The sequence below is a fragment of the Chanodichthys erythropterus genome, chromosome 8, assembly GCF_024489055.1.
Source record: "Chanodichthys erythropterus isolate Z2021 chromosome 8, ASM2448905v1, whole genome shotgun sequence".
Taxonomy (NCBI): domain Eukaryota; kingdom Metazoa; phylum Chordata; class Actinopteri; order Cypriniformes; family Xenocyprididae; genus Chanodichthys; species Chanodichthys erythropterus.
Window position 1 is genome coordinate 23,630,978 of NC_090228.1, and position 72,089 is coordinate 23,703,066.

Sequence of the window (72,089 nt, forward strand, 5' to 3'; positions counted from 1 at the left end):
CAAACTTCATAAAATTGTATCAAATACCAATACAACAATGATTCTACCAATGGCTAAATGGGAAAATGACTTGGCTTTCTACCCCAACACCAACTTCTGGAAGGATATCTGTAGTAATATATTTTCTATGACTAGCAAGACAAATCTACAACTTATACAGTACAAGATAATTCACAGAACACACATCACTCAAAAGAAAAAGTTTAAAATGGGTCTAAGCGACAGACACAGACGATTTGTTCACAATGCACATTGGTTAGAACTGATGACTGTTTGCATGCCACATAAGTCTGCCAACCTGTTTATTCATTTTGGATATCAGTGAACGTTAAGCTTTCCATCATTTTGGGCTGTATTCCTCCATCTCCATCACTTTGTTTATTGGGTAATACCACAGAATCTTAATCTTCTGATTAAATTCAAAAATCCACTTTTCATCTCTCTAAGAAAATAAGAAGAAAATAATTCTTCTAAAATGGAAATAAATAAAATATATACATATTAATCACTGGACTAACCTTCTTATAGAATATATCACATTAGAAAAAATAACATACATAAACAAGAAAAATATATTTATATTTACTGACATTTTGAGATATACTGCTCTGGAAAAAATTAAGAGACCACTCCAAGTTCAGAAATCAATGTTAAGTGGTCTCTTAATTTTTTCCAGAGCTGTATGTATATCTCAATATACATCAGAAAACTGGCTCCGGACCCACGCACTCTCCAAATTCTCCTAAAAGCAACTTTGCAAATTTATAGAGAAAGAAAGGGAATAAGGGTAATATATTTAGATATATAAATACTTGAATGTATGTGTATGGTTATGTATAGGTGAATGTGTACACATGTACTGATCTACATTATTGACATAATGTATAGTTTTATTATTATATGTTCTGTTTCTACTATTATAATAGCACTATTGAATGTATATATGCAATCTATACATTTTCTTTCTACCCCTCCCTTTCATTTAGTTATTTATTTATATTTATTTATTTTTTTCTCCTTTATCCATTTTCTCTATTTATTTATGCATTTAATTATTTATAGTTTTTTTCTCTTTACTGTTTTTTTTTTGATGGGGGGGAAGCATTTTTTATTTCTCATGATTGTGTGAGTTTCGCACAACAACAAAACAAACAAACAAAAACAAAAAAAAACATAAAAAACCAACCAAACAAAAACAAACAAACAAACAAAAAACAAGAAGAATATATAAATTAATAGCAGGGCTTCCGTATTATTTTCTACTGGATATTTAAAAAAACGCCTATCCCGGTGTGAAAACGTCCAATTGTATTTTTCTACAACGTAAATACGCCAAACTTTCTTGCTTAGAATTTTTTTAAATAAACATAACAGCTTCAAAAATTGTGTTTTCCATATGGGTGTTTGTAATTTACGTTGTAGAACAATACGTCCGAGTATCGTCAACTTATGTTTACCACAAACCTTACTCATAATAAATTGAAAAATCCATTTTCTCTATGGCTCTCATAGGGCTCTGGATTCAACGTACCGGTTCAATCACAGCAAACTTTCGAGCCGCTAAGCCCCGCCTATTTCATAACTTGTTTTGCTGTCGAATTTCTATTCTACCCACTCATTTCTGTAGCTCAGACGTTTGCGCACGCGCTTGAGGACGCGTATGACGCGCTATGATGGCGCGGAAGGAAGCTGTAAATGAGCATCGTCTCCTAATTTTTATGATCGGTGTTGTATTTCTACATTTGTTTATCTGTCCCTACACTAAAGTTGAAGAAAGTTTTAATTTACAAGCAATTCACGATGTTCTGTATCACGGATTTGAATTTGAAAAGGTAAGATCATATCTCGAAAGCAACGCTTTTTTAGGGTTAGGGCTGTGTTCTGTTTAACAAGTTGTGTTTTAGTTCGTGAAATTCAAGAGTCTTGTGATCATTGATTACATGTGATTAGATGGATTTTCAACAGTTAAGTGAAAGCGTTCCGTAAAAGTATGGAGTACTACTGTAGTACTATCAAAATTGTAAAACCATGCTCCATTGATTAATTAATATTCATATACCATGATATGTGTACGTTATTTGAAAATAAGTAATGTTAAAAGAACATCATGGTATTCCAGAGACATGTTAGTACTATAAACATGTAGAAAGAACAAATGCACTTTGGCACTTTTTTGTTTTGCATTAGACTATCTAGACCCACATGAGGACTAAAGTTGTGTCCAAAATAACATACTGTACACTATGAACTAACTGTGTCCTCTAGCGTATGAAGTTTAAAAGGTTATTTTGTTATCTAACATCAGAGACTTATTGCTCCCACCCTCCCTTAACCCTGCAACTTATTGCTCCCACCCTCCCTTTCCCCTGCAACTTACTGCTCCCACCCTCCCTTTCCCCTGCAACTTACTGCTCCCACCCTCCCTTTCCCCTGCAACTTACATACTACAAAATGGCATGTACGCAAATTGGGATGCATATTAAGTCTCTCTTAATTCCTAATTGCTTATTATGGTTTCTCCAGTATGATCATCATGAGTTTCCTGGTGTGGTTCCACGGACGTTTCTTGGACCGCTGTTCATATCAGCACTCAGTGCACCAATGACGTGTGTGCTTGCTCTCCTTCAAGCTCCAAAGTTTTACACTCAAATCCTAGGTATATCCTGGAGATGACAGTTTGTAGCTTAACATTATTCTCATTTTTCCCCCTTCAGTTTCATCACCTTTATGTTCTTCTCTGTTCCGCAGTGAGAGGAGTTCTTGGAATATGTGTGATTTTGTCACTGTGGCAGATGCAGAGAGAGGTCCGGAGGCAGTTTGGGTCAATGGTGGCCAGTCTGTTCTGCTTCATCTGCACTACACAGTTCCATCTGATGTTTTACAGTACCAGAACCCTCCCAAATGTGATTGCTTTTCCTTTAGGTACAGGCTATAAAGTACAAAGTCCACATATAACACAGCCAGTAATCATGGTTCTTAGGTGATCATGGAGCAATATTTAGAGTTGTCATTGTACTTTCTTAGGCTTTGAGTGGTTGTGAGAACAATATTTATATTATGCGAGGGAGTTAAAGGGTTAGTTCACCCAAAAATGAAAGTAATGTCATTTATTACTTACCCTCGTGTCGTTCTACACCCGTAAGATCTTCGTTCATCTTCCGAACACAAATTAAGATATTGTTGATGAAATCCGATGGCTCAGTGAGGCTCCTATTGAGAGCAAAGCCATTCAAACTCTCAAGGTCCATAAAGCTACTAAAAAAATATTCACAGTTCAGTGGTTCTATCTTAATATTATAACAAAATAAAGACTTTTCAACAATATAATGATGGGGCGATTTCAAAACACTGCTTCAGAGCTTTACGAATCGAATCAGTGAATCGGAGCGTGATTAGAAATTCAGTGAATCAAAAGTCACTTGATTTCAGCAGTTTAGCCATTTGATAGGAGATTCAAATCACTTACTTGAAACAAATGATTCATAAAGGTCAAAAGCTTCATGAAGCAGTGTTTTGAAATCAGCCCATATAGATATTGTTGAAAAGTCATTATTTTGTTTTTTTTTTGGCGCACAAAAAGTATTCTTGTCGTTTATATTATTAAGATAGAACTACTGAACTCACATGAACTGTTTCAAAAATGTTTTTAGTACCTTTATGGACCTTGAGAGTTTCAATGGCTTTGCTCTCAATAGAGGCCTCACTGAGCCATTGGATTTCATCAACAAATATCCTCATTTATGTTGAAGAAGATGAACGAAGGTCTTACAGGCGTAGAACGACATGAGGGTGAGTAATAAATTACATTATTCTCAATTTTGGGTGAACCCTTTAAAGGTGCCCTAGAACTTTTTTTTAAAAGATGTAATATAAGTCTAAGGTGTCCCCTGAATGTGTCTGTGAAGTTTCAGCTCAAAATACCCCATAGATTTTTTTTAATTCATGGCCCTTTAAATCTCGTGCTCCACGCCCCAAGAGCTCGCGCTTGCCTTAAACAACATAAAAAAAAGTTCAAACAGCTAATATAACCCTCAAAATGGATCTTTACAAAGTGTTCGTCATGCAGCATGTCTAATCACGTAACTACAGTGTTTATTTTGATGTTTACATTGATTCTGAATGAGTTTGAGGCTATGCTCCGTGGCTAACGGCTAATACTACACTGTTGGAGAGATTTATAAAGAATGAAGTTGTGTTTATGCATTATACAGACTGCAAGTGTTTAAAAAAAAATGAAAATGGCGACGGCTCTCGTCTCCGTGAATACATTAAGAAACGATGGTAACTTTAACCACATTTAACAGTACATTAGCAACATGCTAACGAAACATTTAGAAAGACAATTTACAAATTAGCACTAAAAATATTATGTTATCATACCATCTGCATGGGCTGGCATATGCAAATATTGGGGGCGTACACCCCGACTGTTACATAATAGTCGGTGTTATGTTGAGATTCGCCTGTTCTTCGGAGGTCTTTTAAACAAATGAGATTTATATAATGTTATATAAGCTAGATGCTGCTAAAATTTACAGATTGCACCTTTAATTGTTGTTAAAGGGATAGTTCACCCAAAAATGATGAACTAGTTTCAGACGAACACAATAGATATATTAAAGGGTTAGTTCACCCAAAAATGAAAATTCTGTCGTTTATTACATGAAGTAGTAGTAGTCATCTGGTTTATTAGAAGCAGAGACCGTTTTTTGTTAGAAGTAAGAAGAAAACTCATTGCTTTACACAGGCTACTCTCTGCTATCTCAGACGACGACATCTTTGTCTTGTGACGGCCAGACGGCCACAGTATCTTCTCTGAAAGGGAGGGGTGTGAGGGGGAGGTGCCGTTAGTTGCAGTTTGCAAACCTCACCGCTAGATGCTGCTAAAATTTACAGATTGCACCTTTAATTGTTGTTAAAGGGATAGTTCACCCAAAAATGATGAACTAGTTTCAGACGAACACAATAGATATATTAAAGGGTTAGTTCACCCAAAAATGAAAATTCTGTCGTTTATTACTTAACCTCATGCCGTTCCACACCCGTAAAACCTTCATTCACCTTCGGAACATAAATTAAGATATTTTTGTTGAAATCTGATGGCTCAGTGAGGCCTCCATAGACAGCAATGATATTTCCTCATTCAAGATCCATTAATGTACTAAAAACATATTTAAATCAGTTCATGTGAGTACTGTGGTTCAATATTAATATTATAAAGCGACAAGAATATTTTTGGTGCGCCAAAAAAAATGGAGAATTATGAATTCAGATCGCGTGTCAAACTGCCAACGGCTGAAATCACGTGACTTTGGCGATCCGAACAGAAGATTCGATACACTGATTCATTTATGCTCCGAAGCTTACTGAAGCAGTGTTTTGAAATCGGCCATCACTAAATAAGTTGTTTTTTTGTTTTTTTTGGCACTCCAAAAATATTCTCGTCGCTTTATAATATTAATATTAAACCACTGTACTCACATGAACTGATTTAAATATGTTTTTAGTACATTAATGGATCTTGAAAGAGGAAATATCATTGCTGGCTATGGAGGCCTCACTGAGCCATCGGATTTCAACAAAAATATCTTAATTTATGTTCCGAAGGTGAACGAAGGTCTTACGGGTGTGGAACGGCATGAGGGTGAGTAATAAATGAAATTATTTTCATTTTTGGGTGAACTAATCCTTTAATAATTATCCTTAGTCCTCCAAGGTTCTGAAGCGAAGCGATGCGTTTTTTTTAAAGAAAAATATATCCATATTTAAAACGTAATAATTCAAATAACTAGCTTCTGGCAGACGACCGCACGCAGAAGCTAGTTATTTCAATTTATAAAGTTTTAAATATGGATATTTTTGCTTCAGAAGGCCTTTAATTAACCCACTGGAGTTGTATGGATTAGTTTATTTTTTATGGATGGATGGATTATTTTTGACTTCAAAACACAGCCCCCCATTCACAACCATTATAAACCTTGATATTGTGATAAATATAATGATATTTTCATATATATGTCTGATTGTGTTTGTCTGAAAGATGATAGTCATATACACCTTGGATGGCTTGAGGGTGAGTAAATCATGGGATAATTTTAATTTTTAGGTGAACTATCCCTTTAAGGTAATCGACTGAGCTTATCGATTAATTTCAGTTAGGATCGTAAGCACATGGCAAAATCACTGCTTTTACAGTCATGTAAACGGAACATTTATTTACTCTAATAAATGTGGTTGTTACTTCCAAACCTTTGCAGTACATGGCTAAAACAACACAATAAGAATCATATATTCTTATAATATATAATAATATAATAAATAATAAAAATAATAAAAATTGCATTGTAACAGCATGCCTTTCTGTTAATGTTTGCATTATTCTGCACTTTTACCATACAAACTTCTCTCCAAATTGTGTTTTATTGAATAGTTCTGCTGGCGTTCACATCTTGGCTGGCCCAGAGACACGGTGCCTTCATTTGGCTCTCTGCTTTGGCCATTATTGTGTTCCGCTCTGAATTGTGTCTCTTCTTTGGCCTGATGATGTTGATGTCACTCCTGAGCAGGAAACTCCATTTTCTGCAACTGCTTTACCATGCCATACCTGCTGGTGTTTTATCTTTGGGTCAGTTAAATGCTTTTCAGTCAATATTTTTCTGTCTACATTTTTTTTTTTTTTTTTTTTTTTAGCTTTTTTATACACTAAATTTAGACATTTGATGTTTTATTTCTCAGCAAAGCATGGACACAGCCCTTTACAGTCTGAAGTGTGTTTGCTTTCTCTTGTAGGTCTCACTGTCATGGTTGACACATTTTTCTGGAATAAGCTGCTCTGGCCTGAGGGTCAGGTATTGTGGTACAACACAGTCTTGAATAAAAGTTCAAACTGGGGAATATCCTTTTGCAAACTGCAACATGGAGATGTCAACATTTACTCAGAATTTTCTTTTTTGGGCCAACTAATCCTTCACAAAAAAAAAAAAAAAAATTCTGCTTGATTCTGTCTCCTGTCAAAATTTTGTATGTTTCCTTGACTCCTGTGCCTCAAACTCTCCCTTTTCTTTGGTACTTCTACTCTGCTCTTCCTCGAGCACTTGGCAGCACAATACTTTTTATTCCACTTGGCCTATTGGACAGACGAACAAGAATACCACTCAGCGTAACTGTAGGCTTCATTCTGCTGTACTCCCTTCTGCCCCACAAGGAGCTCCGTTTTATCATCTACACCTTCCCTGTGTTCAACATGATTGCTGCCTGCGGTTGTTCCTTCATGTAAGTTGAACATATTTTGGTAGTAGTTGTTAAAGAGTCATGAAATGGAGAATCAAAATGTTTTTGATATTTGCGCATAAAAGGTTACTCTACAATAAAAACATACTGCAAGTTTCAGAACTGAAAACTAACACTCCAATTTAAAATATTATTTTTTTTTTTTTTTTTACCCTTCAGAAATCGAAGATGTAAACATTTAGTAATTAAGATTTTTAAATAGTTTTCAAATACATGTACATATTTATGTACTTAATACCATGAAAATGTACTTTTGGTTTACTGAATTTAAAGTCTGCTAAATTGGAACAACTAATGTTGTACTTAATGCACTTTAGTTATCCGGAAGTAGTGCTGAGGTCGAACTAAAGATATACTTAAGTATATTTGATTGTGCTAAAATGGTCAAATTCTTGCATCATTATATTCTACAGGGAACCTAAAAAGCTCAGATACATGTGACTTGAATGATGCAGAACATTTTTCAAGTTTTTCTGCTCCTTCGCTAGCCATGATGACTGTTGTCAACTGCTTAACATGCCTTATTCACATGATCAGACTGCTTTGTATCTTTTCACTGCAACTTATTACTTTAAAAAGTAACATTGGCAGGAAAACTCTTTCACTCTATGATAGTTAAATATTTCAATTAATCAATAGATCACATGCATCCCGACCTTTGGGGTTGTGCCCGTACAGAATCAGTTTATGGGTCAATTTAACTATGATCCGTTACACCCCTATTTAAAAGTAGTAGTGAGGTTTCTTGCATGAAATCAACTTAAAGGATTAGTTCACTTTCAAAGGAAAATTAGCCCAAGCTTTACTCACCCTCAAGTCATCCTAGGTGTATATGACTTTCTTCTTTCCGATAAACACTCTTGGAGATATTTTAATAAATATGCTGACACATCCAAGCTTTATAATAGCGGTGAACGGGACCCACGAGTATGAGCTGAAGAAAGTGCTTCCATCCAATTCCATCATAAACGTTTTTTAACTTTCTACGTATGTTGAATAGATAAATATGGTTACCACCATAATCAAACAGAACCTGTTACATAAATGCATTACTGCTAATTAAACTAAATACTAATTAGAAAATAAAATCAGTTAAAACATCCCCTAGTAATAATATGTTGCCTAACTTTTACTTTATATTCTTTTTAGATTAGGCTATTCCATTATTGGTCCTGCACTGCTTATTCAGCTTCTTTTCAATACATATGCTTATATTGGCAAATGTTGATATAGTGACATTTCATGCATTTCGAACATGTGACTAAGACTAAATCTAGAGATATTTAAACATGCCAATCAGCAGATTACAGCTGATCTGCTGTACTAAATGTGTTTTTAGCAGACCCTCTTCTTTTAGTATGAAAGAGCATTGTCTTTAATATTCAATTCTGTGGTATTTAATTTTAACAAATGTTTTTACTTTCTCTTGTTAGTTTTAAGAACTACCACAAGTCATGGATGTATAAAATTGGCTCCATAGTTGTGGTAGGACATCTGATGTTAAATGGAGTATACACAAGTATTTCTCTGTATGTTTCCCATCACAACTACCCAGGAGGGAAAGCAATGTATGAGCTACATAGGTTAATTCCAACAACAGCAGGTAAGTTGATTTTGATTGCTCATTTAGTATTGAATTATTGCAATACAAGCAATCTGATTGTTTCATATTTGCTGCACAGATGTGTCATTACACATTGATGCACTAGCTGCACAAACAGGAGTCTCACGTTTTCTGGAGCTAAATAGTTACTGGAGGTGCGTGACCATCAAAGATAATTTGATAATTATGTGCAATAAATTATTTGTCTGAATGTATTTCCCTTTCATTTCCTAGATATGACAAGAAAGAGGATTTGACCCTTGAAGATCCAGTTATGAAGACATATTCACACCTGTTAATGGAAGCGAATACAACCAAGATATTGCTGCTCAAAGACTCTCACAAACCTCTTGTCTTCATCCCAGGATACCAAAGCCTTGCATTTGAGGTGTCCCACTTTCCACCTCTCAAAATCAAGCTAAACAACAAACTTGTGCTTCTAGAAAGACATTTAAATAATGAATCTAGATAATAAACACTGAATGAAATATTTCATTAGCTAAGACCAATAAATGTTTACAGAAGTGGTTATCTAAATTTTGTTTCTTTACTATGCCTACCAGTGGTTTGTCAACCGCCTCTTTTGAATGAATGTAACTCTGGATTCATAAAGATGCTTAAAGGGATAGTTCATTCAAAAATGAAAATTCTGTAATTTACTTGCCCTCATGTCATTCATAACCTGCATGACCACCTTCTGCTGAAAACATAAATAAAAATATATATAATGTTAGTAACAAAACCATTTTGGAGACCGATTACTTAAATTCAATAGACCAAAAAATATTTTCTTTAATGTTTCACAGAAAAATGAAAGTCATACAGATTTGCCACTCAGACTGTCCTCTTCAACAAAGGCCAAAAAATTACATTCCCACATTTTTTTTCAGTTTGAATTTGAATAGATCATCCAGATTTGGGAAAAAAATATGCATCTGGTGACAATTACAAGGGGAGAAAAAAAAAAACAACCTGAAACAAATTTAAAAGCAACATGGTTTCAAATGTAAAGTTTTATTTACAAATTACCACAAAAAAAAAATTCCAGTTTGAATTTTTCCTCTATCAAATTATATTTGGGAAGTTATTCATAAAATGTACAGTACATTTCCTTGATGTCCCATAATTTAACCCTTTAGATTTATATAAAAAAGATTTGTGCTTGAGACAAATTTTCAAATAGATTTCAACCTGAAAGTACAGCATTATGTACATTTTTTTTAAACAAATACAAACAAAACAATCAGCAAAAAATATATATTAAAAAAAATTCTAACAGTACCATGAGCCACAAAAAAATAAAAAAAAAATAAAATAAATCACAATAAAAGAATTAAATAAAATACATTTAAAACATCTCTCAGTCACAGCATTTATTTTGGGCCATGTATTTATATAAAAACAGTATTCAGCATGTAGTTTCAATTTTATAAAATCATTAAAATCAGAAGACTACGACTTGCTTTGCACATCAATTAATATTTACAGCATGTTGACCTGAAGTAGTTTGTATAAGGCACAAGGAGAGAGAAGACAAAAGATAAATTTTATAAAATAAAAAGAATCAAAGTACAGCAACAAACAATAACTACCCCTATAACTAGATAACCCTCCCTCCCTGAAAACACTTTTCACCAGGAATAAGACTCCAGTTATCAAGTGTACTCAACAGTAGTACTCAAAGCAGTCTTTTATTCAGTTAAATATCATTCAGATGCTCTGTGTATTGAATATGAACCACAATAAAATGAATTGTGGTTAATTAGGCCTTCTCAGAAAAGTTACTCGAGTGGTCCTAGGTTGAGGTTCATCAGAGTCTTAAGAAACAGCCTTGCAAATATAAATACATAATCATCAGTACTGAAAATATATCAAAGGAAGGTTGACCTTTAAAAATAGAAGTCCTTCAAGATTTTCTAGCAATGGTCGGGACTGATTCAGAGCACAGTTGACACTTGATGTGCTAAAAAGTGTGTCTGCTGGTACAATGCTGGGTGGACAACCCACATAGCGTACAGCTACTTTGGCAAGGTCAGGCCACAGTAACTTCTTCAGGTTCCAATAATCCAGAGGATCACAACTCTGGTCAAGAATGTCTTCCTCCAAATACTCAAGCACAGCAAGCTCCAATGATTTTGGTCTATCCTCTTGCTTGATTTTCTGTCTAATGTCATCCATAAGAGCCCAGAGGTTCTCTTTGTTTGAGGCCAAGCTGTTTGATGAAGCTGGCATTTCACTACATCCGTTTGACAGTGGTGGCTTAGTCTCAACAGAGTTAGATGTAGACACCTCAAGTTCTTGTATGAGGTCATGCTTACACTGCTCTGCTTCTTCCTCAGTAAAGAGGGACGTCTTATACCTTGGGTCCAACATGGTTGCCCATATGTACCTGGGGTCATGAAGTGTAGGGGACATTCTAGTCACCATTGCCTCCTTCAAAGACTTGAGCATATTATCAATACCCATTGTCTCATCAAAAAGCATATCTATCTTTCGGTTGAGTATGTGAATGAGTGGAATGACCTGACCTAGAGTTGCAGTGCGATTGCTCATCTCCCTGCAGGCTACCTCAAAAGGCTTAAGAGCATTGCAGACTGACTGCATGACTTCCCACTGGTCACAGCTTATCAGTTCCCTGAAATTACACTCTATTGACATCTCATCAATGGCTTTCTTTTGCTCGACTAATCGCTCAAGCATAAAGTATGATGTTTTCCACTTAGAGGGAACATCCTGAACCAGCTGGTTTTCAGGTAACTGATAAGCTTTTTGCAGCTCTGCCAACTTCTCCTTTGCTTTAGCAGAACGATGCACCCTTTCACAGATTTTTCGAGCAATACTAAGCAAGTTCTGAACCATCCTCTGACTTTTAATGGCTTCGTTAACAATGAGGTCTATGTTATGACCAAAACAATGCATGGTGGTGTGGTCACTGCTCTCTAGTATGCTTCCAATAGTTTGATTATCTGTTACAGTAAATCCAATTTTAAGGCCTGAGGAACCAATCCAGGTGTCCCAAAGATATTCAAGCTGTTTCTGTATGTTCAGCATATTGTAGTCACAGTCAATTGAGGAAACACCAAGGAGGGCCGAGCAGTGGAAATCTTGACCCTGAGGCAGAACTTGAGACTCAAATGTTACCCAGTGGGCTGTAAGAATTAAGTACTCTTGAGTTTGGCTGCTCACCCAAACACTTGTTGTGAAATGGATAATTCCACCTTCAGCCTCTTTTAGGTGGGTCAGAACTACTTCTTTCACGCTTTCATACATTTCTGGGATTGCAGTGCTGGTAAAGTAGGATGAGGAAGGTAGAGAATACTGTGGTTGGAGGTATTCCAGTAACCGGTTCAGGCCAAGATTTTCCACTACAGTTGATGGCTGAAGATCCAGTGCAAGCATTTCTGCAATGAGTTTGGTAATTTTTTTGGCAGCTGGGTGGCATTCACTGAACTTTTCTGCATTCTCCTCATAAGTAGAAATGTCCATGAGCTCCTGCTTAACTTGAATTTCAGCAGATGACACATCACCTGAGATATGACTATTATTTTCAAGCACATGTCCATGAAATCTCTGCATGTGCCTAAATAAGCAACTAGTGCCTAAATTGGTTGTCTTTTTGCCCCTGCTAATTGTGCGGCTACAGTGCAAACAGACCACCTTTGTTGGGTCCGCAGAGGAAATAGAAAAGTGATTCCATAGCTTTGAAGTCTTTTTGCTGAAAACAGGCAGGTTATGGGGTTTGTTCTCAACAGCAGGGCTGTCTGTTGCATTTGTTGTCATGTTGTCATCTGCAGCAGGAGTAGAATGAGGTGACTGAGGTGAGGAAACTTTGTCACTTGTGCTTTTTTGGGTTTTGAGAACATCAGGATGCCGTCGCATCAAATGTCTCATTAAACAGCTTGTGCCAAAGTCGCCTCGTTTACCACGGCTTATGACACAGGGACAATATCGGCACAAAGCTTTGAGTTGGTCAACAGGAGAGACAATGAAATGATGCCATACTTCTGATTTCACCCGTTTCATTATTTTTTTGTTTTGTTGAAAAACTGAACTCTGATCTTGGGATGCACTGTGCCCCTCAGTGTGTTCCTCTGGAGAGGATGACAGAGGTGTATTTTCCCCTTTTAGTCTAAAAGATGCATCAAGTGAGGACTCTTGTCCAGATTGATATGTAGCATCGTTTGCCTCATCTTCAAGAACCATGTGCTCACTGTCATCATTGGGCACTTCATCAGATATGGTATCAGGGCGATGTGAGATACAGAGGAAATCCTTTTTGACCTCTGTGGATTCCTGTGTACGTGACAACAATGTTGGTGGAGTGGTGTAAGGAGGAGGAATGCTTGAGCCCTGCCCATTTTCTTCAATGACTATGTCTCGATGGGCCCGCCACATGTGGCGAATAAGGCAGCTCGTCCCCAAGTCTTTCCCATTTTTGCCACGACTGAACTCATTCATGCAGTGAATACACACTGCTTTTGAGCTGTCAGCAGGTGATAAATAAAAGTGTTTCCACACTGCCGAGCGCCGCCGAGAACTTGAGCTTTTAGGGGCTGATCCAGGGCTATCAGTCAACAAGTCTGTGGCATCATCATTATGGTTGTTAAAGGAATGTGGGGAAGGAACTGCACTGTCACTTTTGACACTCTTTTCTGCTTTTGGTTTGACCTTTTGTAAAGAGTCTTTGGACACTGTATCTGTGGCCTCAGCTAGAAAGGTGGACAGTGGAGTATGGTTATCTGTTGGTTGCTTGATGCTTACAGACAAGTCTCCATTGTTTGGTGATATATTGGGAGGTATTAAAGATGAAGAATTGGACAAATTATTTAATGAATCACCATCTTGCAGAAGTACAGTGGGATGAGCCCTTCGCACATGCCTCATTAAACAACTAGTACTGAGGTCTTTCTCATTTTTACCCCTGCTGAACTCTTTCATACAGTACATACAGATTGCTTTGGTACTATCACGTGGTGATATGAAAAAATGGTTCCAAGCAGGAGATTTTTTTCTAGGGTTAAGAGGACTTCTTATGGATGATAGAAGGCTTTGTGTGACAGCATCCATTGCAACATCATAAAGAGTACTTGAGTACCCACTGAACAAGTTACCATAATCATCGTCGTAACCTCTAGTGGCAAAAGGGCCAAAGGCCCCATCAAATGATAACTTTTCATCATCCTGAGTGATTTCACCCGTTTCATTTGGTTCTGCTTTGATACATACACTTGTTTCAATTTCTGAATTATTTATTTCAATGTTCTGGCTCTTATTTGAAATAGCTGGAGATGTTTGAGACTCATGCTTTTCACAAATTTCTGCTGCTGAATCCTCTGTTGAATGCCCATCGACCTCAGAAGATCCATCTTCCTCTGCGCCCTCAAATGACAAAGACACCAAAGAAGAGTCTTTTGCCAGTGTCTCAGAGGGAGAGGTATGGGGTTCTGCTTCCAATATCTCTTGAGGAGTAATTCTGTATGATTTGAACACATAACCATCTTTCCCTTCGATTTTTAAACAGGTTCCTTTGGCCTCTATTCTCTTGTTATCTTTGGAGCCATTATGCTCGTGGCTTGCATCCTCAGTCTTCTGTGAGAGGCTGTCCTCTCCGTCCATTATTGCAGAAAGAATTTCTGCAGTGAAAGAAAACTTTCTTTATTCAAAGCAGCTTTTTAAGTGTTCAAGTGTCATGGGTGTGGCTCTTTCTTCCATCCAGATGTTTACTTTAACATGTTATATCTGAGCCCAGATGCAACACACATATTGACCTCCATTTAGGATAGTGTAAATCACTTGTGTTCATTTGTAGAATCTGCAAAATTAGATAAGAGATAGAAAAACATTAAGGTAACTAAAAATACAGTTAACATTATAAAGTAACTACATGTGTGATAAAACATGCTACAAAAAAAAAAAAAAAAGTAATAGTTCAAAACATACCAGCATGGCCAGCATTACTATTGGTGCATACATACTTAGGATCAGACAAAAAGATAAAGCATACATGAATGAGCTGTATAGTATTAATTCCTGTGAATATGATAATGATTAGTCAATGTTTTGCAGGTCACTAGTAAGTCTTGTGTCTTTGCAAGTCTCGAGTCAAGTCCTGAGTCAAGACAGGCAAGTCCAAGTCCAGTTGCAAGTCCTCAACTTCAAGCTTTTAAGTCTTAAACAAGTCATTAGTGCTCTTTGTCCAAATTAGTCTCAGTATTAATTACTCAAGTAAATTTATACATTTATTTTCCCCATAATTTCATGTTTCTTTTTACTCAATTAATGATCTGTATTATATATTTTAATATTTAAAGTGCCATAAATGTTTTGGAAATACTGTAAAACTATGACTATTTCCACTGTTTCACTGTAAATGATTCTGTGTTTTTAATGAATCAGTTGTCAACAAATTTGCTAATAACATGTACAGCACACTCATTTATCGTCACCTACTGACAGGTCTACAGAAATAGCTTCGTTGGCATGATTGTTGGGCATTTACAGTATTTGCAAATCATTTTTGGTACTTATACAATACAGAATGTTAAATGGGCAAAGATACATGACATGAAGGGGAAAATAAATAAAAATATAATAATGATAATAATAATAATAATAATGAAAATATAATATATACAAATATTAAATAAAAATAAGAAACCATCAGTGAAAGGATAAAATTGTTTTCTTGTAGGCCTATATTATTTTGTTCAACAGGCATTGCATACATTGATAAATTATAGAATGAAGACATTATACACTGCGTTCCAAATTATTATGCAATTGACATATCAGTAAGATTTCAGTACGATAAACATTCAGATTTTAGTTTTTCTAAGAAAATGTTTGTTTGTTTGTTTATCCATGTCTTTTTAGACAACTGGTATCAATCTCAGACAAAATAATTTGCCAGATCTATGGAAACCCTACTTAGAGGTTGTTCCACATTATTAAGCAAGTTATGGTTCTCATGCAATATGGGGGAGGAAGAAAGATCTTTCTGAAGATGAAAAGCATGAAATGGTGCAATGTTGTGCAAAAGGCATGAAAACAACTAATATTGTGTGAAACAATGGCGATTATCGAATTATCATAAGATTTGTGAGTGATTTAGAGCACAGCAGAACTCGGTCAGATAAAAGCTTATTAATGAAAGTTCCTATCAAAAAAATGTATTGTATTAAAAGGGCAGCTATAAAAAAAGCCAGTGTTGAGCAGCAAACAGGTATTTGAAGCTGCTGGTGTCTCTGGAGTCTTGAGAACCTTACCATGCAGGCTGGCAGTTGTGCGTAAAAATGCATTTTAGACACCACAAACCAAACCTAACAAAGATAAACATTTACAGTGGGTGTAGAAATACAAACAGTTTTATTGCTGTGGTGTTTTTTGCAGCATGGGATCGTGCATAGTGCATTGTACAATAGTGCATTGTACTATGCACTATCCTCCTTTTTATACCATAGCTGAAAATGGACAGTTATGAACTCCACATATCTTGCAAAAGTCATTTTAATACCCTCCATCTCACTTCCCAATATTCCAGCCCAAATCATCACCCGCCAGCTCCTTGTTGACATTGCAGTCTTATTGGAATGTGGTGGCCATTCACCAACCATCCAGGAATCCATCCATTTAGACCATCCAGTAGTAGTACCGCATTATTCAGTGAATAAAACTATTTAAAAATGAGTCTTCATGTATTTCTACACCCACTGTAAATGTTTCTCTTTGTGAGGTTTGGTTTGGAGTTGCTGAAATGCATCTTTACGCACAACTGCCAGCCTGCATGGAGAGCTTCTTGAGACTCCAGAGACACCAGGAGCTTCAAATACCTGTTTGCTGCTCAACACTGGCTTTTTTTATAGCTGCCCTTTTAATACAATACATTTTTTTGACAGAATCTGACCGAGTTCTGCTGTGCTGTAAATCACTCTAAATCTTATGATAATTCGATAATCTCCATTCAGTTTCACACAATATTAGTTGTTTTCATGCCTTTTGCACAACATTGCACCATTTCATGCTTTTCATCTTCAAAAAGATCTTTCTTCCTCCCCATATTGCATGAGAACTGTGACTTGCTTAATAATGTGGAACAACCTCTAAGTAGGGTTTCCATAGATCAGGCAAATTATTTTGTCTGAGGTTGATACCGGTTATCTAAAAAGACATGGATAAATAAAAGAACAAACATTTTCTTAGAAAAACTAAAATCTGAATGTTTATTGTACAGAAATCTTACTGATTTGTCTCTTGCATAATAATTTGGAACGCAGTGTAGAAGAATGTTTTTAATGTGACCAATATTTCAGAAAGTATTACATTCCTATTTCTATGGCGACATATCAAGCGCCACGTGACACTTCGCAGTCATGTCACTGTATGCTATGGCTGTATGACTAACGTCAGTTCTCAAAATAATTATAAACTTGTAAACTAGTTTGTAAAATATCTGATATTCAGATTCTCAAATATATGCAAGTAAATGTATTTTGTGTTTTGAAATAAGTTTATAATGATCATAGTTGATCACTAAGTTTAGGGGTTATACGTGTTACCATGCAGTCCAGAGCCTGACAGATTTACAACACGTAAATTCATACATTTCTCTCAAAAGACATGAAAGTGAAAGAGCAGAACAGGGAGAAGAACAGTGTAAGCTTTAAGCCAAGAATCAATCTTTTTTACACATTTATTTCTGCAAACATAATGTCTGATTGACGTTAATCTTATTACTAGTCTTCTTCACTAGATGTCAGCCTCTTATTTACCTTGCACAATCTTACAGCGGGGAGCCTTGACATTCATTCAGTGCTTATTGCTTAACATGGCGGATACAGGTGCACCTTTCAGCGTGAAAGATGTTCCAGACAGCTAAAGGAACTGTCACTGTCCCAATTAGGCCGGTGTTGCATGGTCACAAAAGTTTATCAATTGGATGCGTTCTTACACCTTGCCAATTTAAGCATTCAAACGCAAGAGGACGTGAAAGAGAACGCCTGCAATGTGTGAGAAAGCTGCGCATGTCAGACAGTGTGCAAATACCGTATTGTGTCGAATATAACCATTTTTTTTCTTAGGAATACATCTGAAAAAAAAAAAAGGGTTTGTATAGACTTTTACGTCAATAATACACCCACAACAATAGATGGTGCCAAATACAGTTGTGCTAAAAATTATTCATACCCTTAGTAAATATGACCAAAGAAGGCTGTGAAAATAAATCTGCATTATTAATAATTTTGATCTTTTATTTTAAAAATCTACAAAAATCCAACCTTTCATTGGAGAATAATAATTTTAAATGGGGGAAAAAAATATCATTATGAAATAAATGTTTTTCTCTAATACACATTGCTCACAATTAATCATACCCTTTTATTCAATACTTTTTGCAACCTCCTTTTCCGAAGATAAGCTCTGAGTCTTCACCTATAATACCTGATGAGTTTGGAGAACACCTGACAAGAGATCAGAGACCATTCCTTCATGCAGAATCTCTCCAGATCCTTTAGATTCCCAGCTCAATGTTGGTGCTTCTTCTCTTCAGTTCACTCCACTCATTTTCTTTAGGATTCAGGTCAGGGGACTGGGACGACCATGGCAGAAGCTTGGTTTTGTGCTCAGTGACCCATTTTTGTGTTGATTTTGATGTTTGTTTTGGATCATTGTCCTGTTGGAAGATCCAACCACAGCCCATTATATGACTTCTAACAGGGACAGTCAGGTTTTAAATTTTTGTTGGTATTTGATAGAATCCATTATTCCACGTATCTGATCAAGATGTCCAGGACCTCCGGCAGAAAAATAGGCTCACAACATTAAAGATACAGCCGTATATTTCACTGTACACATGGGGTACTTTTTACCCCTGTGTGCACCAAACCCATCTTAAGTGTTTGCTGCCAAAAAGCGCTTTTTTTTTTGTTTCATCTGACCATAGAACATTTGAAAAGTAACTGACACTACTGGAACTTCAAACAGGATGGGTTCTATGGTCAGATGAAACAAAATTAGCTTTTTTAGCAGTAAACACTTAAGATGGGTTTGGTGCACACAGGGGTAAAAAGTACCCCATGTGTACAATGAATTGTTTTTGATGTTGTGAGCCTATTTTTCTGCCAGAGGTCCTGGACATCTTGATCAGATAAATGGAATAATGGATTCTATCAAATACTAACAAAAATTAAAACCTGACTGTCCCTGTTAGAAGTCATATATTGGGCTATGGTTGGATCTTCTAACAGGACAATGATCCAAAACAAACATCAAAATCAACACAAAAATGGGTCACAAAACAAAGCTTCTGCCATGGCCGTCCCAGTCCCCTGACCTGAACCCTAAAGAAAATGAGTGGAGTGAACTGAAGAGAAGCAGCACTAACATGGGCTGGGAATCTGAAGGATCTGGAGAGATTCTGCATGAAGGAATGGTCTCTGATCTCTTGTCAGGTGTTCTCCAAACTCACCAGGCATTATAGGTGAAGACTCAGAGCTGTTATCTTGGGAAAAGGAGGTTGCAAAAAGTATTAAATAAAAGGGTATGAATAATTGTGAGCAATGTGTATTAGAGAAAAAAAAAATTCATAATAAGATTTTCCCGCCATTTAAAATTTTTATTCTCCAATGAAAGCTTGGATTTTTGTAGATTTTTAAAATAAAAGATCAAAATTATTAACGATGCAGATTTATTTTCACAGCCTTCTTTGGTCATATTTACTAAGGGTATGAATCATTTTTAGCACAACTGTACATGTAAAACGAGTGTGTAAGGAAATACAGTGTGTCCAAGTGTATATTAGAAAATCACGAGCGCAAAAAGACAGTCTTAAAAATGCTAACAGGCAAAGAAAAGCTAATGTTTGCGTGCCTCGTTGACGGGACTGAACCCTGAACTGTGATTATAAAACTTAAATGGTACCCAGATTTCAAAACTACAGTAAGATTTCACTTCGACTGTTAATTAAATTTGGGTAAGCTACATGGTTTTCACTACGAGATGAATAGCCTAATTGTTATATAATTCAGATGGACTACAGGTTATTCGAATGGTATGCTGAAAAGTATTTTTAAATGTGATTGTTTATTGAAAGGCAAATTCTGAGGCAGAAAAAATGCCTGCATCAGCTCGAAAAAGTGCCATCAAGCTTAGTCAGATTCATGTACATCGTTTTGAGACGCAGTGAGGAATAATTCTGGAAGAATTTACCTCAGAGAAAGAGCACAACTTTCAATTTCATTTCAAGGATCAACTTGATCAAGCTGATGACTGTGAATGATAAGTTTTTTTATTCTTAAGTTCATTATTCTAATCACGATATAGTATCTGAGAATATTAAACCGCAAAAAATACTGTTTAAATATGAATCCTGCAAGTATTGTGTGTCTCTGTGTGAATGAAAAGGGCAGACGCGCATTACGTCTACTACGCATAACTTACATCAGTAAACATGCCATATTGGCTATTCCCATATAAAATGTCATAGAGGTAATATGAATGTTTAGACCAGTGGTTCTCAAATCTCCCCTGGAGGACCTCCAATCCCTGCACATTTATGTCTCCCTATTTCTGACACACCCATTTCAGGTCTTGCTGTCTCCATTAATGAGCACATGAGTTGAATCAGGTGTGATATATGAGGGAGACATAAAAAATGTCCAGGACAAGTTTGGGAACCACTGGTTTAGATGATTTCTTTGGCATGCATTGAACAGATTATGAAGCGTTTACTGTGAAATAGCCTAGTGCCACATCAGTGAAGCTTTTGTTCACAATTAATAATGAAAATTCAGCTTTGAATCACAGAAATACTTTTCATGCCACTGTACTTTAAAATATAATGTATGTGAACCCCTTGCAGAATCTGTGAAAATGAGAATTTTAATAAAATAAGAGGGATAATAAAAAATGGGATAAAGATATTTTACATAAAAGATGTTTGCATTTAGTTCACAAGACAAAACAATAGCTGAATTGATTAAAATAATCCCATTCATAAGTTGGGGTGGGGGGTGAAAACTTTTGAAAAGGATGAAGATGTCAATTTTTCTTATTTTGTTTAAATATCATTGTTTTTCATTTAGTACTGCCCTTTGGAACCAACAGAAGATACTTGCATGTTTCCCGGCAGAAAAATTAAGTACAATATACCTTGATATTTGAATTAAAAATGTTTCACCCCTCAGCTCTTAATGCATTGTGTTTCCTTCTGGAGCATCAGTGAATGTTTGAACCTTTTTTAATAGTTGTGTTTGAGTCCCTCAATTGTCCTCAGTGTGAAAAGATGAATCTCAAAATCATACAGCCACTGCTGGAAAGGGTTCAAATATGCAAAAATGCTTAAACTGATGAATCTGCAGGACCTGGAGGAATTTTCTGAAGAAGAGAGCTCAGTTTAACTGCTTAGGACAAACAAAAAACTCATGAACAACCATCACAAAACATAAAAACAGTTGTGGATCATCAGGTAACCACACACAGTATTGAGAATCAATGGTTCACATACTTATGAATGGGGTTATTTTAATCAATTCAACTATTGTTTTGTCTTGTGAACTAAATGCAAACATCTTTTATGTAAAATATCTTACTCAGGACAGTACTAAACAAAAAATAACATGCATTTTTTTATTATCCCTCTTATTTTATTAAAATAATTCTCATTTTCACAGATTCTGCAAGTGGTTCACATATTTTTTCATGCCACTGTGTATTAAAATAGAAAACCATTACTTAAATTGTAATAATATTTCACAGTGTTGCTGTTTTTTTTCTTTTATCTCACAGATTTGAAAATCATAGTGACCAGATATTGACCCACATTGGACTGCATGCATATGATACTGAGATCACTGGCTGGAAGCAGGAAAGTTTTCCTTCTTTTTTTTCTCTCCAGTGGATAGAAACACCAAACAACTTGGAAATGTCAGGTATGTGATGTTCACATATCTCTGAACAGGATTTATTTTAGGGCTGCACAATTAATTTAATTTCTAATCACGTTTACGGATGCCACGATTTTGTAATCATTCAAAGGCGTGATTACAAGGAAAAATATGGTCGTGATTTTAATGGTAAAAGACTGTAAAAATTCTACAGTGAAAAACTATTAATTGGGTAACAAAGTTTCCATACATACATATATATATATATATATATATATGTATGAGGAATAACTGTAATAGATCTAACCATATTTTTAATGTAATTTTACAGTAAAATACCATAAAGTTTACAGTTTTTTTGGAAGTGAAAAAGAACACGTACTTGTATAATTTACTTGCATGATTTACTTGTTACTTTTCTATTTTGATATTCCCATAATTCCTTGCGTAACACTTCACATTTGATGTATTTTTATTGAAATAACGGTATCTTAGTTTTTTTTAAATATATATATATATATTTTTTTTTTTTTTCAAATCAGCTATGTAAATTAGGGTTTTATGTTACATCCAATTCTGTTAAATTAATGTTTATTGCATTTTTTTTTATTTCATGTGCGTTACCATGATGGTGTTTAGTGTTTGTGTGAATGACACTATGCATATATTAGTATATATTAGTATTGTCCTTCTCAGCTGGTGGAAATGAAATGCTTGTGATGAACTGTGATTCATCATGTGACTCATCACCATTGTGTTTTATGGTTGTCAGAGTATATTATAAAAAGGTACAAAACAGATATTAGTTCTTCAATAGTATGGTAAATTAACATTATCAGTTAATGAAATATAGTATTTTACCGTCAAGTTAAATCCGTAAAACTTATTTTAAACTAAATTTATTGCAACCACAGCTGCCCTTTTAACAGATTTTTTTTACAGTGTTGTTTAATGTGAATGAGTAGGCAGGGTGGTTTTCACATCATTTTGATGTTACATTCAGTAAGTGTTTTGTGGCCTTATTTCAGTGATTTAAATTTTATGTTTTTTCAATAACCACGCATAAACGTTATTCTCTCAAAAATACAAACATGTACATACATGTGTTCACATATTATGGTAGCCTAGTTTGTGCTGAATACTTTTGCCATTAATAGGTTTATAAGCAACTGAAAAAAGCACAAATATCAGGGCATGTCAAAACTTCTCCAGGGCCCAAAAAACTTCAGAGGATTAAAGGGACACAAAAACTGTATGTTTTTGCTCACGCACAAATTGGGGCAAATTTGACAAGTTAATAAATGATCTGTGGGATATTTTGAGCTGAAACTTCACAGACAAATTCTGGGGATACCAGAGACTTATATTACATATTGCAAAAGGGGCATTATAGGTCCCCTTTAAAAGAACTGAACTCAGACACCTTTAAGTGGACCATGAGGTAAACCAAGTGAAAAAAGGACACAGTTCTCTTTATGTTCACACTGTCCCTGAAAAAGGACTCAGATCCTTTTTTGGATCACGTGCCAGGTAACGGCTGTGCAACTCTGTGAAGCAATGTGTGTATAAGATAGTAAACTAATAAAGCCTATATCCAGCCTTAGCTTGGGTTCAACATATTTAGTGTCTTGTGTGTGTGTGTTCAGGAAGTTGCAGTGACGAGAACAGTGACAATTTATGATTGTTTAGACAGGTCAGAATAGAAATTCATAGAAATTTCTGTGCAGTTAGAACAAAATGCACATTTGTGTTTTTGATTGATATTTTGACTCCTAATTTTATACATAAAAAAATTGTCTTTTTTGGGGGGGCTAGTTAAATTCTGCCTGCCCAAAGGAATGTGATGTTTGAAATGTGATGTTTATCTAGGGCTGGGTATCGATTCAGATGTTCCAGATCGATTCAATTTCGATTCACAAGCTCTCAAATCGATTCGATTTCGATTCTCGATTTGATTTTCGATTCTCGATTAAATTTTATGTGAAGGTGGCATCAACGTCGACAAAGCACCTGAAAACGCAAGTTAAGCACTGAACGAATGAATAGCCGCTTTTCCACTGTCGGGCCAGCGCGAGCCAGGGCTTTCAGCGGGCCAGGCTAGGCTAATAGCCCCGGACTTGTAGCACCGAGCCCAAAATCACGCTGCATTTCCACCGTCGGGCCAGAAGCTCCACAGAGCTTCACTAAAACCCGCCCGTAACACGCCTCTCTTGAACAACGTCACACAAACCCGTCATTTCACAAACAAACTGAAGTTTTATCAGAAAAATAATCAAATCAAAAAGAAATTACTGGAAACTAGCGAGATCGTAAAGTGAACATGATAAAAGCAGGCGTTGTTGGCATTTTGTTGTTTACTTAATTTAAAAACCCAAGCATCGATGTTTTACCAAACAAATTAAATCAATGAATTAATTTGTGTCAAGATTAAACATTAGTCACAGAAATAAAGTGGTATTTACTGTTATTTCACAAAAGAAAGAGGACACACACTTATTCAGTCACGTCTGTTACTGTTTATTTGTAGTCATAGGAGGCGTATACATCACATATACAAAGAATAATAATTTCTACAAATTTTCCACCGAAAATACGACCTGAGGAGCTTTAGCTCTCTCTCGAGTGACAGAGAAACAATCCCAAAAACATGGAGTTGCTTCATTTTATAAAATATGCGGAGCTAAATATGGTTATCTGTCCGTTGAGAGACGAGATGTGCTGACAGATAAAATAAATACATGATTGTGATAGCATATTTGTCTGATTTCTTCAAGCCGTCGTATTTACCATATTTACTATGGTAATAGTGCGCATAGCCTTGGTCATCAGAATCCACATCGGATCACAAACAGAAGTTATTTAAAACAATTGCTGCTGCCTGAAAGTGAGTTTTGTGCTAAAAATGATTTGAAAAGTCTTGCCTACATTCAATCATCCATAGCGACGGCGCCTCCGTCTGGTGCACACACAAATGAACTCCGCCTTTGTTCGTAACCACTCCCTCAAGCATGAGCTGGCCCGCTTTGGATCAAGGTATTCGACGGGCAGAAAAACCTGGGCCGTTGGCCCCGACCACATTTTAAAAAACAATTCATCGAAAATCGATTTTTTTTTACCCAGCCCTATGTTTATCATTTTATTTTTTGTTTTGAGGATGTTACCATAGACATTGCTACCTGAACATGCAGTTCTATTATAATATTTCCTGAAATAATTTCAACTGCTTCTATTTTTCTATTCAATTGCCAAATAAAGTTAAAGAAAATAAAAACGAACTAACAATCTAATCTACAAGAAACAGCACAAATAAATACATGAGAGCTAAGATACAAATAAAATAAACAATGCTTTACAGGTTTTTCAGGTATCCAACAGCTTTCAGGTACAGAAATTGAATAAAGTAATCAAATATAAAATAACACTGAGATGGTCTCCGTCCGGTTCGCTTTAAAGTGGTCTGAGATCGTTTGGAGCGTCACATATGGGCCAAAAATCATGCAAACCGCACAGAGACCCCTGAAAAGGACCAAGAGTGAAAACACTCAGAAAGATCGACTGAGCTTGTGTGATTACCTGCATCTGTCCTTCTTCAGATCAAGTCATATTTGTGAAAAAAATATGTTTGCCATGTCTCAAGAGGAAAGCGGTCTTTGTCGTAGTATCTTTTCAACATTTAAGGGTACACATTGCTGGTTGTTTGAGATATTGGGAAATATCAGCACTCTTAGGCCCCGATCAGACAGAACTTGTTTTTTGCAGCGAGAGGCACCTTTTTAAAATTGTTTTCTATTGTCAGTGAGCGTTTTGCGCGCTGTTTATGTGCCCCGTGTGCCTCTCGTTTTAACTGCCTGCTGCACCTCGCGTTTTTGCAGGAGCGCTCTGAGCGCTTAAAGTTGAAAAAAAAAAAAGCAACAGAAAAGAGCCCGACGTCATTCGCGTTTTTTTTCATTGTCCAATCTAATGAATGGAGAGACGGGTCTTCAGTTGTGCTGATGAAAATTTACAGTTTATTGGACACTGCAATGATGGTGGAGAAACTTCTTGTGGCTGTTGCGGGTTACCCGGAGCTCTATGACTGAAAAGTTACTGAAAGTAAATAATATGACAGTTTAACAGCAAACCAAAGAGCGCTCACGCTACACTGACAGGACAGCTGAGTCAGTGGTTGCCTAGCAACATAAAAAAAATGCAGCGCACTGCTCTTTTTTTTTCTAAAATCGACCAAAAAAGGCAGTGCGGTGCGCCTCACGTTTTCAGACCTGAAAAACACTTTCTGTCTGATTGGGGCCTTAGAAAGCCTCTCGTCCAGTCAGATTTGAGGATTGTAACCAACAGTTATACATATAATAATATTAGCCCAACGAGTGTACCATCAGGTTTATGTTATGTTGTGTGGACCCTTATTTTGACATTCTGTTTCCTTTAGTTCTCATTTCCCAACTGGTTTCACTGGTTAATGATTATGTCCAGTGATTCCCACACATTTTTTACCTGACTTTACCGCCCAGGTATATTAACGGATGCACATTTTTGCTTTTATTTTTTTTATCCCCTTATACTTTTTTTTTATCCGCCCGAGATAATGAAACCATCCACATTCAACTTAGAAGCGGTCCACATGTCGCGTCTAAAAACGGCAGCCACGCCACTTTCTCCTCTTTTCAAAAAAGCTCGTTGCTAAGCAATCATGAGCCACGTTCTCCATGAAGACGAAGAAGTTTCAGCAAAAGATAAATGGATTTCCAGACCTTGCATTAGCTCTAATACTAGATTATACTACTACTTATGGAGATGATAAATAAAAAACCCACCCTGTACAGCTATGATAAGCTGTTCGTCCATCTTGGCAGAGCTTTTGATCTCTATTTGAGCGCCTTCGTCCCACGTCAACATTAAAAATAACGAACTTGAGCACACAAAAGACGCAACATGTGAAAGGCCCCTAACTACTGGAAAGTCTCCCTTCGCTCTACGTGTTTCTTACCTGCCCGTTCATTGTATGTGAGAACTGTTTACTCCCACTGACAATTCCACATGCTACAAAGACCATCAGAGATGCGGTGGATATTTCACAAAGACCTGGTGCGTGCGCGCAAGTGTGCATAATCATGTTCGTTTCACATTGCATTTATAAGAATGGATAAAAAGTAGCCTACTTCATATCCCCAAAACACAGTTTAATCTGTATCAAAATGAATTTCAATAAAAAAATTGTGTTTTAGTTTTTAAAGACACATTATTTGTTGTCTGTCACATGTTGTAGATAATTTTTGTGCCATGGGTAATAGGAGGATTTTCCACCCGGTTACCACCGCAAGTACATTTCAAACCCGTGGGAAGCACTGATGTCCTTGTTTGTTTCTATAGTTATTAGTTTCACATAGTTTATTTTCCTTTGTTCTACCCCTGTTTATTTAGCCCTGTGTTTCAGTTGTTCTTGGTCAGTTCTTGTTTATGCATTGTGTGGTTTGCTTTTTTCTCTTGCATGTTCATTAAGAGTGTATGGATTAATAATACTGATTAATTATTCTACATTGTATCATTTATTTATATAGCCAAAAAATATATACTGTGTGTGTGTGTGTGTATATATATATATATATATCTCGTTTTAAAATGTCAATATTAACACATATTGCGATATTGAGCAACTCAAAATCACCGCAAATGAAATTATTTTACCGCAGCAGCCCAAAATGCATCAGTAATGATTTACAGAGGTACGAGAAAGCTATACTGTGATATTCACACGTACCTAATTTCTTGAATTGCAACAGCGTTCATTGATTACAGAGCATGTAATCCTTGTTTTTAAGAGGAACCCAATATGTTTTTCTATATAAACTATTACTATTCGAATTAGTGTCAAGAATCTAATAAATATCGTTTACATTTTCTGTCAGTTGTCACGATATATTAAGGCATAAATAAAACGAATAACCAAAATGTACATTTGGACAACCTACTGTAATAATAATAATGACTGTATATCATTATATGTAAATGTAGTATTTTTTTTTAAACATATAGTTTTCCAGTCGTTTCTACTGAGGAAGTAAAAGTGCTGCTTGAGCTACTACTCATCAGCACACGCTCTCGCGACCTGACGAGATGTATGCGCTAGCTCTAGCAACACATGCTAGCGGCTAGTGCATTAGCTCGCAGACAAAACAACAGGAAAACACTTCTCTCCTGCCATAACGATTTAAGCGACTCGATTTATTTGCTTGTATTTCCTTAACATTTAATTTGTAAAAACGACTGCTTGGGGATTTAAAATACCTTACACTGAATCATTTAAAAAGACGTATAATAATGATATTTGACTTAGTGACAACTCAATGGTGTGGCTACGTTAGGCCACACAGGACATAACCTGATGAGGCAGAACCGGATCCTGGTCGCACAAAACAGAGAAGCTCGTCGAACTACCTGGGTCACTGGATCTAAACCAAAATCATGCATGCGTCTTTCTGAGACAATGCAAAACTCTCGATTAAAGACATAAGTATCGCTTACCTTTGTGTCCTGAGGTTTACTTAAGTGAGTTTCGGCTGTGAAATGGTTAAGTAAAGCGTATGGTTGATCCAGTGTTGTAATTGACTTGGTTGCTTTGTCTCCTGTGCCGTAAACAGTGCGCTGTAGTAGCGCCACACAGCGTCAGACGGAAGAAACAGAGCTCTATGGCGTCATAGAGGCTTTCGATACGGTGGGTGGGGTTAACAAAACAAAACTACAGTTATTCTATCCCATAGCAAACGAAAGGTCATAATCATGTAAATAAAATTACGAAGCACTTGCTTTTGCATTTTACAAACTCATGCAAGACAATCTAACCACTGAACGAAAACTATAAAATGACAAGAGCTTGTTCACTAAAGCAAACATACGGGGTTTCTTGACCCGAGGGTCTCTCTCAGGGGCAGCCAGGCACCAGAAGGGGTGGGGCAAAACACCAGAACCTTTGATATTTAAATATGTTTAAGACGGTGGTAAAAACGTGGTATTTTTCTGTATTTTTGCTAATAGATACTCTATGGTCCTTAACCAGCTTTCTATTCATGTATATTTCTTGTTTGCAATTAAGTGATAAAAATGTATGTATAAATATGTTGGGATTTTTATTGAAACAATTGAAAATGCATAACATTACAAACAATAACCATTGTTATATTATAAATTAAGAAAACAAACAGTGCAAATACAAAACAGTAGTATAAACTCAAATGAATAAAACTAAGTAACATGTTTTATGATCAACCTTGCTCTTTCTTTCTTTGGGAAGTTATAAAGAAAATATTATAGATGACAATTAACTTAAAAAACTGGTTCTGGAAACAGAACCAAATGAAAGTAGAAAGAAGTACATTTATGAAATATAATGTTCATAACAATGAAGTAATGTTGTCTAGCCTGTGCCCTATAGTACGTCATGACGTAGTGTGTTGCGGATGGGACGTCTATTCGTAGTGAACCATCCGCATTGTTGTTGGTTGCAGGCGCAGAGTCGTATCGCCGCTCGTTGCAGGAAAGGAAACGATACTGCCTTTGAATGGCAATTAAACCAGTGATTTTCCTAGTGATTATTAGTCCAGTACTGTAGTCCTGGCGGCCGCTGTGGATAAGGTTTTGCAGCATTCCAGATTTATCCATGCAGAACTAAATCAGTGGCCTTTGGATGAGAACATTGTGTACGGAATTACTGCAGGCCATCTCGCCATCGCTTTAGATAGCTGCTCCTCTCATTATCCAACAGTTCAGAGGTAATATGATCCTTAAATATCGGTCAATGTTTTGCGATTTGCAGTGGTGCACCTGTTTTATAATGCACGGGGTTATAAAGCAATAAGGTTTGAATGTGCATCTTTATGGTGTTTCAAAACATAAGGAAATGCCTACCTAGACAGCATTTTAGGGATCATAGTAGGCGATCCCCAAACGTGGCCCTGATGTTCAAAATGGAAAAAAAAAATGTTAGCAATGCACATATAATGAACAAAATGTTTTGAATCGTACGTTTGTCTCTGATCTTGCCTGTGATGCCCGAAAATGTTTCGATTGGAATTGCCCCTACAATATTAATCAATGTTCTCATATAGTACCATAATAATACCGTGGTAAAACCGCAGTATAATTAGAAATACATTGCACGTCACTGCCATGGGCCATGGTATACATTAAAATTATCATGGTATTGCTATCTGATACTATCATTGTACTATGGTAACAGTAAGTTTGAATAACTTACTCCTTGATGACATTGGATAAGTTTTAGAAGCAGTCAAGTAAATATGCATGGTTTGACTTGAGGCATGCATCTACACCTAATTCAGCTGCACTGTATGAATAACAGTAGTTGTTTTCTGTTTTCAGCTTTGTAAGGATCCCCAATGAAAAGAAAATCTCTGCCTCACAAAGTATCCATCCCCCAGCGGCTGCCTTCTCCAAACCGCGAAACACTGACTTACGCTCAGGCCCAGAGGATGGTGGAACTAGAAGTCAACGGCCGGCTACACCGGATCAGCATCTTTGACAAGCTTGATATCATCACGGATGAGGATCCCATGGCACAGGAAATTATAAAGTGCACCAGCAATAAGGAGAATGCTGAAAAACACCAGCAGGTTTTGGTACGTTCTGCACGCCTCAGAAACAACCAGCAGAAAAAGAACGCTGCTGTCACTGCACAAAAGGCTTTGGTACAAGATTGCACGCTTCCCGAGCCCAAATTCCGCACAGTGGATTACAATCTCCCAGCAATCCCACGCAGACCTTCTACATACTACAAGTATGAGGAGAAAACATTAGAAGAGCTGAATGAGGAAGTGGAGTATGATATGGATGAAGAAGATTATGCCTGGCTTGAGCTAGTCAATGAGAAAAGAAAGTGTGAAGGTCTTAACCAGGTTTCCCCCAATGCCTTCGAATTCCTTCTTGACCGTTTTGAAAAAGAATCATTCTTAGAGAGTCAGGGCCAACAGAACCTCCAGTCCTTAATTGATGAAGATGCTGTTTGCTGCATATGTATGGATGGAGATTGCATGGACAGCAACGCCATTCTTTTCTGTGATATGTGCAACCTAGCCGTTCATCAGGATTGTTATGGTGTTCCGTATATTCCAGAGGGCCAGTGGCTTTGCCGACATTGTCTGCAGTCCCCTACACAACCCGCTAATTGCATCCTCTGTCCTAACAAGGGAGGAGCGGTCAAAAAGACGGAAGATGACCGATGGGGTCATGTGGTTTGTGCTTTATGGGTTCCAGAGGTTGGGTTCTCCAATACGGTCTTCATTGAGCCCATCGATGGTGTTGCAAACATCCCGCCTGCTCGATGGAAGCTAACCTGTTACCTCTGTAAAGAAAAAGGTGTTGGGGCTTGTATCCAGTGCCACAAAGCCAATTGCTACACTGCTTTCCATGTCAGCTGTGCGCAGAAGGCCGGTCTCTTTATGAAAATGGAGCCTATTAAAGAGTTGACTGACTCAGGTGTACCCACCTTCTCAGTAAAAAAGACAGCCTACTGTGGGGCCCACACCCCAAACGGCTCTGTTAAAAGGCCGCTTACAATATATAATGACACTAAAACAAATTACAGTCTTTGTCAGTCGGTGGACAAAAAGAGCAACAGGATAGGATTAAAAAAGCAGAAGAGACTTAAAAACAATGAGGTAGATGTTGTAGCCCCAGTTCCATCTGTGTCTGTACCCAGTGTTTCATCTGAAAGGTATGTTCGATCTGTTGATTTTGCTAAAGTTTATGAGATATCAGACCATTTTACAGGGTTAGTCCACCCAAAAATGAAAATTCTGTCATAATTTTCTCACCCCCACGTCGTTCCAAATCTGTAAGACTTTTGTTTATCTTCGGAACACAAATGAAGATTTTTTTTTCAATAACATTTGAGAACTTTCTGTTCCTCCATAGACAGCTACGCTACTGATATTTGACTCTTCAAAAAGTTCATAAAGAGATGAAAAAAGAGACTAGAAAACTAATCCATACGAATTGAGTGGTTTAGTCCAAATTTTCTGAAGAGACATGATCACTTTATATGATGAACAGATTAAATTTAGGCTTTTATTCACATATAAACATTAATCAACACATAAATCAGTTGTGGTAAACGGAAGCTCAAGCATGTTTGCTTGACGTGTGCTTTGTGAGAACCAATGAGGTTCATTCTTGTGTGTTACACAGCACATTGGTGCTTCCACAAGAGAGGTTTGTTCTTGAACATCCATTAGGTTGAGCTTTTGTTTATATTCGCTGATCAATGTTTATATGTGAATAAAAGCCTACATGATCTGTTCATCATATAAAGTGAGCTTGTCTCTTCAGAAATTTTGAACTAAACCACACAATTCATATGGATTAGTATTATGATCTCTTTATGAACTTTTTGAAGCATCAAAGTGGTAGTTGCATAGCTGTCAATGGAGGGACAGAAATCGCTCAGGTTTCATTAAAAATATCTTCATTTGTGTTCCAAAGATGAACGAAAGTCTTATGGGTTTGGAACAACATGAGGGAGAGTAAATGATGAGTAAATGATTTTCATTTTTGGGTGAACTATCCCTTTAAGCAATTTCAGTGCAAAAAATGTATATGTATATATAGTATATCACCAAAAGGTTACAAAAAAAAGTTTTTTTAGCTATTCCCTAACACCCTATTATTTTACAATGATTGTGCAAAATTAAAACTATACTTTTTTTTTTCTTTTTTTAGCTACAAGATCAGATCGCAAGATTGTTTAAAATATTTAATTTCATCGTACACTGTCATTCTCCTACAGGTTAAACACAATCCTCAATCAAGTTTCTTTACAGAAGAAGGCGGAATTTGGCGAACTTATCTTGAACTATTGGACCCTTAAAAGACAATCAAGAAATGGAGTGCCACTCAACAGACGCCTCCAAACTAGCCTACATTCCCAGAAAAACACACAGCCGGTAAATATCCACTAAGCACTTGAATATGGTGATGCAAATTTTTGAATTTTAATAATAGTTTATTTAAAACATTGAACTGACAGAAACAGTCAGAGGAGGAGACTCGCGCATTGAAGGAGCAACTGAAGGAGTGGCAACGGTTGAGACATGACCTTGAGCGAGCGCGACTCCTGCTGGAGCTGATTAGGAAGAGAGAGAAACTCAAGAGAGAGGAGGTATGAGAACAGTATGCTTTAGGCAAGCATTTGTATTTCTAATGTTTACTGTTTGCATGTACATGTTCTTTGATGATGACTCTTGCATTTCTGTTGCAGATAATGCTTCAGCAGACTTTAATGGAGATCCAACTCACTCCTTTCACAGTCCTTTTGAGAGCTGTGCTTGATCAGTTACAGGAGAAAGACCAGGCACGCATTTTTGCAGAGCCTGTCAGCATTAAAGAGGTTGGTCTGTAGTCTCCTTAACTTTAAAAGAAGTCAGAAGGCATTTCACCATGTATACAGTGTCTACATGCAAAAAGTATTTGATACATTGATTTTAATGTGACTTCAGTGTCCCAAAAAGAATGTCAAAGCAAATGCAAATTTTAAAGAAATGTATTTGAAAGAAACGGCACAGGCACGCTTTTCAAGCAAAACATTTGCTTGGAGAATATATATCAGTTAAAAGGGGAGAAATGTAATTGTGACTTAATAACAGCTCCTATATTAATAGCTTTAAATAATGAATAGTTGCCTATTTACCAACATATCAAAATTATAAAAATAATAGCAAACACGTGAACAACATGAATAATTTTGCGAGCTCAGAGACACAGCATAAAAATCAGTGGGTCATGATCCGGTTACACAACAAATGTTTAATATGTAAATTAATAATACAGTGAACCATAGACACTCTGAAGGTATCAGTCTAGCCGCAATTAAGACCATTATAGGAATGATCAAACATTTGAAACGGATGAATCGTATCCAACATTAAAGTATTAAGTATTTGTTTAATGGCATATTTTTAATGGCACATAGTACTGTGAATGAAGGCCAGACACCGATGCTGATACTGATGCCTCCATTTTATCTTATTTTTTTGATTTCTGGAGAAAATGAGTAACTATAGCTTTCAGCAATAAATTGTTTTTATTTATAATTTATTATCAAATATAGAACATAAAAAGCAACTTAAGTGAACATAAAACAATATTCACATAAATACATAAACTGTCACATTTAGTTTTTTATACATTGTGTTTGGTAATGTTTCTATCTCCTTTTTAAACTTTGTGTCAGCTCTCTCTGTTTCAATGAGAGCTGCAAGTTCATTTTTTTCACTTCCCAAAGCTAATAAATAATTTCTTCTCCAAGCTGATAAATAATAGAAGTACTAAAATTACTGTTAAAACATTTATCAGTGTTTTGAGGATCAATTCTCACCATACAACAACAGTATCTCAAGTATTAATATTTCCACACTTACACTTAATCATTGTCACCCGACTCGGCTTGCCATGTTTGGTCATCCTGCATATGGGTATCACATGTCACACTGAACTTGAATTTTGTTGGTTCTTTAATATTGCATTAACAGGCCATGAATCCCCTTTATCAGTTTCAATTCATAGTTTTCATATGACACACCCTTTCCTCCATTGCCTGCCAGTCATTTTTACCAGGTGTGTAGTAAGATCTAATGTAGTAAGGCAGTGATATTAAAAGACCAAATTCAATACACCTTATTGATTATGCATACTTTGTACAGGAAAACAAATGAACTCAGAATATTAATGCAACACAAGGTTTCTTGTTAAGCATTTTTTCCATCGAAAACCTTTATAAAGAAAACACGTTGCATTCATATTCTGGGCTCATCTGCTTACCTGTATATAGTATGCATCATCAAAAAGGGTTAAACTGAATTTGATCTTTTAATATCACTGTTTTACATTAAGGCACTTTAAGGGTGGGTTGCACTAAGGATTCTTTAGCCTGGCGTTGGTTCATCCTCCACCTGTGCTGCTTGATCAGCCCTTTAATTCGAACGGTCTTTCTGCTTAGTTAATCTGTGTTTAAAATTAAGTGGTGCAACACAACTCAACTCAACTTAAAATAAAACCCAAATCAACAAATCCTTGATTAGTCTTTACGGTCATGTGACTGAAAACTATGAATAATTCTCAATGCAGTTTTGAAAATTGTTTTTTGAAAAAGTGGGCGTGGTAAGTTGTGAAATGAAGGGGGAAGAAGGGAGACAGACAGCACAACAACAGCTTCTGATCAATTCAGTTTTGTTTTGCACTCTTTAGCTGTTTCCATCCATCCTATTTTGGGATATTGCATACAGAATGCTGGATGGAAATACCAAGATGCACATAAATTATAAAAATATGGATTAAAAAAAAAATGTATGTGCTCAATTAAGGTGAATAAATTTAGAAGAAACATTAACAAAATATATCCCACATTGCACACCAACAAACTGACTTACTTTGTGGATGTGATTGGATAACCGAACTAACCAGAGGACTAATATCATTGTACAGCATCTGTAATGTTCTTTCTTTCATTTGCATTTATTTTTTTGTTTTTAACACTCTGAAACACACTTACATAGTGCATGATGAAATCTATTCACAAGTAGTGGTGTACCACTGCCACTTTCTCCTTTACTGATCTGATTCTGATAACTTAATTCTGCAAATACCTGTTTTTTGAGCACATACAAAATGTATTGATGATTCCTCTATTGATCTATGACTTGAAAATACAGGTAAAAGACAGTGTTTAGGATTATATTATGTGAAGAGACTTGAGAGTCTTTATCACTGATCATTTCATTTTCCATTTCATCCTTATTTTGTTTGTGTTGCTCACAGGTGCCTGACTATATGGACCACATCATACACCCAATGGATTTTTCCACCATGAGCAAGCGCATTGATGCACAAGGCTACAAATATCTGGATGAATTTGAAGCAGACTTCAATCTCATTATTGAAAACTGCATGAAGTACAATGGAAAGGATACATTCTTCTACAGGGCAGCTGTTAGATTGAGAGACCAGGGTGGAGCTGTGCTCAGGAAAACTCGTCGAGATGTTCAGAGAATCGGCTTTGATTTTGAAACTGGCATGCACCTGCTTGAACAACCCAAGATTGAGCCATCTGCACCTTTCTCCTGGGAAGATGGTAAATGCACAAAACTATACTAGTATACTGGTACAAAGTTTTTATGTCCATCAGCCACAGTGACAATTTGTGCTTGTGACAATTCATCTGTAGCCACAATGGTATCTCAATATCAAAATGTGAACCTGCATGTAAAAGGGAATTGCTTGTGAACAAAGCAATCTAAACTCACTGCACCTTATGTGAAGTTTTGAGATAATTTGAGGTGTTTACGTGTAAAACAAAATGTGGATACACACACCCACTGTTTTTCTTTTCTGTTTTTCAAAGTATAGCAAAAGAAGAGTATTTTATTCAAGCTTATGTGTTTGTGTCTAAGCAATGGCATTTCTTGAACAAATGTCACTCTTAGATATACTGACTGTTATTGGTCAATTTAGTGCTTCCTCGAAACTAAGAATCAGAACCATTAAATTCCTTGCAGTTCCCATCCCTACATTTTAACAAATCAATCAGAAAAATAGGCTTTAACAAACAATTTTACTTCCTCTTTCAGTGGACCGTTTATTGGTTCCAGCCAACCGGGAGCACATGTCATTTGAAGAGCAGTTGAGGGAGCTACTAGAAAAATTGGATCTAACTACAGCAATGAAATCTAGCCCGTCACGGAGCAGACGACTGAAGCTTCTCAAGAAAATCATCAGTGACGTGAGGATGGAGCTGAGTTTGAGGAAAGCTCTTCCTGCTGTTGAACTGAAGAATGCTGAGGAACAAGCTGGCCATATCCTTCAAAAAGGTTTGTTTGAAAAATCTTGGTGTAAATGTTTTTTTGCTATTAACCAGTTGAACATTTGTCAAAGCCAGCCTTGTGGGCAACACCATTGTCCCAAGTTCGAGTCCCAGCTTTTCTTATCCCAACCCCCTCTACTCTATATAATTATCCTGTCCAATAAAAGCTAAAAATGCCCCAAAATATACTTAATATAAACAAACAAAGAAACAACTTTTTGTTTGTATCCATATGTGATAGTACTTTTCTAATCAGCCAGACATATAATCTTTCACCTTGAATTTCAATGGTTCCCAACCCTAGTCTTGAAGTTCACACTGGAGAACACTGCATGTTTTGTATGTTTCTTATATCATTCTTATTCAACTCATTAATAGAGACTCCAAGACCCTGAATGAACCATATGTTGGCCCAACAACAGAATCCAACAGCATGATTGAACATATTCTGCTTGCAGGTCTTTTTTTTGCGTTTCTGTAAAGTGCACATCGTTTTTTTAGCGACGTGTTTAATCTTACTCCAGTTTCTAATGATTAAAAAATGCAGACTGAAATTATTATTAGGGGCCAAGCACCGAAGGTGCTTAGGCACCTATTGTTATTGTTGGCGTTCCGTACGCTTATTATTATTCTTCTTCCGTTTCTTCTTCCGCTCTTGAAGTCTATGGCAGCCCATAGAACCGCTTGCGGGAAAGTTGTGAAATTTGGCACACTGTTAGAGGACAGTCTGACCTTTGTCCATAGCAAATTTGGAGTCTCTAACTCAATCCCTCTAGCGCCACCAGCTGTCCAAAGTTGCACTTATGTTTATGTTAATAACTTTTGAACCATAAGGGCTAGAAACAAAATTCCTTTTTCCTCTGATTCCTTAGGTCAAGTCGAATCGATTGCACCCTATGACGTCATTTTCCGTCATGAAAATTTTTCCGCCATTTTGAATTTTCTGAAAAACCTACTTTTTCGAACTCCTCCTAGGCCGTTACTCCGATTTTCAAAAAAATGGAACCAGATCATCTTCAGACCATGCTGACAAAAAGTTATGGAATTCAAGTTGATTCCTCAAACCGCTTTCGAAAAACATGTGAACGAATTGTACGTAGTGCTTGCGAAAATAGACATAAGGCTGTATCTCCGCAACGCTTTATCGTATTCAGACCAAACTTGGTACATGTCATCACAAGCATGACCTGAGGCAACATGCATCGTTTCGGCGCAGTGCCACCTAGTGGTGCGGAGATATGAAAAATGGATATTTTTGCTTATAACTTCTGATGGGTTTGTCAAAAAAACAAAAATTTGGACTCGTTGGATTCGGGGCATCATGCCGAGTCGAATGATATCCAATTTTTCCATATTGGCCGTTTTAGCTGTCGGCCATTTTGAATTTTGTGCTAAAATGCTGTATTTTACAAACGCATTAGCGTATCGTTATGAAACTCGGTATGGGTCATCAGAACAATGCCCTGAAGCAGCCTGAGAAGTTTCGGACCAGCGCCACCTTGTGGTCAAAAGTTATAACAAAATTTACAAAAATGCTAATAACTTTTGTCTATATTAACCAATTGTAATGAAACTGGTCTCAGTAGATTCCTTGGGTCATGCTGAGAACAAAGATATCAAATTTGCCATAGTCAGCTGAAATTCCTGTCCGCCATATTGTTTTACTTTAAAAACCTACTTTTTCGAACTCCTCCTAGACCGTTGCTCCGATTTTCACCAAAATTGAACCGTATCATCTTCAGACCATGCCGACAAAAAGTTATGGATTTCAAGTTGATAAGTCAAACCGTTTTCGTATACCAGAGCAAAACATTTGAGATATGATGCAAAAATGACTCTTGAAGCTGTATCTCTGCAATGTTTTATCATATTCAGACCAAACTTGGTACGTGTCATCACAAGCATGACCTGAGGCATCATACAGTGTTTCGGCGCAGCGCCACCTACTGGAGTGGAGATATGAATAATGGCTATTTTTGCTTATAACTTCTGATGGGTTTGACCAAAATTCATAAATTTGGTATGGTTCATCAGGACAATGCCCTGAAGGAGCCTGAGAAGTTTCGGACCAGCACCACCTTGTGGTCAAAAGTTATAACAAAATTTACAAGGCATGATGCAAAAACGACTCTTGACGCTGTATCTCTTCAGTGCTTTGACATATTGACACCAAACTTTGCAAGTGTTATTGTCACCTCACTCTGACCATACGACAACAATTTGGACACAGCGCCACCTATTGGTCGAAAGTGATGAAACAGTAAATCCTCATTTTTGATCATTTTTCAGCTCTTTTACCTAAAATGATCTTAATAGGTCTTTAATTGCTCACTGCTGCTGTTGGTCTGATGCTCACAGCCATGTTGGCTGGCTTCTTGTGCTGTTTTTGTGCTTGGCCCCGTAATTGCTGCTTGCAGCTATATTTAATTTTAGTTCTGTTTTTAATTTAGATATTTGATTATTCCAATATTCCCATTTCAATTATTTGTTCATTAGGGACCCGATTTCAAACCAGCATACAACATAATATATATTATGTTGTATGCTGGTTTGAAATTGGGTCCCTAATGAACAAATAATTGAAATGGGAAAATTGGAATAATAGTAGTCAGTCGTTGCAGAGTTAGCTCATACCTTTTTAAGTTGAGCACTTTATGCTTGCTCATGCAAAAAGTGTAGTCTTCACTTCACTTCAGTCAGCGATTGACAAAAATCAACAGGTCCCAGATTATAGATATCTTGATTTGCTGTGAAATTGAGACAGTGAACGTTTGGTTCTATGAGTGAACTTTTAATGACCTGAGCCTTGTGGACTAGAGGGAGAGAAAAGCCCAGAATAGATGAGGAGCGATAATTGGGTAAATGGCATTCTGTCCCCTTACTTCGTTGTCTCTAGTCCAGGTCTATAGATTTATTGTTTTAATGCATGGTGTTGCTGTGAAAGTTCTTGAGTCCAGTCTTAATAGGAAATCATCAGGAATTTGCATCAGTTAAAGGGAATAGTTCACCCAAAAATGAAAATTTCTAGGTGATTTACTCACCCCAAGACCTTCCAAGATATATTCTTTCCTCAGATGAAGAGAAAACATTGTGAATGTTGCCCAATGTAGACCATTTATGATGGTCCAAAATCCATTTAGGCACCTTCAGATAGCTCCACATGACTCCAACCGACAAATAAGGGTCTTCTCTAGCGAAACGATCAGAACAAAAATAAAATTTACTACAAATGCTCATCTTGATCCAGCTCTGTGAAGTGTTCATGAGAACATGTGACATATGCATGTTGTGACAAACGTGCTGCATAGCCACTGAGGTTCATTCTCGGGTGTTATGTAGAACATTTGAACTTTCAAAGAGGTTTTTTCTTGTGCATTATTCAGGATCCGTTGAGCTTCTGCTTATGTTCGCTGATCAATATTTACATGTGAGTAAAAGCCTAATCTGTTCATCGTAACAAGTGATCGAGTCTCTTCATAAAATTTGGATTAAACCGCTCTATACATGGATTCGTTTTCCAATCTTTTTATGAACTTTTTGAAGATGTGTTTCGAAAATGAACGATAGTCTTACGGGTTTGGAATGACACAAGGGTGAGAACAGAATTGAACTAACCCTTTTAATTTCTCTTCAGCTGAGGAAGGAAAGTCATTTATATCTTGGATGGCCTTGGGGTGAGTAAATAATCAGGATTTTTTTTTTAAATCAGGAAATTACATTTTTGGGTGAATGTTTACTTTAAAGGGCTAGTTCACACAAAAATGAAAATTCTGTCATTAATTATTCACCCACATGTTGTTCCAAACCTGTAAGTCTCATCAGTTTCGTTCAACTTCGGAATGTAGATCTTTTTGATGAAATCTGACAGCATTCTTTCCCTCTATTTTTGGGTGAACTAAAGGAAGACCATGGTCTATAAGGTGAAAAATAAACACTTTAACGCAGATGCATTCCCCTACAAAATTTCTGAACAGAGCTATTTAAGTCATCTGGTGAAATTTCCTTTTTTTTTTTTTTTTTTTTTTTCATAATGCAATATGTATATCACAGAAAACAAAATGTCAGTTTTTGCCAATATTGTGCAGCCCTACTATGGAACACTCTTTGGAACTTGTATTTAGCATATTTACGCAGCAACCACATAGCAAAACCCTAGGAATAGACAGTACAGGGTTCTTCAGTCATGTTCCTAGTATGCCACTGTCCTGCTTTAACCATAATCAAACAGCTAATCATGGTCTTCAGGATTGCTGGAAAATTACAAGCAGATGATTTTGATCATGGTTGAAACCAATCATGTTTTTTTCTGAGAAAATGTACAAATCTAGTTTTTTACTGAATTTCTTCTGCCATGCATTGGCAGTTTATATGACAATATCTCCTTGTTTCATGGCAGGCGATAAATCTGTCCCACCTAAGCTTGAGCCATCTGTTTCTCTGCTGCCCCTCATTAACACGGGAAGTCACTCTGAGCCACCCACACTGAAACCTATTGAACCCTGTCCCAACAAACGCCAACATCAAAGGGATGGCATTTCCCAACCACTCAATGGACTCTCCCATCTGCAGATAGAGGACAGTGATGTGAGTGTAGTAGCTACATCAACTCTGGCTGAGCCATCAAGCCCAGTAAACCGACGGACTTCTGTGCTTTTCCGCAAATCAAAAAGCACAAGCCCTCATAAGCCCATGAATGATGGTGAAACTCCCAAGGGCAGTTCTCAGCTAGGTACAAAAACATTCCTGTCAGTCGTCATACCACGTCTGGAGACGCTGCTCCACACCAGAAAAAGGCCACGGAGTGCCAGTGGGGACAGTAGCAAGGACGAATCGCCCATCAAACGGCTGGACACAGGTAGAATCTGCAGGAAATGTGTCAAAAAGGGCAAGACCATTGTGATTGATATAAATGCAAGTGAATATTTCTCCCTCTTCTTTGTTGTCTGTCAGGGTTGTCAAACGGTTTTGGCCTGAATCCGGAGAAGGAATTATCTTCTAGCAGGCAGTTGGAGCCTCGTCGTAGGTGCGCATCTGAATCCAGCATGTCTTCCAGCAGCAGGTGGTAAAACTATTTTCAATAACATTGTGCTTAACCTATGTAGTCTCTCAAACTGAACTATAATATACAGTTTCTCTTATACATTCCAAGGAAAAAAATGTCAATGGAAGCTGTTTGACTGGTTTATAAACAAATTGAAATATACAACCTGCAGACTGCCATTTTGGCTCATGGGTGCTTCATTCTGGGAATGTTTGTCATGTGACAATTCACATTCTTTCACATTTTCTTTCAACTTTCTCATTCAATCCATGTTTTGTAAGATCCATCTAAAAACAGCCAACAAATCTGCCTCACTTACAATACACTACAATAATATAAAGAGTTTTTTTTTTTCAGTTTTTATTCAGAATATTCACAAAAATCAAACCTTCATTTGAAGTAAAATTAGACAAATATTAAATGTGGAGTACATTAAATACATTAATATATATATATACACACACAATTTTTTTTTCTTTCTGGAAAACATTAGTGGTTTTTATGTTTGGTTATTTAAAATGCCTTATTTATCCAAATGCCAGGGACACATAAGCCCAGTTTCACAGATTGTTAAAGGGTTAGTTCATTAATTACCTTCATGTTGTTCCAAACCGGTCAGTTCATCTTCGGAACACAAATAAAGATCTTTTTGATGAAATCTGAGAGCTGTTTGTCCCTCCATAGACAGCTACACAGCTACCACTTTGACGCTTCAAAAAGTTCATAAAGAGATCTTAAAACTAATCCATGTGAATTAAGTGGATTAGTCCAAATTTTCTGAAGAGACTCAAATGTGATAAACGGATTTATTTTAGGCTTTTATTCACACATAAACAATGATAAAGCAAACAAACGGAAGCTCAACCGAACCTGCTTTTTGTGCAAGAACAAACCTCTTGCGGAAGCTCAAACGTGCTGCGTAACACGCGAGAATAAACTTCAATGGTTCTCGCATAGCACTCATCAAGCAAACATGCCTGAGCTTCCGTTTACCACAACTGATGTGTGCATTGAACAATGTTTATATGTGAATAAAAGCCTAAATTAAATCTGTTCATCATATAAAGCATTTGTGTCTCTTCCGAAAATTTGGACTAAACCTCTCGATTCACATGAATTAGTTTTACTTTATATTACTTTATAAACTTTTTGAAGCATTTATGTTCCAAAGATGAACGAAAGTCTTACAGGTATGGAACGACATGAGGGTGAGTAATGATGACAGAATTTTCATTTTTGGGTGAACTAACCCTTTAAGCCAGGTTTAGAGTTTAGTTCAAATTATGACATTTAAGTAGCTTTTATAAACATGCCTTAAAAAAAACATTACTGATGTGCAACTTTCAGACAAAACACTAACATATTTTAACATATTTTAAGATGTTTCAGTGCAAGTTGCTTTCAGTTAAAAAAGCTCAAACATGCATTTTAGTCTGGCACTAGCCTTAAGCCTTGTCTGTGAAGCCAGGGAATGGTATCATAATCTCTGGTAGATATCAATACCTGTCGGGAGCATAACTGGGGTGTGGTTGGAACTTCCAGGATAATGGTCCAAAGCACACCACAAAATCAGCAACAACAAAAAGGTTCATTGACCACAAAATGAAGATTTTAGCATGGACATAGCAGTCCCCTGGCCCAAACCCTATAGAAAACTTGTGGGATGAGATGAAGAAGAGACTCCACAAGCATAACCCTCTGAAAGATCCAGACAAAAATCTGTGGAAGAATGGGCTCAAATCTCTTGCCATGTGTTCATCAACTTTATTGAAAAGGTGTTGTCTGACAAAATAAATTGTTTTTTTTTTTTACTTAAGTAAACTGTTTATTTTAACATTTTCATTTTTATATTGAGCAGTGCAATGTGGTCCGATTGGTTAGAGTTGGGACAGCAACTTTATAACATATTGACATTCAGTACAGTTTAGCACCTATGTTCTGTTTGGAACATTTTTATATTTGCTCATTTCATCCAAAGCATTTTTATTAGTTCAAGTGTCCCTTGGGAATCAAACCCATGACCTTGGCATTGTTAGCACCATGCTCAAGTGTATGAGCTACAGGAACACATATTGCACCCAAAAGTACTCGAGTTCTCGGCTGATTTATCTGTCAATTGCTTAAGTAGTCAAAATGCACATCCCTGTAACCCTGCACTATTCTTATTTTCATGTGGAGTCTTTTTCTCAATTTTTGATCTCATTTCCTACCCCGCACCATCATGTTTTCTCATCTGTCTTTAGCAGTATCGCACTTAATCTTCCCAAGTGTGGGAAGGGAAAACCAGCCCTCATCCGGAGGAACACAGTGGAGGACAAGAGTGAGATTATTGCTTGCATCGAGAGTAGAAACTTCGCCAAAGCTGCTAGAATAGCTGCTGGTAGGTATCCTTCCATCTCTATTGTTTTTACTGATGTGTTTGCCATGGTTGATTGAACACTGTCTGTTTTTAACACCTGTGCAAATTGTCCATTGCGATCAATGAAAAGTGTAATCACAGCTGTGCTGATATTCACAATTATGAGTGTGATATTGTTTTTATACAACATTTCTATTTTATTGATCATTGCCAACCAAAATAGAGTGGTGCAGGGATAACGTCTGAACCCAGAAGACTAATTCGCCAGTTGTTCCTTTGAGAACATACAATGTTTTTTTTTTTTTTTTTATAAATATAGTTTTGTTCTACAATGTACAATGTACACAACAGTCGTATCTAGTTAATTATTAGAAACATACATTTTCAAAAATAAACATAACAACTTTTCATTTTTCACGTTTTCATATTGGGTGTGTGTGATTTACATTGTGGGAAAAAACATCAAACTGTTGTCAAGTTATGTTTACCACAGGCTTTGTTTTTTTACTCATTAATGAAAAACCTCATAGAAAAATCTCGAGGGAACCAGCAGCAAATTAATCTTCCGGGTTTTGACGTCATCCCTGCACCACTAGTTCCAAATGAAGACAAACAGGGACCAAATACAGATATGCTCCAGTTTAAGCTTCACAATAATAAATAAAAGATTGAAATCTTGATTCTCATGTACTCTTATATTGTATGCTGCAACTGACCCATAAAAAGCAGTTGTCATATCTGAAACCGCTTCACAAACAGTGTTAAATTGTATATTACAAACAGAAGCACTGTGATTTATGTTATATATATATAAATAAATCATAAATCATATTATTATTTTTATATATTTTTTAAAAGATGCAAACACTAATATCTGTTTTTTGATAACGTTTTATTTCTATGTAAACAAACATGTCTAGGCTTTTACGCTTTAATGTTATTGACAGACTACCTTCAAATGGTGTAAGCTAAATATTGTGTGTAAACTTTTAATGTATATTTTTGATTTATTTTTGTCTGAACTTCAAGTAAATGACATGTTATTTTGTTTTTGAAAAAAATCTTGACATTTCACTGTAAATACAAGATGATATCTAAAATATTGATTTTTTTTTTGCTCTGGCAATCACTAAGCCCTAATGGAAATTTAATAGCCTTAACTCTGAAGTAATTGACAGTATCATGGTTGAATGTTTGCACCATCATAACTCGGTTGTTGATATTCCTGCTTTCATAGAAGTTGGCAACAGCAGTATTTGGATGCCCACTAGTGCTGCAACAGTTATCCTGGAGCCTCTTAAACTAGTTTGGGCTAAATGTAGTGGATACCCCTCCTACCCTGCACTGGTGAGTCTGAGTGTGCATGTGTAGAAACGGACTATTTCTCTCTCTCTCTTCCTTTCTTCCTTCCTCATTCTCATCTATGTAAAGGAGATAGTGGAGGTCTTGGGAGTAGTGTCTGTAGTGCAGACGTGTCCAGTCTATCTCCTTGAGCACCACCTTCCTGCAAAGTTAACATAAAATGTAAACAGTTGAGCTAATGCTCTTTTGGCCACTCCACTTGGTGCTTGTGGCTTCAGTCTTGTCTTTCACTCTCTCTCACAATTTCTTCTTATCAATCCTGTCTATCTACTGATACTCATGAAACCCATCTACAGAAAATTGCTTTTAAACATCCAAGAACATAAATTGTCATGTTCCCCAGTTTCACAGATGAAGCTTAAGTCTAGTTCCAGACTAAAATGCATGTTTGAGCTTTCTTAAATGAAAGCAACTCGCACAGACATATTTTAAAGGGTTAGTTCACCCTAAAATGAAATTTCTTTCATTAAAGGGACAGTTAGAAGAATGTCAGTAACCAAACAGATCTCGCTCCCCATTTACTACCATAGTAGGAAAAATAAATATGGTAGTCAATAGGGGGCGAGATCTGTTTGGTTACTGACATTCTTCCAAATATCTTCCTTTGTTTTCAGCAGAACAAAGAAATTCATACAGGTTTGGAACTACTTGTGATGACAGAATTTTCATTTTTGGGTGAACTTTAGGTTCTTATCGTCCCAAACCTGTAAGACCTTCTTTCATCTTCTGAACACACATTAAAGATATTTTTGATGAAATCCAAGGGTTTCTGAACAACACATCGACAGCAACTTCATTGCACCTTCTGTGGTCCAGAGAAGTAGTAAAGACATCATTAATATAGTCAATGTGACTACAGTGGTTCAACCTTAATGTTGAGGCGACGAGAATACTTTTTCAGCGCAAAAACAAAACTAAAATAACAACTTTATTCAATTTAATTTGAACTGTTGTCATGCGCAGTTGATATAGTGAAAGTTATTTTAGTTTTGTATTAGCGCACAAAATGTATTCTCATTGCTTCGTTACATTAAGGTTGAACCACTGTAGTCACGTTGACTATTTTAATGATTTTTTTACTACTTCTCTGGACCTTGAATGGCGTTAACTTCGTTGCTTTCAATGAAGGATTAAAAAAACCTCTCGGATTTCATCAAAATATCTTAATTTGTGTTTCGAAGATGAATGAAGGTCTTACAGGTGTGAACCGACATGAGGGTGAGTACTTAATAACAGAATTGTATTTTTGGGTGAACTAATCGTTTTGGGCAAACTGGCTTTAATCTAAGACCTGTCTGTGAAACCAGGCCGTTGTTTTATTCATTCTTTATAATACTTATAATTGTCAAAGTTTTGACATTTTATAGACACAAGTAAAACATGTGACATTGTTTCTCTTCTATCATGTATAGCAATAATTTAGAGTTAAACAGCCTTTGCACAAGAATAAACACTTCTTTTTATTAAAGCACTTATAACTAAGTAATAAACGATCAGGAACCTAAAGTTAATTTTAATCGCAGTATGCTTTTATAAGCTTTAGTGCTGAATCTTTGTGTTGTTGAACTTGTTTGGATTACTTCATGAGAGTCTCTCCTCTTACATGCACATATAGAAAGAGGGTGTGCATGTCTCAACTGCTCAACCTTATTGCCGTCAACATAGCATCTATCATTAGTCACTGTTTACATAAAACAGGGGTCATTTCACACTTTTTATGCATGTCATTTGTTTTTGTTATTGGATTTTAAAGTAATGGTCTCTGTGCAAAATTTCAGACAAGAATTTATCTCTTTTGCATTTTCAGATTAATTTTTATGTGGCTGAAATTTTGGGTCATTCCTAATGCATCTTCCATGCTCTCTAATATATTACAGAATATAAACTGGATTCATAATTGGATTTTTAGGAGCACTTCTCCTAGTTAGGCAGCTGTCGTGTAATCAGGATTTAGAAAAATATTATTAATAGTTCTGGATTACTTGTTCATTCGGCTGGACTCTTGAGCGTTTTTTAGAATGTGATTATAAAGCCTTAGATACAATGCCAAAACATTTTAAAACACAACACTAAGATATCAGTGTATATCAGCACATTTTTGTCATCAGCATGTGCTGAACATGTCCTGCCACACTATCAGTCAGTGGAGTATACTTTGAAAGACTTGTAGGCTAAACTTGGCACAAGATAGAGTGAAAAGTAAAAAGCCAGTTATACCCAGGCTTTTGGCTGTATTCTCAAACAAAACTCCCAATATCTTTCACGAATTTGATGTTGCTAACCTTGCAAACCCTGGCACTTGTCACACAACATTTTCTTGACTGTTTCTTGACAGTTTCCCAACCTCAAGTTGGGAGTGAGGGCATACAGCCGATTGGTTAGATTAAATCTTTTTTTAAATCTTAAACGATGCTTTTCAGTTTCATGTGCATTATGCATGAGATGGTTAAGGAATGGACTGAGTCCATCTGTGTGCAGATTGAAGCTGAGACTAAAATAAGAGTGGCAAATTAAAACTCACTAGATTAAGTTCATTTGAACTTTTTAAAGTTGAAAAATTAATAATAACCATCAGAAAATGGTTTGTGTTTCAAGGACTCTTATCTCTGCAGTATAGCCAATATGGAGAAATCATGTTAAATTAAACATCATGCTGTTAGCGCTGTACTAAATTACCTTTCGCACTCTGCACGAACATTTGGATATGTGTCTAATAATAGCACAAGCTTTAACATCTAGATTAATATTAAAGTGAGCCGCCATGGAAAGTGTCTAATGTTAGGCTACTAAACTTTGGATTTCCTACTGGACATAATTACTACATGGACTAGCCGTGTTAATGATTTATCCATCATGGACTTTGCCACTTCCTGTGGAGCTTTTTTCTATTGTGACCTACCAACTAATTAAAATTTTGCCGACCAAGCCTTTTCTCATCGACTAACACTCGGTCGACTTAAGAAGCAGCCCTTGTCATTTTTCTGTTTCCAGGATTGTCATCATGTTTTTAAAGTTATTGTTTTGTTACAGATCATAGACCCTCATATGCCACGAGTGGGGTGCCAGCACAATGGAGTCTCTATCCCAATGCCCCCACTAGATGTGCTACGAATCGGAGAACAGATGCAGTACAAGTCCGAAGAGAAACTATACCTTGTTCTCTTCTTTGACAACAAACGTAGCTGGTGAGATTTTTAGGTGTTATTTATTGGTGTTTGCCAAGTTAAGCATCACTATTACTATTGCTTATACTAGTTCTTCTAACAGTTCTTCTAAGTATTGAACATCTGTATTTAACTTGTCCTTGTTGTGCTACAGACAACATCTCAAATTGTGTGGCTGTACTACACCGTAATTATTTTTACTAATTAACAACTTTTAAATATAAAGAAATTAACAGCACTTATGATAAATATTATTAAAATGATCTACACTCACATGAGATGAACACTCTATGGATGTCAATTTTCGAGAAAAAGCTGTTTTCTACATGGAGGGGGTTGCCCCCTAATGGACACTGCCATGTTGACATCACATGACCAGCTGTAATTCACTAATAATATTTTGTCACTGCTCTAGGTATTTTACAAAGCACTGACATGCTCACCCCTACTAACAAAAACACCATATGGGCTCAACAGATTTTTTTTTTTACTAGCCCAGATGGTTCAAATTTGTCAATTCACCTTGATTTTATATAGTATTTTTTTACAATGCAGATTGTTTCAGAGCAGCTTTACAGTGATAACAGGAAAATAATGCAACAAAGGTTTTTTTTTTTTTGCCTGTAGAGCAGCTTTAGAAGAAAATAGTGTCATTGTCTGGTTCAGTATCGATTCATTTCCATTATAAAAATCATTAGTTATTAATTATAGTTCAATTATCTTGTATGCAGCTCTGGAAAAATGTCATCGTCCAGCTCAGTTCAGTTCTCATACAATAGTGTCAATGCAGGCAGATCAGTAAAATGTTGAATATTAATTTTGTTATTTGCCCTGCCATGATTTTCACTGCCACTGCTGCAACACCAAAATGTTACATTTCACGGTTCACCTTTCCAATTTTGATACCACAGCAAGAACTACAAGTAGTTAACTAATTATACCTAACTAATTATGAAGTTCAAACATTATTAAAGACAAAACGATTAAATAAGAACAAATAAACAAGTACTTTACTTTAAACAAACATTAAATTAACAACTTGATTATCAAATAAGATTGTGTGTGCTGTTTTCCTTCTCCAGGCAGTGGCTTCCTAAATCCAAGATGGTTCCTCTCGGTATTGACAAAACCATTGACAAGATTAAAATGATGGAGGGACGCACCTCAGCCATCCGCAAGGCTGTTCAGACTGCTTTCAACCGCGCCATGAACCATCTGAGTCATGTCCAAGATGAACCTGTTAGTGACCTCAGTGACATTGACTAAGACTGGCAAATGCGGGCACATTTCAAAGCCTTAGTCATTCTTGACTGGCACCTGTGTGACTTCTGTATTTTCTGCTACTCCAGATCTTCCACTCCAGTCTCATTTCCATGGAAGTTAATTCTGTAAATAATGTAAATCACTTAACACTAACTTATTCTTCAGATTTACAATAATGGGTACTGTACATACATTTTTATAGTATTTATACATTTTAGTGGATTATACCCAGCATAATTACTCATTCATGCTGGAACAAATGGACAAAATGAATAAACTGTGTGAAACTAAAGCAGAAAAATTGTGTAATCAGGGCTGGAACATAATGTGAGAGTGCTTGCTTTTTATGTTTAAATTATTGAAGTTTTTACACACAGGATTTTATTTGGCATTAATGTTTTTGTAACATCTAAGATTTTTTTTTTTTTTTTTTTTACAATTTTAACCTATTTTGATGTATTTATATAACTATATAACTGTATTTGTCTGTTTTTCACATTAGAAAGTCTTGTTATGAAACCACAAGTGCGTTATTCTAATATTCTAATGAAACCAAAAAAAAAAAAAAAAAAAATTGCTGCCCACACTTTTGTTTGTTGAGTGAATGGTTTTGCTTCAACTGTATGTTTTTTTTGTTTTTTTTTTCTCTTTTAAAGTTTTGTATTGTGTGTGCAAGACTCCATAATGGCTGTAGGATGTTGTACTGGTGTTAATTTATTGGGGGGTAATTCTATTCACTGGAGAAAGGAAAAAGTTTTACTGGACTTTTGGAATTATTCTTTTCTTCTACTTCTTTTTTTTTTTTTTTTTTTTTTTTTTTAAATCATTCTTTATTTTTAAGGCAGCCCTAGTAGATATGACTGTTTACAGTGACTTCATTTATTTATGTTTATTCTGGGTTCCAGTGGGTAGATTTTGGAATATTTTTTTTATACAATATGTCAGTTGTTTTATTTGAAAATAGAACTTAATGACATTGTCCTTTTTTTATTTTTTTAATAAATTTATAAATAAGCCATCTAAGTCTTGTTCATTTAAAAAGTGACCGCATATCTTAGCACATATTATTTGCATGGCACTTTAAGATATTTCTGAGAATACCAGTGCCATGGTTGCCAAATCAAAAAAGCAAGTGGTATTTAAAAAAATAAAAATAAAAAAAAATAAAAAAAACATTTTCAGGTCCTGCTTCATAAACACTAAATAAAAAGTGAGTTGATCAGCATTTTTGGGAAAAACAAAAAGATTGTTGGTATTATGGTACAATGATAGTAACATTATGGTGCTTAATGCTCCATTGCATTTCACTGCTACTCGAGAATACTAAAATTGCAATATCATGTATTTTATGGACATGTATCATGGTAGTACCATTGTATTCTTGTAAGTATCTTCTAAATATCATAAACATGAATTTTAGTACAGTAGTAGGCAGTTTCAAATTACCACAGTATTGCCATCACTGTATCATGGCACTGCCCCAGTCATTTTTTGTCCTTACAAAAAATTAAGCTAGTACTTGTAACTGATTTACATTGAAGTACAGTGGTACAGTGTATATACTGTGTTACAGCCTGTAATGTACTTATTTTTTTTATTTCTTTTTTTTAGTGTAAATATGTACTGCATTATATAAGCAAAGTACCATTGTGTTACTGTCTGGTACCATGGCACTGCTAATTTGTTATGTTATAATTACTACTACTACTACTACTACTACTACAAAAAACAAACAAACAAAAATCAGTGTTGACAAAAAAACAAATGTCAGTGTTGACATTATTATGTATGATATTATTATTATGTCTAATGTCAACACTATCATATCTTGCCAATGTTCCAAAGCCTATTCTGTCACTAGAGGACACTGTGACACTATGAAAGAAAAATAGTGAAAATGTAGACTTGCTTTCTTTTTCTGAGACAAACAATGTCATTAGGACATTCCTTCACACAGAGTGAAATTAGGCAGCTCCTGAATAATGAGATTTTCTGAGGGAATTTGTGCATCACTTTATCTTTATATCTACCTGATTCCATTTTCTGATTTTTAAAACTTTCAGAGCTTTTGCATATGTAGTTTCTCCTAAAACATCAGATAAACACTGCTCAGGGGAAACAATGGTGAATTCAAACTCCTTTATTGATTTTGTGTTTAAATTGACCTTGTTGAAAGTGTTTAGAAAGCCGTTGATTATTTTGATAGACTGACGGTGGTGTATTGTATCTTCAATGCAAATAAGTTGCTGTCTCTGTTTGGCGTCTAATTGCTTCGGGAGGTAAACAGCACGCTTGAGTGGACGGAGAGTGAGGTGAAGCATGAATATCAATCCCTCACATCAGTGTCATCAAATGACTTTTACAGAGTTGAAGTGTCCTAATTAGTTGCTAGCCCCCAGTGGCCCTCTTCTGATGGCACAGGTCTCTGAGATGTACTAATGGATATCAGCAGGTGCGCTTAGGTCTGAATAATGCATTATTCTACACATGCAAGCTTGTCGCTTACTTCAGCATGTGAGATTATGTTCTATGTAGGTCTGTGTCAAAAGCATAACAGTGATGGTTTTACTGATGGAGGGGATGTTATTACAGTTTCTTTCTGGCTATGTCTGGAATGGCATACTCGTACTGCAGTGTGTAGTATATAGGCTGCATTTACAGACCTACTAAACTCCTTTGGGGTCAAACAAAACGTCACTAGACCCGCTCACCGTCTTAATCATAGATTTAATTATATCACATGGAACCAATCCTAACAATATAGAAAATTTAATGCAAAGTGATGTCACTGATCACTACCTTGTAACATGCATACTGCAGATATTTGCCATATTGCACTGCGTTATCGATTAGGTAGAACAATTCTCCTGACAACTATAGATAAATTCACAAATAACCTGCCTGATTTGTCTCAGCTGCTCAGTTTACCCAAACACACAAATGAACTTGAGGATATGACTAGCAGTATGTGCACCATTTTCTTTACTACATTAGATACTGTTGCACCCATCAGAATAAAAATGGCCAAGCAGCCATATCACCCTGTAGCCCAAGACTGGTTGCCCACTGAAGCTAAGCAGGGCTGATGGGAGACCTCCTGGGAAAACTAGGTTGCTGCTGGAATAGGTGTTAGTGAGGCTCACCCTGTGGTCTGTGTAGGTCCTAACACTCCAGTATAGTGATGGGGACACTATACTGTCAAAAAGCACGGTCCTTCGGATGAGTCGTTAAACTGAGGTCCTGACTCTCTGTGGTCGTTAAAAATCCCATGATGTCCTTTGAAAAGTTTAGGGGTGTAACTCCGACATCCTGGCCAAGTTTGCCCATTGGCCTCTGTCCATCATGGCTTCCTAATCATCCCCATATACTGATTGGCTTATCACTCTGTCTCCTCTCCACCAATAAGCTGGTGTGTGGTGGGCATTCTGGCACAATATGGCTGCCGTCACATCATCCAGGTGGATGCTGCACATTGGTGGTGGTTGAGGAGATTCCCCCTTCCATATGTAAAGCATTATATAAATGTAAGGAATTATTATTACACTCTAAAAAATGCTGGGTTAAAAACAACCCAAGATGGGTTGAAAATGGACAAACCCAGTGGTTGGGTTAAATGTTTGCCCAACATTGGTAGTTTTATTTAAACCAACTATTATTTAAAAATTGCTATATGGCTAGCTTAAAATGAACCCAAAATAGTTGGGAAATTAAAACCCAGATGCAATTAGAGACAACAATAATAGAAAAAAGGTGAATGTTTATTAATAAGCTTTAATATTTTATTAATATAAATTTAATAGTTTAATAGTTTATTAATATAAATTTATTAATAAGCAATTTAATAAATCTTTATTGTTTAATAATTATTCATTGAACATTAATAAATGTTCATTTCCAACATACTTTGGGTTAATTTTAATTAAGCAATACAATAATTTTTAAACATTAGTTGAGTTAAATAAAACTACCCAGCAGGTTGGGCAAACATTTAACCCTACCGCTGGGTTAAAACAACCCAACTGCTGGGTTTGTCCATTTTCAACCCAACTTGGGTTGTTTTTAACCCAGCATTTTTTAGAGTGTATTATAAAATAGGTAAGAGAGAAAAATACTGCACCATGGTACAACAGTATTACTCACGCTATCAAGTGAGAAACTCGTAATCTAGAGCGCAAATGGAGACAAACTCATTTAGAGGTCTTCAGAATCACGTGGAGAGACAGCTCTTCCTGTTATAAAAAGCAGTCAGGGCTGAGCATCTCCGCAAACTAATAGAAAATAACCAAAACTATCCGAGGTTCTTGTTAAGTAACAGACATCACCAGAACAAAATATCCCATTACAGTTTAGTAGTAAATGATTTTATGAATTTCTTTACTGTGAAAATCGAAGGCATCAGAAATACAATTGTAAATGTACAACCTTTGACAGAATTTTATGATTCAGCCTCAATGATTGCCTCTCAAGAACAGTTGCAGTGCTTTACAACTATAGCACTATATACTATATACTTATCATTGCGTCAAAAACAACAACATGTTTATTAAATCCAATACTCACTAAACTACTGAAAGAGTTGTTACCTGTAGCAGAAGAGCCTCTTCTGAATATTATTAACTCGTCTTTATCTCTAGGTCATGTCCCAAGACCGTTCAAGCTAGCAGTTATTAAGCCCCTCATTAAGAAACCACAATTAGATCCAAATGTATTAGCAAATTACAGACCCATTTCAAATCTTATAGATCATAAAATGCATAAAATAATCAACTACAAAATTACACTGTTATTCAGGGACAGGTGGTTTAGGTCGTCCGTCACAATTTTGTCTATTTAAACAAAAAATCTAAGATAACATTAGTAAATTATGGAGTGCCGCAAGGATTTGTGTTAGGCCCTCTGCTATTTTCAATATATATGCTGCCACTAGGTAATATTATAAGAAAACATGGAATTCGTTTCCACTGCTATGCCGATGATACTCAGTTATATATTTCATCATGACCAGATGAAATCTCTAAATTATCCAAATTGACAGAGTGTGTTAAAGAAGTAAAACATTGGGTGACCAGTAATTTTCCTTAAATTAAATTCAAATAAGACTGAGGAACTCACTGGACCAAAAACTTGTACATAGAATCTCTTAGACTACAATCTGCATTTAGATGGATACACTGTTACTCCATCCTCGACAGCTAAAGACCTGGGTGTTATATTACACAGCAACTTGTCCTTCAAAAATCATATTTAATTTGTGACAAAAACAGCCTTCTTCCACCGTCTAAACTAGATTACTGTAATGCATTACTAGCTGGTTGTCCTGCATCCTCAATAAACAATCTACAATTAGTCCAAAATGCAGCTGCTAGAGTTCTTACCAAGTAAATAAAATATGATCACATAACACCAATTTTGTCATCCTACACTGGTTACCTCTTAAGTTCCGTATCAATTATAAAGTATTGCTACTGACCTATAAGGCCCTAAATGGTTTAGCTCCTGTGTATTTAACCGATCTTCTATCGCCCTATATCTACATGCTCTTTAAGATCACAAAACTCTGGACTTCTGGTTGTACCTATCTAAGTCCACTAAAGGAGGGAGAGCTTTTTCACATTTGGCACCTAAACTCCGGAATAACCTTCCTGATAACATTCAGGGCTCAGACTCAATCTCCCAGTTTAAATCTAGATAAAGACACATCTCTTTAGCCAAGCGTTCACATAATGCATCTCATATCAGATCAATAGCACATGACTACCTTTGCTTAATGTTATAAACAGCAGCTATGCTAATTATTCTCCATTTGCTTTTATGTTTTATCTCGGGACGCCCGTCCTGAGGTAACTAGAGACTGCACCTGCTTCAGTTTGGATCCAGCCTCTTATGAAGACTTCAGATGACCAACACCTTTGAAAAGACGCCTGTGAGGACTTCAGAAGATGCAAACTCTGGATCAACATGCACATTCCCAAATTTCAATATATCCTAATTATTGTTATTGTTCTGGCTTTGCCCGTTTTGGTGTTTTTGCTCCCCCTACTGGTAGTTTTATATTCTACAGATTGAATATGTTTTATTCAGTTTCCGGGGTTCTAAAGAACAACGTGCAAAGGTGGTAGCGCGCACATGGTAGAGCACTTTAATTTGCTGTGTCAGTCCATCGGATTAACAACGCTTAACAAGGCACTGCCTGTAAGTAGAGTTTGATTATTTTTGATTGTTAATATATTAAGTTTACGAGGAAGTACATGTAGATGTTTTCATGTTATAGCATTGGGAAATTTATATTGTGTAATCATTTTATATGATTGTTTTCTGGTGAACATTATTGGCCTGGACGTTTACCATGTGACATTTTATTTATGTATTCCTTCTGTTTTATGTTGTTTTACAGTTTTACACATTTATTCAGTAAATCAAAACGACGACTCTGGTGTCAAGACTGTTTATTGAGTGGATGTGTTTAGCTTGCTGGGTGCGAAGCCAGTACAGTAAAAAGGCAAGCTTTATACAAGAGCTGTTTATCATGGAAGCTGGATTGCACCTGCTATTGTCATCTACGGCATAGAGGCTAACACGACAACTGCAGAGTATCCACACGGTAAAATCTATCAAGCTCATATTTCAAACCAGTCATGGAAGATGACAAAAGTCAGTCAGCTTCATCTCGACGTTCCGTGACTTCCAGCAAGTCCACGGTCAGCATGGCAGCGACTAAAGCAAGAGCAAAGGCAGAAGCTGCACAGGCAAGAGCCTCGTTTGCAAAGAGGGAAATGGAAATTAAAATAGAGAAAGCTCGCCTTGAAGCAACATTAGACGTAATGGAAAAAGAGAGAGAGGCGGAAGCTGCATTGGCAGAAGCGGCAGTCATGGAAGCTGCAGTCGCAGATCTAGAGGTAAAAAGATCACAACATAGTTCAACTATCCACCTTCCACAGCAAAGTCCTAGGCAACGTACTGAGGAGTATGTAAAGCAACATAGTGAACCTAGCGACACTGTACCAGAGAATTCAAAGCTTGAATTACCCCAACATTTAGAGGATGATAGAGAGAAAAAGCCTTCTTCACCGGTGTATCATGTTCTGTCCTCTTGGAATGCCAGTCAATACAGTAGCAGTGAGAAAAGGCAGCAGAGTAAACCTCCATTCCCCCACTCACCACATAGCTTCTCACACCATTCTAAGAGTCCAGCTGCTCCCATGCACCCTCCTAGACGAGACACAAATCATCCTATTCATCACTCTAGTCATGATGCCGCCACGTATGACTTAGCTAAGTTTTTAGCACGAAATCAGCTAGTGACATCTGGGCTTAACAAATTTGATGACCGTCCTGAAAACTATCTGGCCTGGAAATCATCATTTCTCAATGCCACCAAGAACCTTGATCTTACAGCAGGTGAGGAATTTGATTTATTGATTAGATGGCTAGGGAGAGATTCAGCAGATCATGCCCGTCGCATTAAGTCTGTGAATGTGAGGAATTTACCAGCTGGTCTGGAACTCATCTGGGAGAGGCTAGATATGACCTACGGATCTCCAGAAGCTATCGAAAAAGCTCTGTTTACAAAAATAGAGACTTTTCCAAAAATATCAGCTAAAGACCATGATAAGCTTCGAGAATTAGGAGACTTGCTTTCAGAGATTGAAGCAGCTAAGAATGGCGGTGATCTACCTGGGCTCACTTATCTAGATACAGCAAGAGGAGTTAATCCTATTGTGCAAAAGTTGCCCTTTGGACTACAAGAGAAGTGGATGATGCAGGGTTCACACTACAAGTTCAGTTTCTTTTCCACCATTCTCCTTCTTTGTGGAATTTGTGTGTGCAGAAGCAAGAGCACGCAATGATCCAAGCTTCAATTTTTCTTCGCTTTTCATAAACCCTGGTGGAAAGATCAGGTATAATGAAAGCCATGTTCAGAAACCTGTTTTAGTCCATAAAACGAATGTGATGTCCTCCTCTAATCTTTCTCATGCCAAGAGTCTTCAGAGAGGAAACAACGAGGTTGAGAAGCAATGTCCAATACATCGTAAACCTCATCCTCTCAAGAAATGTAGAGGCTTCAGAGAAAAGCCATTAGAGGAACGAAAAAGGATCTTAAGGGAGCTATCCATTTGTTTCAGATGCTGCTCATCTAACAAACATGTGGCTAAGAATTGTGTTGAGTCAATTAAGTGTTCTGAATGTGAGAGTGACAAACACCTGGCTGCTCTTCATCCAGGCTCAGCGCCATGGTGTTCCGATTCTACACCACCTTCACTGCATGGCGGGGAGGAAGAGGAGTGCTGCGGTGGAGATGTGTCATCAAAGTGCACCAAGATTTGTGGCAAAGGCTTTAGTGAGAAGTCATGCTCTAAAATATGCCATGTGAATGTTTATCCTGCTGGCAGCCCTGACCAAGGCAGGCGGATTTACACCATTATAGATGAGCAAAGCAATAGATCCTTGGCCAGATCAGAATTTTTTGACATGTTCAATGTGCAAGGAACTTCTGCACCATACACATTAAAGACGTGTGCAGGAGTAGTCCAAGCAACTGGAAGAAGAGCTCAAGGGTTCATCATTGAGTCTGCAGATGGTGAGATCAATTTTCCACTTCCTACTCTCATCGAATGCAATAGTATGCCAGATAACTGAGATGAAATACCAACCGCTGTTGCTGCCCTACATCACAGCCATCTAAAAGGGATAGCAGACAAGATACCGCCTATTGATCCAAATGCTGAAATACTACTTCTGCTGGGAAGAGACATAATAAGAGCACATAAAGTCCGCAAACAACTCAATGGTCCTCACGATGCTCTGTATGCCCAAAAATTGGACCTTGGTTGGATCATTGTGGGAAATGTGTGTCTAGGAAAGTGTCACAAGCCCTCTCCGGTGAACTGCCTGAGAACACACATCTTAGAGAATGGCAGACCAAGCTACTTCAGTCCATGCAATAATCACATTGTATTGAAGGAGAAATTTAATGAGAAAACCCAGTTCCAGAAACCTAGCCTATCAAGCTGCAGACTTGGTCAGTCAGTGTTTCAGCAGACCAAAGATGACAATAAATTTGCACTTTCAGTTGAGGATCAGTTATTCCTGGACATCATGAATAAGGAATTCTTCAAGGACTCAAGTAACAGCTGGGTAGCACCATTGCCATTTCGTGAGCCAAGGAGACGCTTACCCAACAACAGAGAGTATGCAGTGAGACGTTTCATGTCTCTTCGTCGTAACCTTGACAAACGACCAAAGATGAGAGATGACTTCAGGGAATTCATGCAGAGAATACTCGACAATAATCATGCAGAGCTAGCTCCTCCTTTACAAGATGGACAAGAGAGCTGGTATCTTCCATCATTTGGCGTGTACCATCCAAAAAAACCAGACCAAATACGAGTTGTATTTGACTCTAGTGCACAGTTTGATGGAGTATCTCTCAATGATGTATTGCTGTCTGGCCCTGACCTTAACAATAGCCTGTTAGGAGTCCTCATAAGATTTCGGAAGGATCCTGTTGCCATCACAGCCGACATACAGCAGATGTTTCACTGCTTCTTGGTCCGGGAGGATTGTCGTGATGTTTTACGCTTTCTATGGCATCGTGACAATGATCTGACTAAAGAGGTTGTGGACTACAGGATGCGAGTTCACGTATTTGGAAATAGCCCTTCACCGGCAGTAGCCATTTATGGAATTCGCCGAGCGGCCAGAGAAGAAGAGAAAGAATATGGCACTGATGTGAGGAAATTCATTGAACAAGATTTCTATGTAGATGATGCCTTAAAGTCATTTCCTACGGAGGAAGAGGCAATCGATATGCTTAAAAGAGCACAAAAGGCACTAGCTGCCTCAAACCTCAGGCTTCATAAAATTGCTGCAAACAGAGCCAAAGTAATGGATGCCTTTCCAAATGAAGATTTGGCTAAGGACATCAAATGCCTTGACCTCTCCAAAGATGACTTACCTGATCAGCGAAGCTTGGGAGTACAGTGGAACTTGATGTCAGATACGTTCACCTTCCAGGTGCCTGACACTGAAAAGCCATATACACGTAGAGGAGTGCTGTCAACAGTAAATAGCCTCTTTGATCCCCTTGGATTTCTAGCTCCTGTCACAATCCAGGGCCATCTACTCTTAAGAGAACTCTCATCGCAGACACATGAGTGGGACACACCATTGCCTGAAAACAGACATGAAGAGTGGACACTGAGATGGCCTCCTTGAAGGCCATCTCAGCTGTTGCATACTTGAGAGCCTCGGATCAGAATGGTAGAACAGAGGTTGGCTTTGTTCTTGGCAAAGCAAGGTTAGCTCCAAAGCCTGATCTCTCTGTTCCTAGGCTGGAACTATGTGCTGCAGTCCTGGCTGTCGAACTGACTGAACTCATCACAGAAGAGATTAATCTAAAGCCGGATAGAATAAGGTTCTACACAGATAGTAGAGTAGTGTTAGGCTACATCTATAATGAGTCAAGACGGTTCCATATATATGTGAATAACAGAGTGCAGCGCATCAGACAGTCTTCTCAGCCTGAACAATGGAGGTACGTTTCCTCTGAACAAAATCCTGCCGATCATGGCTCTCGTTCTGTTTCATCTTCCAAGCTTGAGACCACAACCTGGCTCACAGGACCTTCATTTTTGCACTATCCGTCAGAGCAGCTCTTTGATCACCCAAACTCATACGATCTTATTGACCCAGAGGAAGATGTTGAAGTTCGTCCAGAGGTTAAAGTCTTGTCTACCCAGATCGAAGTGAATCAGTTAGGTACCAAAAGATTTGAGCAATTCTCAGACTGGAGAACAGTCGTCAGAGCTGTGGCACGGCTGCATCACATTGCTCATTGTTTCACTGGACCAAGTAACGATAGTCAGTGCACTGGTTGGCATTGGTGCTCTAAGGGCTTATCTGTAAATGATCTCCTGAAAGCAGAGGAAATCCTCATCAAGAGTGTACAACATGAAGTGTATACAGATGAGCTGAAATGCATCACTTCCACAAGTGAAATTCCGTCACATAGTCCACTTTTGAAGTTGAATCCAATCATTGACAGCAATGGTTTGCTGAGAGTTGGTGGACGCATCAGACAAGCAGAGTTAGGAGATAAAGAAACAAATCCCCTCATCATCCCAGCTCACCATCACATCACAGTCCTACTGGTCAGACATTTTCATGAACGTGTGCAGCATCAGGGCAGACATCTTACGGAGGGCACCATAAGATCTAATGGTTTTTGGATAATTGGGGCTAAACGATGCATTAGCGGTATTGTCCGGAGGTGTGTTACTTGCCGTAAGCTGAGGGGCAAGATGGAGGAACAACAAGTGGCCGACCTGCCAGCGGAAAGGCTGAAAATGGATCCACCCTTTTCCTTTGTCGGCTTAGATGTTTTTGGGCCATGGGAGGTGATCTCACGCCGTACAAGGGGTGGCCAAGCAAACAGCAAGAGGTGGGCAGTGCTGTTCACTTGCATGTGTACCAGAGGAGTTCACATAGAGGTGATTGAGTCGATGACTTCCTCAAGTCTTATTAACGCTCTTAGAAGATTCTTTTCTATTAGAGGTCCTGCCGGGCAGCTGCGCTCTGACTGTGGGACGAATTTTGTTGGTGCCTCTAGAGAGCTTAAAATGAGTGAGAACGAACAAACAGAGGTGAGAGAATACCTACTTGAGCAAAGATGTTCCTGGGTTTTTAATCCACCACACTCTTCGCATATGGGTGGTGTCTGGGAACGTATGATTGGTATGACGAGGCGAATCCTGGATTCAATGCTCTTGAACAACAAGTACGCACAGCTTACTCATGAAGTCTTAGTGACATTCATGTCTGAGGTCACAGCCATCATTAATGCACGGCCTCTGGTCCCAGTCTCCACAGATCCTGAATTCCCCTTTATCCTAACACCATCTATGCTTCTGACACAAAAGGCTGGTAATCCTCCAACTCTACAAGGAGATTTCAGTAAGAAAGACATGCTCCTATGTCAGTGGAAACAGGTTCAAACATTAGCAGAAACATTCTGGAATAGGTGGAGGAAGGAGTATCTCGGAACACTTCAGAACCGTCGCAAGTGGTTTCACAAACATCCAAACATCAAAGAAGGTGACATTGTAATGCTCAAAGACAAACATGTCAAAAGAAATGATTGGCCGATGGGGATAGTTGTGAAGGCTGTTCCCAGTACAGACGGTATTGTGAGGAAAGTGGAGGTGAAAACTGTTCAGCATGGAACAACAAAAATCTATCACAGACCTATATCTGAGCTAGTATACCTTGTGTCTTCAGATCAGGCTGTTTAATCTAGTAATTGCTAGTGTATATGGTATCTTTGAGATACCAGACGGGGAGTGTTCTGGCTTTGCCCGTTTTGGTGTTTTTGCTCCCCCTACTGGTAGTTTTATATTCTACAGATTGAATATGTTTTATTCAGTTTCCGGGGTTCTAAAGAACAACGTGCAAAGGTGGTAGCGCGCACATGGTAGAGCACTTTAATTTGCTGTGTCAGTCCATCGGATTAACAACGCTTAACAAGGCACTGCCTGTAAGTAGAGTTTGATTATTTTTGATTGTTAATATATTAAGTTTACGAGGAAGTACATGTAGATGTTTTCATGTTATAGCATTGGGAAATTTATATTGTGTAATCATTTTATATGATTGTTTTCTGGTGAACATTATTAGCCTGGACGTTTACCATGTGACATTTTATTTATGTATTCCTTCTGTTTTATGTTGTTTTACAGTTTTACACATTTATTCAGTAAATCAAAACGACGACTCCGGTGTCAAGACTGTTTATTGAGTGGATGTGTTTAGCTTGCTGGGTGCGAAGCCAGTACAGTTATCATGTAATGATTACTTCCACAAGTAATGTTATATGTAATGTATATGTTATATGTAAAAATGTACATATAAACAGCTGGAGGACCAATTTGCAACTTATTAGGTGAATTGGTAACATGATTGGGTATAAAAAGAGCCTCTCAGAGTGGCAGTGTCTCTCAGAAGTCAAGATGGGCAGAGGATCACCAATTCGCCCCAATGCTGTGGCGAAAAATAGTAGAGCAATATCAGAAAGGAGTTTCTCAGAGAAAAACTGCAAAGAGTTTGAAGTTATCATCATCTACAGTGCATAATATCATCCAAAGATTCAGAGAATCTGGAACAATCTCTGTGCGTAAGGGTCAAGGCCGGAAAACCATACTGGATGCCCGTGATCTTCAGGCAGATGGCACTGCATCACATACATGAATGCTACTGTAATGGAAATCACAGCAATCAAAACATGGGCTCAGGAATACTTCCAGAAAACATCCACCGTGCCACAATCCAGACTAATGTCATCCAGACTAAAGAGGACAAGGACAACCCAAGTTGTTATCAGGGCTCAGTTATGAAGCCTGTATCTCTGATGGTATGGGTTTGCATGAGTGCATGTGGCATGGGCAGATTACACATCTGGAAAGGCACCATCAATGCTGAAAGGTATATCCAAGTTCTAGAACAACATATGCTCCCATCCAGACGTCATCTCTTTCAGGGAAGACCTTGCATTTTCCAACATTACAATTGCCAGACCACATACAACATCAATTAAAACATCATGGCTGCGTAGGAGGAGGATCCGGGTACTGAAATAGCCAGCCTGCAGTCCAGCTCTTTCACCCATAGAAAACATTTGGCGCATCATAAAGAGGAAGATGCCACAAAGAAGACCTAAGACAGTTGAGCAACTAGAAGCCTGTATTAGACAAGAATGGGACAACATTCCTATTTCCAAACTTGAGCAACTTGTCTCCTCAGTCCCCAGATGTTTGCAGACTGTTATAAAAAGAAGAGGGGATGCCACACAGTGGTAAACATGAACTTTTTTGAAATGTGTTAATGCCATGAAATTTAAAATCAACTTATTTTTCCCTTAAAAAGATACATTTTTCTCAGTTTAAACATTTGATATGTCATCTATGTTGTATTCTGAATAAAATATTGAAATTTGAAGCCAGATGATGCAAACTCTGGATCAACATGCACATTCCCAAATTTCAGTATATCCTAATTATTGTTATCATGTAATGATTACTTCTCATCTGAATTTCATTGAAAATATATGCACTGCATCATAGTTGAACAATCCCTGGAGTGGAATTCCTTCTTGTATATCAACTTTGTCGACTATGAGAAGGCGTTTGACAGCTTGGATTGAGAGACCCTTTGGAGGCTCCATCGACACTATGGTTAACCTGATTAGAAAATCTTGGATTTCAAGGAGAGCAACTCACCAACAGCTTCCAGGTGAAAACAGAAGTTAGACAAGGATGCCTGTTGTCACCCTTCCTGTTTCTTTTTGCCATTGACTGGATCATGAAGGAATTCACTACAGTGAAGGAACAGAATTCAGTGGGCCTTGTGAATCCAGCTCGAGGACCTGAACTTTACTGATGACCTTGTACTTCTCTCCCACAATAAACAGCAGAAGCAAGAGAAGACTGGCCTCAATGTTAACAGAGATAAGACCCCTCTCACCCAAGCCACACTTCAGGCAGACATTACAGATCTCTGTGAACCTCTAGGCATAAAAACAGTTTCTTTCTCTAGGCTAGCTCTACCTTAAATAGCTAGCACACAATTACCTGTTTTTATAATTCATAATTCAGTACTCTTATGGCGTTTTTGACACCTGAGTATTAGGTAATAAACACATACATGTAAATACATATTTTTATTTATACAACAGTTATATAAAACAGTATATAAAACAGGATGCACATATATGTATGTTTTGACCTTGATGTATATTACTTTATCGTTTTTTAAATTTTTTTATTCTTATTTTTCTTAATCTTACTTATTTAAATGTTTTTTCTATTCTCTTGTATATTTATATACGTGTGCACCAATGTATGTATGAATGTACTGTATATAACCAGAGCTCCTGAAAATCACAACAAATTCCTTGTGTGTTTGTGCACACTTGGCAAATAAAGCAAATTCTGATTCTGATTTTCTCGAATATGCAAAATGTGACAACAGTTCCTCCACATTTCATTTAATTTCCTACTGTATTGGAGAGAAATGTAGTAGCATGATGATATGCCAAATCCAAAGATGAACAAAGGTTTTATGGGTTTGGAATGACATGAGGATGAGTAATTAATGACAGAATTTTCATTTTTGGGTGAACTAACCCTCTAAGGTATCTATGCTGTTGAATGTCAAAATAACTCCAATATCATACACTAGAGTTGAGTAGGATGGGGTTAAATTAAACGTGTTATGCTGTGACGTCACAATCATGTTGCATTGTTGTCTATAGATCTGCCTGAAGTGCCTGATATTGAGTAGACTTGCTCCCTCTGTCAAAATCAAGGGGTTGAGGGTCTGTCCAAATAAACTTCCCTCGCCATTGGGCAAAATGAAGTTGAACGCACTTCAAAATGGTGGTGGGGATTTCCCCGAGAGGAAGTTCTTAGGGAAGTTTGTGAGTGTATGTCTAAAAGTTGGAGACTGTCCTCCTCCAAAAAACAACCCTCTCAGTCTTTTTTCAAACACCTTATTATGACATATATTTACGTTTTAAAGTCATCCGCCCTCTAGCTGGCGTAAAATTAAATGACAGTGTCGTGTTATGTCTGTCATCATGAAATTATGTATGACCGTCGTTACCAATCAAAAAGCATGTTCATTTAAATGCAATGTATAGACTTTTTTACATGGACCCTTACCCACCATTTGTCCTATTTCCATTTAGCAACACTAATTTTTTTTTATTTTTATTAATAACTACACCTACCCCAAACCTAAACCTACCCTTAGTGATTTATAGTGCACATACACTTTATGAGCACATGCGTTCCCTGGGATCGAACCCACGATCGCATGATCACATGATTGCATATTGTTGTATATTGCAATACTCTACCAATGGAGCTATGCGAAACCCGAAATATGATAAAAGGGTACAATCGATTAAAATGAAAGTGTCCTGTTGTCGATAGGGCCGCAACTTTAGTAAATGCTCATATGAGATGCATTTCAGGGAAGTGACAACCGACCTATATGGGCGTATTGGTTGGAGGACATGTTGAAAAGTTGAGTTAATTGCAGCCATACTATGCTTTGGGACACACTTATTCTAATCACTCATAATCACACATAGGATGGAAAGTATGCACATCGGGATGCAGGCTTGCATCTTTTATGAATGAATGAAGGTTTAGTTTCATGTTTCTTAACATTTCATATTTCTCTATTCAAAATGTTATATTTAGAACATTAATCTAATAACATTATAATTGTTATTGCAGTGTAAATGGATTTTGATAAATGGTAAGATGGATTTTGTTGATACTGATTTCATTTAATTGTTATAACAGCCCTATTGTCATGTAACTGCTCTGAGACATGAAGGTTGAGCATCCAAACCCAGTATTTATTAGAAGGGTACTTCACAGTCGTAATCTACAAAACAGGCAAAGGTCAAAACACAGGCAAACATTCCAAACAATAACAGAGTCCAGGTCAGAGGCAGAACAGAGAAATCCTGAGGAACAGGCAGAGAATCCGAAAAAAAAAACAAGAGACATGAAACCAGGGAGAATGCTCAGAAATGCAGTACAGACACATACAAGACCTAGCAAAGAGTGACTGAAAAACCAGGTTTTATATAACCTCAGAGGTAATGAGTTTAATGAGACACCCCTGTAAACAATCATGGATTATTAGACCTGGCAATGAACTGTGGGAAATGAAGTCTGTGCAAGAATAACTATATTCCCGTGTGGAGTGCATTCTGGTGGCAATCACGGGCACTCTAACTGGTGACTGTGACACTACTAGTGTATAGTGTAAAATAATATGTAACTTTATTTCATAAATAATTATAAGAGGGGTGCCCTTTTTTTACTTGAGCACCTGAAGTTATGAATGTAACTTACAAACAGTGGCACTGATATGTCAGTGCCATTGTTTTGTCTCCAGATGCACACCAATAATGTTTTTTTTTTTTTCTAAGACAGGTTTATAAAAGCTACTTGAATGTCTTAATTGAACTAAGGCATCACATATTCTCTCTGCTTCTTTTTGTTTCTTGTCTCTGCTGCAATTCTGCCTGCGTGCAGAGAATAAACCTCCTAAAGAGGACGTTTTCTCCTGAAGAAAATTCAAATAATGGGAATGACACAAGTGTGTGTTGTTCATGCCAGTGGGGTTGTTCTATTCTCAGATGTGTTGCTATTTTTTTGTTGTTGTTTTGTTTTTAAATAACTAGTGCAGTAGTAATCCAGTGTAGCAGAGAAATGCAGAATGAGAGTGTGGAGTAGGCTGCATGGCAACTTAGGCAGTACCTCCTTAAAAAGAAAGCACTGACCAACAAATTGATTAACACTACAAAACAAATATTACAAAAATGTGAAAAGGAAAGTTTATTATACAACAGGGATGGCAAAAGATTTCTGGGAAATTGAGCTCCTAAAGTGTGACATGAATGTGAGCATGGTAACTTACAGGTAAAAAGTGAGATACAGGTGAAAAGTCACATGAAAGGAGGCAATACTTCTACTGCACAATAAGTGGCTCATTACCCTGTCAAAACCAAACAATCAATCAAACAAACAAAAAAGTTCAAAAGTTAAAAACTCGCACTTACACTGGTGTGTATGTGTGTGTGTGTGTGTGTGTGTGTGTGTGTGTGTGTGTGTTTTTCTTACAAGTTTAAAATGACATGAGGATGAGGACTTAAAGACAGAATTTTCATTATTGGGAAAACTAACCCATTAAGGTGTCCTTGTTACAGTGTAATTATACATTTAAGTACTGAGTAATATTAATTAACAACATGTACTTACAATTTTAACACCCCAGTATGAAACAGCATTTGGCTGAACTCTGTTGCGAGAATGGTCAATTATAAGCCTCCCCCCCCAAAAAAAAGAAGAAAAAAAAAAAAAAAGGATTTATTAGTCTGGACAAATACAGCTATACCTCATTAAATTCTCAAAGCCAGCTGATTTCTGGGTGAGTCAGGTTTGCTAAATTTAAAAAAAGGCAAAAATTTGTCTGAATGCTGACAGGAATACAGACAAATAAAAAAGGTGTGTTTGATTTGCTGTGCTGCACAGACCGATTGTCACGATCACAGTCTGTTCCTGTTCACTCCGGACTCCATTTCCCATGATCCTCCATTGCTCATCACCTGCACTCACTTCACAATCACTCCACACTAATCACCACACCCAGCTGCCACTCATTACCAGGACTATAACAGACTGTCACACATACCACCTCACGGCGAAGTCTTGATTACCTTGTGTGTCATTTCCGAGCGTTTATACCCTGTTTAACTGTTGTTGCAATTCTAAGCGTTTTTCTGTATTCCCTGTCTGCCTGTTTCTTGTTGCCGTTACTGCCTGTTCCCTGTTTTTGACCCATTGCTGCCTGTCCTGATCATTGCCTGTCCCTTGACTACGATTCTGCCTGTTCCTCACTGTTCCTGTTTGTTCCTGTTTTGACCCTGCCTGTACGACCACTCTACTTTAAGAAAACGCTGCACTTGGATCTCCAGCCTGAGTCTCCCATTCACAACACCGATCTGCGTCTGACTTGAAGCAATGCATTTGCAGGGCAGTTATATGTATATATACACATATACACACACACATATATATATATATATATACATATATATATATATATATACAGTGGGTACGGAAAGTATTCAGAACCCCTTAAATTTTTCACTCTTTGTTATATTGCAGCCATTTGCTAAAATCATGTTTTTTGTTTTTTTGCAGATTTATTAAAAAAGAAAAACTGAAATATCACATGGTCCTAAGTATTCAGACCCTTTGCTCAGTATTTAGTAGAAGCACCCTTATGATCTAATACAGCCATAAGTATTTTTGGGAAAGCTGCAACAAGTTTTTCACACCTGGATTTGGGGATCCTCTGCCATTCCTCCTTGCAGATCCTCTCCAGTTCTGTCAGGTTGGATGGTAAACATTGGTGTACAGCCATTTTTAGGTCTCTCCAGAGATGCTCAATTGGGTTTAAGTCAGGGCTCTGGCTGGGCCATTCAATAACAGTCACAGAGTTGTTGTGAAGCCACTCCTTCGTTATTTTAACCTTCAGCTCATTCTGAGGTCCTGAGCACTCTGGAGAAGGTTTTCGTCCAGGATATCCCTGTACTTGGCCGCATTCATCTTTCCCTCGATTGCAACCAGTTGTCCTGTACCTGCAGCTGAAAAACACCCCCACAGCATGATGGGGGCTTTCATGTGTCTTGCACTGAGGAGAAGCTTCCGTCGGGCCACTCTGCCATAAAGCTCCGACTGGTGGAGGGCTGGTGACTTTCTACAACTTTCTCCCATCTCCTGACTGCATCTCTGGAGCTCAGCCACAGTGATCTTTGGGTTCTTCTTTACCTCTCTCACCAAGGCTCTTCTCCCCCGATAGCTCAGTTTGGCTGGACAGCCAGCTCTAGGAAGGGTTCTGGTCATCCCAAACGTCTTCCATTTAAGGATTATGGAGGCCACTGTGCTCTTAGGAACCTTAAGTGTAGCAGAAATTTTTTTGTAACCTTGGCCAGATCTGTGCCTTGCCACAATTCTGTCTCTGAGCTCTTCAGGCAGTTCCTTTGACCTCATGATTCTCATTTGCTCTGACATGCACTGTGAGCTGTAAGGTCTTATATAGACAGGTGTGTGGCAAGTCCAATCAGTATAATCAAACACAGCTGGCCTCAAATGAAGCTGTAGAACCATCTCAAGGATCATCAGAAGAAATGGACAGCACCTGAGTTAAATATATGAGTGTCACAACAAAGGGTCTGAATACTTAGGACCATGTCATGTTTCAGTTTTTCTTTTTTAATAAATCTGCAAAAATGTCAACAATTCTGTGTTTTTCTGTCAATATGGGGTGCTGTGTGTACATTAATGAGGAAAAAAATAAACTTAAATGATTTTAGCAAATGGCTGCAATATAACAAAGAGTGAAAAATTTAAGGGGGTCTGAATACTTTCCGTACCCACTGTAGGTGAATTAGAGACACTTTGGTTTGTTGGTGTATAATTCTATGAATCTGCAAATCACAAGAGATCAGTTTCTGAAGGGGGCCTGGCACCATCAATAGTATTGGGATAGTAAATTTAATAACAAAATTCCTTTACTAGAATAGTTTCAGTCAACCTTAAAGTAGAAATGTTTGCCTAGGTTCATACCGAGATATCATCCTCGCAATACAATGTGATTTGCTCTCAGCTCGTTAAAAACAAAGATGAGGTCTTCACTATGTAACGATCATCCCAATAGGATGACTTACATGGATTAAAAATTGCATTTATTTCACTTCAGCTGTGATAAAGTATGCAAACACCACGTGAGGATCACTACGGGAAGCAGAAATTGTCCGACTTCACGTCTCCGTTTTCTGCTCCTCCACATCTGCACTACTTTTGCTATTATTATTATTATTATTATTATTATTATTATTATTATTATTATTCTAGAGAGACATTTGTCAGTCACATAAAAGCTTGGCTTTCCTCTGTCCAGCAAATAACTGCCTGCAAGTAGAAATACTGAGCCTTCTCCTAATCCCCATTTAATTGAGGTTGACAGATAGTGCTAATTATACCAAGATAATCTTCTTCATCTGACTAATTCTAATTCCTATTAGCTGGTGATAATTCTCATTAAATTAACTTTCTCCTAGAGAAATTGCAAATAATGGGATTGGGAAAAGTGTGTGTTGTTCTCATGTCAATAGGTCTGTTCTATTCTCAGATGTGTTAGTGAAATTGATTAAAAAAAAAAAAAATTACAAAATTATGAAAAGGAAAGTTTATAAAGTTTTGTTATCCTAAAGTGTGACATAAATGTGAGCGTATTAATGCACAGGTAAAAAGTGACATGAAAGGGGCAATACTTCCACTGCACAATAACTGGCTCATTACCTTGTCCAAAAAAAAAAAAAAAAGTTTTGTTGTCTGCATTAACGTAACTGAAGTTGCCAGAATAAACATGAAACACACGTCATTGTTGTCAACCGTGAGTCAGGCCAGTCATGAAATAGCTGTCATTCTCAGAGCCGCTCTGGAGAAGCTGCACTGGCTGACCCAGCCAACTGCCCTTGAGGTACTTTGATGGCATACGTCACAGTGATGCGGCATTGGCAATATCTCAAGTCAGACAAAATTTACTGGAAAAAATATATATTTTTCTTTGCTGTGACACTCATATATTTAACTCAGGTACTGTCCATTTCTTCTGATCATCCTTGAGATGGTTCTACACCTTCATTTGGGTCCAGCTGTGTTTGATTATACTGATTGCACTTGATTAGGAAAGCCACACACCTGTCTATATAAGACCTTACAGCTCACAGTGCATGTCAGAGCAAATGAGAATCATGAGGTCAAAGGAACTGCCTAAAGACCTCAGAGACAGAATTGTGGCAAGGCACAGATCTGGCCAAGATTACAAAAAAAGTCTGCTGCAGTTAAGGTTCCTAAGAGCACAGTGGCCTCCTAAATCCTTAAATGGAAGACATTTGGAATGACCAGAACCCTTCCCCAGAGCTGGCCTATCGGCCAAACTGAGCTATGGGGGGAGAAGAGCCTTGGTGAGAGAGGTAAAGAAGAACCCAAAGATCACTGTGGCTGAGCTCCAGAGATGCAGTCGGGAGATGGGAGAAAGTTGTAGAAATTCAACCATCACTGCAGCCCTCCACCAGTCGGGGCTTTATGGCAGAGTGGCCAGACGGAAGCCTCTCCTCAGTGCAAGACACATGAAAGCCTGCATGGAGTTTGCTAAAAAACACCCGAAGGACTCCAAGATGGTGAGAAATAAGATTCTCTTGTCTGATGAGACCAAGATAGAACTTTTTGGCCTTAATTCTAAGCGGTGTGTGTGGAGAAAACCAGGGACTGCTCATCACCTGTCCAATACAGTCCCAACAGTGAAGCATGGTGGTGGCAGCATCATGCTGTGGGGGTGTTTTTTCAGCTGCAGGGACAGGACGACTGGTTGCAATCGAGGGAAAGATGAATGCGGCCAAGTACAGGGATATCCTGGATGAAAACCTTCTCCAGAGTGCTCAGGACCTCAGACTGGGCCGAAGGTTTACCTTCCAACAAGACAATGACCCTAAGCACACAGCTAAAATAATGAAGGAGTGGCTTCACAACAACTCCGTGACTGTTCTTGAATGGCCCAGCCAGAGCCCTGACTTAAACCCATTTAAGCATCTCTGGAGAGACCTAAAAATGGCTGTCC

The 72,089-nt window shown here is 37.4% G+C and overlaps 3 protein-coding genes across 10 annotated transcripts; 2 read left to right on the top strand and 1 right to left on the bottom strand.

Annotated features, from left to right (window-relative positions):
• Positions 1 to 1,646: 1,646 nt before the first annotated feature.
• On the top strand, positions 1,647 to 9,611 carry alg12 (ALG12 alpha-1,6-mannosyltransferase). Of its 2 annotated transcripts, none has more exons than XM_067392384.1 (9): positions 1,647 to 1,832; positions 2,524 to 2,656; positions 2,749 to 2,922; positions 6,431 to 6,625; positions 6,790 to 6,893; positions 7,076 to 7,272; positions 8,724 to 8,893; positions 8,973 to 9,048; positions 9,128 to 9,611. In XM_067392384.1, the coding sequence occupies exons 1-9, from the start codon at positions 1,671 to 1,673 to the stop codon at positions 9,363 to 9,365; spliced, it is 1,449 nt and encodes a 482-aa protein (XP_067248485.1). In that variant the 5' UTR covers positions 1,647 to 1,670; the 3' UTR covers positions 9,366 to 9,611. The 2 variants fall into 2 exon arrangements, with proteins under 2 accessions (XP_067248485.1, XP_067248484.1); XM_067392383.1 differs by having other exon boundaries at positions 6,790 to 6,892; positions 7,048 to 7,272.
• Positions 9,612 to 9,677: 66 nt separating this feature from the next.
• On the bottom strand, positions 9,678 to 28,445 carry zbed4 (zinc finger, BED-type containing 4). Of its 2 annotated transcripts, none has more exons than XM_067392376.1 (2): positions 28,294 to 28,389; positions 9,678 to 14,526 (listed from the first exon to the last, which is right to left on the bottom strand). In XM_067392376.1, the coding sequence occupies exon 2, from the start codon at positions 14,507 to 14,509 to the stop codon at positions 10,748 to 10,750; it is 3,762 nt and encodes a 1,253-aa protein (XP_067248477.1). In that variant the 5' UTR covers positions 14,510 to 14,526; positions 28,294 to 28,389; the 3' UTR covers positions 9,678 to 10,747. The 2 variants fall into 2 exon arrangements, with proteins under 2 accessions (XP_067248477.1, XP_067248476.1); XM_067392375.1 differs by having other exon boundaries at positions 9,679 to 14,705; positions 28,294 to 28,445.
• brd1a (bromodomain containing 1a) lies at positions 21,614 to 50,607 on the top strand. Of its 6 annotated transcripts, none has more exons than XM_067392378.1 (13): positions 21,614 to 21,819; positions 30,148 to 31,498; positions 32,570 to 32,726; positions 32,810 to 32,941; positions 33,041 to 33,169; positions 35,596 to 35,908; positions 36,405 to 36,644; positions 41,034 to 41,492; positions 41,588 to 41,696; positions 43,922 to 44,058; positions 45,275 to 45,384; positions 48,430 to 48,584; positions 49,646 to 50,607. In XM_067392378.1, exons 2-13 carry the CDS (start codon positions 30,165 to 30,167, stop codon positions 49,827 to 49,829), a joined length of 3,459 nt encoding a protein of 1,152 aa, XP_067248479.1. In that variant the 5' UTR covers positions 21,614 to 21,819; positions 30,148 to 30,164; the 3' UTR covers positions 49,830 to 50,607. The 6 variants fall into 6 exon arrangements, with proteins under 6 accessions (XP_067248479.1, XP_067248478.1, XP_067248480.1 ...); XM_067392377.1 differs by lacking the exon at positions 21,614 to 21,819 and adding an exon at positions 29,262 to 29,537; XM_067392379.1 differs by lacking the exon at positions 21,614 to 21,819 and adding an exon at positions 29,262 to 29,537 and having other exon boundaries at positions 43,925 to 44,058.
• Positions 50,608 to 72,089: the final 21,482 nt, after the last annotated feature.

Coding starts and splice junctions, on each gene's coding strand:
- alg12 (XM_067392383.1), top strand. CDS start 1,671: ATGATGGCGCGGAAGGAAGCTGTAAATGAGCATCGTCTCCTAATTTTT. Junction 6,626..6,789: donor TGCTGGTGTTTTATCTTTGG/GTCAGTTAAATG, acceptor TTTCTCTTGTAG/GTCTCACTGTCATGGTTGAC. Junction 6,893..7,047: donor AATAAAAGTTCAAACTGGGG/AATATCCTTTTG, acceptor TCCTGTGCCTCA/AACTCTCCCTTTTCTTTGGT.
- zbed4 (XM_067392376.1), bottom strand. CDS start 14,509: ATGGACGGAGAGGACAGCCTCTCACAGAAGACTGAGGATGCAAGCCAC.
- brd1a (XM_067392378.1), top strand. CDS start 30,165: ATGAAAAGAAAATCTCTGCCTCACAAAGTATCCATCCCCCAGCGGCTG. Junction 31,499..32,569: donor CCCAGTGTTTCATCTGAAAG/GTATGTTCGATC, acceptor ATTCTCCTACAG/GTTAAACACAATCCTCAATC. Junction 35,909..36,404: donor ACCTTTCTCCTGGGAAGATG/GTAAATGCACAA, acceptor TTCCTCTTTCAG/TGGACCGTTTATTGGTTCCA.